Source organism: Genypterus blacodes, unplaced genomic scaffold (assembly GCF_046128005.1).
Source record: "Genypterus blacodes isolate CSIRO-AG114 ecotype Tasmania unplaced genomic scaffold, CSIRO-AGI_Gbla_v1 ptg000017l_1, whole genome shotgun sequence".
Taxonomy (NCBI): Eukaryota; Metazoa; Chordata; class Actinopteri; order Ophidiiformes; family Ophidiidae; genus Genypterus; species Genypterus blacodes.
In genome coordinates this window covers 1,159,184-1,231,272 of record NW_027466831.1, presented here as the reverse complement: position 1 = coordinate 1,231,272, position 72,089 = coordinate 1,159,184, and the positions used below count along the sequence as shown (strand labels likewise).

General features: G+C 43.1%; 3 protein-coding genes across 6 annotated transcripts; 1 reads left to right on the top strand and 2 right to left on the bottom strand.

Moving 5' to 3' along the window:
- Positions 1–42,409: 42,409 nt before the first annotated feature.
- tfap2c (transcription factor AP-2 gamma (activating enhancer binding protein 2 gamma)) lies at positions 42,410–52,774 on the bottom strand. Of its 4 annotated transcripts, none has more exons than XM_076141441.1 (8): positions 52,714–52,774; positions 49,266–49,727; positions 48,640–48,691; positions 47,494–47,565; positions 46,851–47,073; positions 45,625–45,743; positions 44,185–44,326; positions 42,410–44,088 (listed from the first exon to the last, which is right to left on the bottom strand). In XM_076141441.1, the coding sequence occupies exons 1-8, from the start codon at positions 52,741–52,743 to the stop codon at positions 43,794–43,796; spliced, it is 1,395 nt and encodes a 464-aa protein (XP_075997556.1). In that variant the 5' UTR covers positions 52,744–52,774; the 3' UTR covers positions 42,410–43,793. The 4 variants fall into 4 exon arrangements, with proteins under 4 accessions (XP_075997556.1, XP_075997555.1, XP_075997558.1 ...); XM_076141440.1 differs by lacking the exon at positions 52,714–52,774 and adding an exon at positions 50,308–50,754; XM_076141443.1 differs by lacking the exon at positions 47,494–47,565.
- A 2,950-nt stretch (positions 52,775–55,724) lies between these two features.
- rtf2 (replication termination factor 2) lies at positions 55,725–69,799 on the bottom strand. Its single transcript, XM_076140933.1, has 9 exons — positions 69,636–69,799; positions 69,384–69,478; positions 68,876–68,969; positions 68,579–68,718; positions 67,962–68,040; positions 58,703–58,813; positions 58,477–58,531; positions 57,394–57,468; positions 55,725–56,671 (listed from the first exon to the last, which is right to left on the bottom strand). Exons 1-9 carry the CDS (start codon positions 69,702–69,704, stop codon positions 56,484–56,486), a joined length of 906 nt encoding a protein of 301 aa, XP_075997048.1. The 5' UTR covers positions 69,705–69,799; the 3' UTR covers positions 55,725–56,483.
- gcnt7 (glucosaminyl (N-acetyl) transferase family member 7) lies at positions 59,888–64,012 on the top strand. Its single transcript, XM_076140932.1, has 5 exons — positions 59,888–60,358; positions 60,994–61,265; positions 61,407–62,142; positions 62,932–63,024; positions 63,459–64,012. The coding sequence occupies exons 2-5, from the start codon at positions 61,056–61,058 to the stop codon at positions 63,701–63,703; spliced, it is 1,284 nt and encodes a 427-aa protein (XP_075997047.1). The 5' UTR covers positions 59,888–60,358; positions 60,994–61,055; the 3' UTR covers positions 63,704–64,012.
- Positions 69,800–72,089: the final 2,290 nt, after the last annotated feature.

Genomic DNA, 72,089 nt, shown 5'->3' with positions numbered 1-72,089 from the left:
CTCTCTCTCTCTCTCTCTCTCTCTCTCTCTCTCTCGCTGTCTCTCTCGCTGTCTCTCTTGCTGTCTCTCTTGCTGTCTCACACACATATCTAGTGTACACATACTCTTCTTGTGACCGTGTGGTCACAAACAAGCATTGCTGAAGGGAACGCACCAACAAGGTTTACTTATTCAACTGGAATCTTCCTAACTGTGTGTGTGTGTGTGTGTGTGTGTGTACACTAATCTAAGAGCATTACATGTTGTGTAGCGGATCGTACAAGCACATTCCCTCATTCATATTATATATAGCTCACCATCCTCTTTTCACATTTGCCTTCAAGAGACGTTGCTATGTTCTTACTGCAGGGTGAGCGACTGATGAAACTCTATCAAGTCACCGTTTCAGTCTGAGGATACATTTCAGTGATTTAGATATTGGCTTGGATTTGGATTTAGATATTGGCCAAGAAGACCTCTCGGTTGATTTGTTTTTTGTGTTTTTTGTATGAATTGCCTAACGCGTCTTGTCTGTCATCAAACATGGTCGTACAATTGTTAAAAATGTTCTACAAAAGTCTGGACAAAATGCGTCCAACATGTCTTTCTGTTTCTCGCGTTTCACTCAAAATTCTGTCAGTACGTTTCCCAGAAAATGGAACAAATAAAAGGCTGTGACCACAAACAGAGAGAGAGTCTCACCTCTGAGCACAGGTCACCAGTCTGCACAGCAACCTGCAGCGAGGGGAAGACTAAGGATTGAGATGTTTATGGTGGTGAAGCAGGTGATATCTAATTAGCCAACAAGACAATGAGTCCCGTCCAGAAGATGAGCTCTGGTGTCACAGGTCATGTTTTTGGCCTGAGGCATGGGAAGGGCTGAATCTGACCCCGGAGTCCAGTTCCAACATGGACTTTCCCTCTGGACCCTGGAGCAAAAAAGAAAAATTAAGGAAATAAAGAATGAATTCAATGAAAATGGTGAAATACTGTGATTATAGGGGAAGATCATCTAACAGCAATGTGCTCAATTATGTAAATGGAACGTATAAAATGTCTTGCAGAATTTTAAAATAGACCAAATAATACATACATATACAGATTTTACTGCCGTATTGTCTCATCCATCAGACAGTGCGTTTCTTAGGAGGAAATATGAGAAGAAAACACAACCAAGAGGTTATTTGGTTGCAGAGTTTTTACTATTAGTCTGAGCATTATAGCCAAATAAAGCAGAGAAAGATGATCTCCACAGGAAAGTCGGAGAAGCCAGATGAGTCATGAGGGCAGAGACATAACTGAAGGAGGAGAAGAAGAGGAGGAGGCAGGGGCAGGAGGAAGGCTTGCCAGACCCAAAACCCTTCAACAAACATTTTGTTTTTGAAAAGTTTGCATTGCATTTTGAAAAGTATTAAGTGTTTGAATCCATGTTTTCCAATTATACAAGACAAAATATGTTCCTGGTTTCCACACTCCTGCCTTTCTGACACTCGCTGCTCTGTTGAGTTTCACTGCTATGCTTCATGTTCACAAGCGGAGAGATAGAAAGAACGGACAAAATGCAGCAGAAAAGGACTTGTTCTCTTCTAATGTGCAATAAGTCCCTTTACCTCCCAGGAGGCTGAAACAAAGAGCGATGACTCAGAATTCACCAACCCAGCCCCCTTTCAACTGTCACCCCATTTAGTCTCAGCACAGAGCTCTGATGGTTAAATGTTGGACATGACTCCCAGCTTTCTGACAGCTCTGTGGTTGTGGTTTCTCTCTTTCTCCCCGTCTCTCTCTCTCTCTCTCTCTCTCTCTCTCTCTCTCTCTCTCTCTCTCTCCCTGGCTCGCTCACTCGCTCTCTCTCTGTTCCTCTCTGTCTCTCGCTGCGGCCTGTTGCTGTCTCTAAGGTTTCTGCAGATTAAAGTATCGGAAGGAGAGGAACACACACTGAGCAAAGTGTGTGTGTGCGTTTTTAGTGGTTTTTCTCCTCGCTCTGGTGCTATTTTTGCATGTTTGATTATGCCATCATGCAGTCAGAAGCAATGACAGATACAGAGGCGTGAGCGGAGACGACAGGAAATCTTGGCAGCAGCTGAATGTCACAGAACACTGATGTCATCTTATAATAGATCAGTAAATCAGGTTATGAAAGTTCACAGTTTATACATCTATATGCTCTTACATGACTCTCAGTGTCATATATGGGAGGAATTAAGGTTCAGCATACAGTGTCCAGGCTGAATTGTCCCTTTCTCAGCATGATGAGGCAAATGAAGTCATTTCTAAACTTCTTCTAAACTCAGTGGCTTCTGGTCATTTGAATGTGAGACTCCCCGACTACAGCGCGGTGTGATTGTCCTATCAGTTTCCATGAAGCTGCATCTTTTCATGGCAGTTGTGTATAACTTATAGCAGCATCCTCACCGGCCAGAAAACAATCTATGCATTTTGTGGACAGCTAAAGCCATGCAGTCTTGGTGGCATTGCAGAGGAAGCCACGTCGCTGCGCCACTGTGGCGGGATTGTAGATCTGCGTAATTTTCTCAATCTCCTTGATCTGTGCCCATCTGCACATCTAATGCCTGGAGTCTTTGCCATTTCACTCTGTCATTTGTTCCAGCATGTCCCCGTTATGTCTGTTACTCTCTGGGAACGTGGACCACAAAAACCCCCGGGGAGGATTAGGGTTCTTTGCACAGTTTTTTTTTTTGCGCCAGCTAAGAGCCCGAGCATAAAGCCGGGACATTTTAGGTAGTCAGGGTCAAGGGAGACAGGAGGAGCGACACAGGCGGTGAAACAGACACCAAGAGAGACATAGATAAAGACGTAGAATGGATGAGACAAGGGGAAGACACAGTGGAGGTAGTAGAAGCATTTTAGTGGAAACATGTTTTCAGTATGAGGCAGAAATCCTTCAGAACGACCAGTAATTGGAAAAATATGAAGGGGAAACGCTGGATTTAACAATAAGAGTATTTTTCTCCTTCTACAGACCACTTTGGAGAGGAGAAGCGAGGAGAGTCGGTAAACAAATGTTCCAAAACACGAAATCAAATCCCTCAGTGGCACACGATGCATCAGAGAAATACTATACCCAAACTACAGCAAGTATAGAGGAAAACAGAAGGCAAGTGGAGTTCTTGTCTACATTTTCTGCTGACTGTTGCTTTTTATTAGATTACATTAGTCAAAATGTTACAGATTCAAATACATTTTCCTGTATTTTACTTGAATTAAATAGTTGCCTGGTATTAACACAAAGCACCACATTGTTAATTGCTGATAATTGATCAATTACGCCTCAAAATACAGCAGTTAAGTCCAAAAGGTTTGCTTAAAATGAATGAAATCAATTAAAGGGCCAGTATGACAAGCAGACCTGTCACAGCGTCTGCAGATCTACTGGAGTGTGTGTCACCCCGAGCCGCATTTCTCCGGGCCGGCTGCAGCTCCGGCTGTGGCACATTGCAGCACTCCATCTTTCCACAGAAACCTTTCTCTAACAGCCACAACACTGGTTTACACAGTCGGGGTCATTACATGTGCAACCAGAGAGACACTTATGAGGTTGTAAAGCCACTTCATCATAAGTGTTTGCCCTAATGGCTTCCAAATGGCCAGCGCTCATCTGACTATGATTTTCACATCAATTTGTCACATGTAAACAAGGAAGTCAGCCAGGCAGAGGGTGAAACCCCATATCGACATGAATAGCTCTCTTAATATGCCCAGGATGAAAAGGCACAGGTTAGATAACAAGATTGCAAGAATGAGATCAGGGTAAATGTTTAAAGAGCATAGATACAGTATGTGTGTAGGCTGAGGTTGAGAGATGCTAAACACATTCTTTTGTCTTTTTTGGTTATTTTTTACACAGCATACATGCTTGCAGGACACGTGTCATGTTTGCATGGGATTTGCATGCTAGCATTTATGTGAAATCTCGTAAATAATTTTTTTTAAACCTCCTTTTCATGCTGTGTAGAATACACACTCTAACCTACACACATCCGCACTTAACGTGTGTGTGTGTGTGTGTGTGTGTGTGTGTGTGTGTGTGTGTGTGGCTTAGATTTTAATCTTACACATATTGACACGGACACTTTCACTTTTTCATTTCACTTAAACACACAAGACACATGTAAACATAGCTGATCTCCTCAGTGTGTCAACAATGCAGCGGGTCACACCTCAGACTGCAGGTGAGAGGGTTAAAACCTGCAGCTCCTGCCTCGTCTCCTCTCCTTTCCTCTCCTCCCCACCCCACCCTGCTCGCCCGGAGGCCAAAAGGCGGCTAGGGGCCGACTCATGCCGTGCCAGGGATTCACACCAGCAATTTGACCTGTCAGCATACTCATGAATCACCTGGCAAAGGCGTCATTAGTCAGGAAGATTTATTGGAAACACATAGGCTTAATTTTCATACTAAAACAGCAAGTGGAAGAGCCCCGAGGGTTGAGCTGGTGGGTGGAGAGTTTGTGAGAAAAAGGAGAGGTTTTAGAAAATGGGATGTTGCAGAAGGAGGAAGCTGCAGAGGTGGTTACAGGGCACCAGAGCCTCAAGTGCTCATTTTCATCCTGGTCAGGCTACACAAAGGCTTAGATCTTATTTTTGTTAATGGCATGGCTGCTGTAATACTTTCAGGCCTCCTCCTGACTAAAGGAATGAAAATAAATATCGCAGATGTTATCCCGGTAGTTGATCATTATTAGAATAAGTTTAGAATCATTTGTTGACACACTTGCCCTGCACATCATTTCCTGGCTCTGATAATAAAACATGAAGTAAAACACAAAATGGGGGGAAAAAAAAAAAATTGTATTCATGTCACATTACATTGGATTCTGTACAAAATGGTTTCACTTGTTCTCCATTATCAGTTTCCACAAGAAGAATGCTTAAATGTGTGCGTGGGAGTGTCTGTGTGTGTTGCTGCTTTTATTAAGTCATGCATTCATTCCTTTTAAGACTGTAAGTGACATAATCTGTGACACATTATCATTGTTCTTATTCACAGGAGCAGCATGGGGGAGTGGCTGCAGAGGGAGGAAAACAAATTCACCCCGGAACAGCTACAGGTGAGCCTTGCTCCAAAGCAACTCGGCAAAGGTTTTTCATTCTATTTCACCATTGGAAACCACTTCTACTTCTCCAACTTTCGGGCTGCATCGGCCATAAAATAGCAGATAAACCCCGGAGAAGGTGACACAAACAGGAATGCCGCTGATGCAACATGCTGCAGCACAAACGCATCCAATAAAAGCACATCAACTCCACGCACAGTACGTAGGTGTATCAGCCCCCTGACCTCCCAGCCAGCCTGAACGGCGTCCGATCACTCCCTCAGTAGTAAGACGGCGTGTTAATGAGTTGTATTCAGCTCCGTTTCTCAGACGTCCAAGTGCCTGAATAATCCTGCTCCAATTACCTGTCAACATGTGACAGCAGCACCTATCAGCGTTCTGTCACCGTTTCACACCTTTAATTAACTCCCTGCATACTTCCCGACATTAACCTGTTAGATGCTGTTATTGATTGCCTGCAACAATCACGGTCGTCAGAAGAAGCCTCAGATTTCACCACCGCAGTGACACAATGTTGGATGCGCTCCAGTTTGTGAACTGTGCTTTGATGTTTCTGTCATTGTTTGCATCTGTGAGAGAACTGTTCCAATGTGCTCGTCTGTCTCTATGTCATGCACAAGGACTGTAGCAGAGATTGAACCTTTGACTTTGTTGCTTTTGAACATGAAGCAAATATTCAGATTTTGAAATAATTAAGTAGACCTGCTTTAGAAATGGCAAGGAGGAAAAGTACATTTGAAAATCCTGGACATGTTGTAGCAGGTCCAGGTGTGTTACAGCTACCGTCGGTGACATGTACTAGAGTAGAAAGTAAGTCTCAAACAATGCATGTGTACATTTTTAGTACAAGCACCTCAAGTTGTGTGTTGTACTTGGGAAACTACTTAGTTACCTTCCACCTCTTTTTTTTTTGTCAGCATTATCACAACATCTACAGTATATAATGATTTAAACTTTACATATTATAGCTGCAGTCATGATCACGTATATATCACACGGTCTATTAAAGGTGTCACATTTTCAGTTTGTTACTAAGGGCCTCAACATACCATGTCAGTGTGCATCGTGTACACGCTCTGCTCGTCACAGGCGCCATTATTCAAATACTTGTCTGCACATTCCGCATGCACCTATAGGATATAAGAGTAAACTTAGAGCTGAACCGTCACTGTTACTTACAGGTGTTGCATACATCTAAGTACGAAGTAAGTGCAATTATTTTAGATAGACAAAATTCAACTCAATCACGCAGGAAGTATTATAGAACTATTTTAGTCTTGGTTCTCATTGTTTAACAGAAGGCTTTGGGGTTCAATTCATTTGCTGCATTGCATTAGATTTAAGTTACAGATGTGTAGAGGGTTCATAAGGCTAATAAACCTTAAGCCCCACATAATGGAGAGATTTGGGAAGGCTGGTTAAGTAGAGAAACTGATGGATGATACACACAAGATACAAGGTCTCTGCTACTTATAGACTTTGCAGAACAATGAAATTAGTTTGAGATAATGATATTGAGAGCAGTTGAGACGCTGAAGGCTGCAGCACTGAAGTAGCAGTGAGGGTGTCATTTTCTCCTCTGGTCAGTCACCTTCTTCTTCTGTCTTATACAGCCCATAAACTGCTCCTCTTTTAGGCCAGCGGGCAACATGCAGAGTCCTGACAGCCTTTTCCCCTGTGGCATCAGCATGTACGGGTCAAAAGTCAGGGATTCTTACTGTGCAGAACTGCCGTGAAATCAAGTCCTGAGGAGGCCAGGCTGATTGTATGTTATGGAATACATTAGATGGACTGTAGGCGCGTAAATATACTGTTAACATACTGTGATATTATCCTTAAATCTGAATTAGGTCTGAAAAAGTTGCTAGTTATTCATAGGTTTTGGATCATTTGTGTTGTGACAGGCAAGGAAGCGTGTGCACAAGAATATCTACAGTTCCGTTTTCTCTCTTCTTGCAGTTGTAAGATGCAACTAAATACTTTGTCTTAATTCTTTCAAACCAGAGAAAGTGAGAGGGGGAGAGAGCGAGATGATGCACGTCAGGGATTCGACTCGTAGTGACATTTCAAAGCGTGCCTGCGGCGATCTGCCAGTAGATTCATCACTGTCAACACCATGCAGCTCTCATCCAAACCTTTGACAAAAACAGAGACTTGCTAATCATGTCAACACACTGATATGCCACCGTCAATTAGAATAGAAAATACTATTTTGTTTTCCAATCCTGTACTCATTAGTACCTCTGAGTGAGTAGTTAATATAATTAATGTAACATTATTTGGACATTTCTGAATGTCTAACACACTGTATGCTGTGTTTCTAATTCCTTAGTATTATCTGGGACCGTAGACTTCAGTAAGAATATAGAAGAAACATTATAAGCATATTTTACTCTGCATAATTACAGTGCAATCAACAGGCATTATATATAGATACAGATAGAGATACAGATGGATAGATAGATAGATAGATAGATAGACTGTGTGTGGACAGTGTGTGTATAATAATAGGTTACACATTGGTGGGGCTGATTCACTTTGTGGCTTCTTTTGATTAGCAGATAAAGTGATGAGTAAATGACGTAATGACCACATTCTCACCTGCGCCCGTTGGTCGTCAGTGACAGCGGCGCAGCATTTGTTGCTTTTGCTTGTCTGCCTGCAGGGCCGCATCTTGACCTTGTCAAAGAGACAACTGAAGAGTGTGAGACAGGTGCTGGTGGAGGGTGTGGCTCTCCCAGACGAAGAAAAAAAAACTGTCAGGAGGATTTTCTCATTTTATGACTGGCTGCTCTTATCTCTGCTCCATCTGCCGGTTATACAGTGTCTGTGGGTTCTGCAGGGTTCACATGTTTATTAAAGGGATGGTGTTTGATTTGTGCTTTATTTGATCTGAAGGTTGAGTAACACACTTGAGATGCCACAGGTGTATGCATATGGAATCAGTGTAGCTTTATTATTTGTATGACTCAGCTAAATCTGAGCATGTGTGGTGAAATTTGCCGTATCCAAACACCCAAGGCTTTGTTGACATTAATAATTAATTATACAGCTGTTCTTTACCTTTTTTAAAACAGAAAAGAAATGAAATCGATGATAACTCCTCCAGGTAATGGTACACATGAGGAGGAAACAAACAAACAAACAAACAAATCTGTGAACCCAGCCGTAGCAACATTCACACACCCCATCCTGGCCTATTAAAGCAGCACCTGCAAGTCTATGACATGTGATTGTAGTTGTGCCATTATGGTTGAACACAAGACAGGATGTAAACAGGTGGGTCTCCAAATGTGTCACATGCCTCCCATTACATTGAAAATGATGATAATTCCACTCCACAGACTCTCCACACAGCAGGGTTGCTTTGACCCCCCTGTCCCCTCCCCCTTCGCCCTGACAGCAGGGGGTCTGTGTAGTCAGGGTCCCAGTGCTGCTTCAGGAGTCTCTTACTTCATTATTAGGTTACCATCAAAACAAGATCTTGCTTGTTGCCCGTTGTCTTATCTCATTCCCACGCTCTAACAAGTCATGGCCGCGCCTTAGTCATCTCACAGCCTCGCATAATAGGTCTATGCGTAACTGTACTGTGATTAATGCTCTTGTGACCTCCCTTCTTCCTTATATATGCTGGGTTTTCCGTGATTGTATATTTGTTTATTCCCTCAGATTTGGTAGCTTGTTTGTTGAGGTGGTATACTTAGATATTTTGGTTTCTCTCAAAACATTTGAGAACCACTGTTCTACGCGATTTCCTATACAATCCAAGTAAACTACAGTACCGTTTGATGACACTCCCCCGAAAACTCATGGTGCGGTTTGATCCCCTCTTGAAGAAACCCATTTTTTAAATAAACAAAGGATTTGGTGTGAAAGAGCTTTAAAAGAGTCTGGTAATGTGCCTTTCTCATCTGAACAACCACCATTTATCCTGTGACAACACAGCAAAACCTCCTCTTTATTTATAGTTAAATGGGGGGGACAAAAGCCAAAACCATGTGCCAAAGCAAAAGCTGGGCCCCACAATGACTAACATACCTGTTTAGATTCTGCTTTGTGAGGACGATGAGTGATTAGTGAGCTGGCACACTGTTGCAATTTTGTTCCTGCAACGGCTACAATTCATGTTTCACGTGATGTGCATAGTGGAGTTCTGCTTTGTATACTTATGTAATAAATTATCTTTACCCTGTGAGTCCTGGGTGATGAGCGGCGGCTCCACTCTAAAGCCGGCGAGAAACCAGGGATACAGGTTATTGACAGCTCTCCTTCTGTCTGAGCCAGATCTAGTTTTGACACGCTCTCTCTCTCTACCCCTCTCTCTTTCTCTTCCTCTCTCTCTGTCTCCCTCTCTTTCTCTCTTTCTGCGTACAAAAGAATGTGACTCCTTCTTCTGTTGAATCCGGGGCTCCTTAATTGCTCTGAGTGAATAAGTCATAGATGGCAGCAGCAGCAGCAGCAGCAGCAGTAACCCCTTGGGCTGTAGATCGTTTTCATCCTTCCTCAGTCTTAACACCCTGCTCAGGTTTTGGCTCCTCTCCAGTGCAGCTCATTTGCAGTGGAAACTGTTTGGGTTAGCTTACCACTGTGCTCTGTCAACAGTGGTTACACTAACCCGCCGCCTCTGTAATTAAAACGGATGAAGTCAAATCAGAGTGGCACAAACATTGCATGCATGAACACGTGCCTGCGTTCAACATGACAAACCTCTCACTTAGACTTGAGCCAGAACACTGCAACAAGATGAAATTTGCATGTTGACAACTTGTCCTTAATCCTGTTGGCACTTTTCAGGATTTGGTGTCACATATGAATGATTTATATAATTATTATTCCACATAAGAAAACCCACAAAGCACTATTTCTTCATTTACTATGAACATTTACTGAACATTCTTTACCTTAAACAACAGCAGCTATCACTCGCCAGTCTGCATGCTGACGTTTCATAGAAAATGGCCAAGACATGAAAAACAACTCTGCTTGGCGGTAAATTGGACTGAAACGTCTGCAGCTTTGTGTGTATGAGCCATTGATGTCCATGTGTATTCTACGGACCCGCATTTTAATTCAAAAAGAGTTCATTTCTGTCTTTGTCCTCCTCTATGTTGGTCCTTCTTTCATTCTCACCACAAGTCTTTCCTTTTTTTCTTTGTAAACATGTTCTTCATATTTACCTTCCTTTCATGAAAACATTAGATTAACATCACGTTGGCCATACACTGCAAGAAAGTCCCTGTGGGCAAATGTTGTGCAATGCAGTATGTATGAAAATAAAAGCGCACTTGTTGAAATGAACTTAAAAGTGTTGCTGTTTCTGCTGAACAACATATGACACTTTGTTTGTTTGTTTACAGCAATTTTTTACAGAGTTTTTGTGTAATTTGTCTCGATTCTAGTGCAGTGATCACCGTCTTTTATTATTCCAATGCAAATACACGACAATTACTGTTATATTTGTGCAGAAAAACTTCTAAATAAGCATTTTACTTGCTGATTTATATCAACATAGTATTTTTGGAAAGTTTGCTGCGTGCTATTGGATCAAGCATCCACTCACACGTGTCAGACTCATTAACAGTCAGAACACGAGCAGTTATCATGAAGCAATTCTAACAATGTGGTGCAGATGAAACTTGATCAAAGTGATTTTCCTTTGAAGGATCTTCTCAAAGTCTAAAATGAGACTGAATGATCCTAACTAAGTCATGATGGACTTCAGGAGTGTTCTTCCTGGTTCACTTGAGGGACACGCAGCTGTGAGGAGGCTCAGATTGATGAGATTCTCACAGAGATTGAATTCACTCTTAATATCTCCCTTCTACACTAAGAGTCTGCATAATCCACCTGCCAGTCAGTTGCCCGGTAACGCTCAAGCCAGTCACACGACGACGGCCGACAGCCTCAATGAACTCTCACTGAAGACTGAATCACTCCCTCATGTATGTATGTATGTATGTATGTATTTATCTATCCAGTCATGCAATAGCAGCCCTACTCAGCAGACACACATCACAGATTTGTTCTTGATGTTTACAATGCTTATGCTTTCACATTTACTCTTGTTTTATGAATCATTTCGGACTTGCAAATTCACATGCAACCTCCACATACTTATGGCCTTTCCTTGTGGAGTGTGTATCATGTTCAGACACACACACTTTCCTGCTGTGAGGTGATTTTTCCTTGATGTTTGCTTACTTTATTTTCTTTATTTGTTACTGGTATATTGTGGTACTTTGTATCGTCCAAATAAATTTGCTAAATTCAGAGGAAATCATGAAAATAATATATATAAAATCAGATTTACCATAATACCACATTGAGCCCTGCCCATACTGGATTTTGATGCCAATACAAATATTGATAATTTGTTATTGTTCATTTTTTTGGTGTTTTACATAAAAACACAACACATAAACAACCACTTTTGGATTCCTGAGAATCGTTGTTAAAGATGTGGGGAAGCTGCAGCACTGAGGTATAACAGTAAGTCGACTAGAATTAAGAAATATAACGGAAAATGGTAAAATGTACATCAAAATGCAACCTATAAAACCTATACTGTATGCACTGTACATACAGACTGGAAGGATAATCGTGTGCAGATACAGCCATACATAATACGCACTACACTATATGTTCCATGTACTTCAAAGAGCCATGATGATGAATGAGTAAACCCTGCACCCGTGCTGGAGCTGTTAGTCATACAGGTATTCAGCAGGTCATTTAGTCGTAATTTAAGCAATGTTTGGAGTGGTTTGGTCTTTGTTAACCCTACACTCTTCTGCCTCGGGGCTTGTTCCTCTGTGATGCCTATCATGTTGTTTATGGTAAACAAAAGCTGAAAGGGATTGTATCTGGCCACGCTGCATTCGTTTGACAATGCTGATTAGATGTGACATTAAGAAAAAAGATGGAAACAAAAGAGCAGCGCCACGAGAGCATCTCCGAGGAAGAAGAGCCGTGTCATTTTCTCCCTTCTCTTTATTCTTCTTCTATTCCCCGTCTTCTCACTGTCTCTTTTTTGACTCTTTTGTCTCTCCCTCGCTGATTAAAACAAAATGGATGGACCCTCTTATTTCCTTTCCCCCACTTCACTACCAGTTTTGGACAGATAACTGCCGCAAGAGCAAACTTAAAACAGTGACGATCCAAACTGTGTATAGCACACTATTGTTTTCCTCCACAGTACACTCTTTCTTGTGCTTTGCCTTTCTTTTTTTCTTTTTTCTGTAACATTTTTAAATTATGTATTTAAATTTCAAAGCAATCCTTACCAGATGAGTATCCGTGCATATGAGGCCGTGCATGAAGACAAAGAAAGTGGCTGATTCCAATTGTGTTGCGTCTTGTCTTGTTTAGTTCGGTTTGCTCATGGGTGGAAGTGGGGGGCCCGTTGCGTGAATTTCGCTTAACATAAAAGACAGATTTTTTTTTTCTTCTTCCCCCCGTTCAGCGTACACTCCACTCGACAACTTTAAAGTGCTACAAATGCAGAGGGATGCACATGTGCTGTACAGAATGAACTTCATACTGGCCTCCGACTGCAGTATTACAGTATGTACGCACGTTACACCGCCACAGCTGCTGACCATGGGTGTCGTTTTTTTATTGTGATTTTACTGTGCGTAAATCTCCTTCCTATGGCCTAATGACAGAGTGCGCTCCACAGGTGAAGCCCTCGGGGGGAAAAGAGGGACGAGAGAGACGAGGGAAACTCAGCAGTAAATCTAAAGTGCCATAAAATTGGCTTCATCCAACAACGGCCTGTATGTGATGCAACTGAGTCGTGTCAGAATATACTGTACCTGCATACATTACCTTCATTAGCGCGTTTAATTGTGTTTTCTCATACACGCTTGTAGGACAAAATAATTAGCACAGGGCTTCGGGGTAAATCTGTCTGTGTTCTTTCCTCCGAGCACTAAGAGTAAAGATCAGGTAAGACGAGCCATTGCTTTAGTGTTTGCAGTCGCTTTGTGGGAAGAAGCAGGTCCCTGAGGCGCAGGGCCCAGGGCACTTTGGGTTCTCCTCTCTAGCAAACTAGCTAGGTTTTTGTAAATACTTACAAAAACCTAGCTGTAAGTTTGAATGCTGGAAAAAAAAGGGGGTCTCTCCACTGCATATTGTAAGAGAAAGACCTTTATTCCAACCCCCTTACACACACACACACACACACACACACACACACACACACACACACACATACACACACACACGTAAACACACACACGTAAACCAAAATATCAGTGGATGGGCCAGGACCTGGGTAATTAAAGGAGATGGTGATCTTTGTGACCTCACCACACCCGTCACTTAGCCTGGCATGTTGTCTGCATATTGTAGCCCTGCCCTAGCGTCTATACATGACAATGGAGAGAGCGGATAGAGCCAGGACTCTGTGTGTGTGTGTGTGTGTGTGTGTGTGTGTGTGTGTGTGTGTGTAGGAGCAAGAAAGGGAGGTGGAATGAAAGAATGAAAGCACGGTAGTCATGCAGGTAACTTCTAAACCTTTTGACCCTCACCGCTGACCCTGCTTTAACCTGCTCTCAGCCTGGAATTCTAACAATTAGAGCCAAATGTGTTCCAAGCCCACATCATTTTAGTTACAACTGAGCGGATACTCGCTCGTAAGATTAACACATGGCGCGTTTTGTTTGTAAGTATGTTGCGTTTGTTGAAGCACTTTCAGGGTGGCGCTGGTACAGGCTGTTGTTTAGAAGCAAAGGAGTTGAGCACTTTGACATTTACGAACAGCAGAGGGCTCTCTTTCTCCCCGCTTCACTGCTTCATGCCTCCACTGTAGAAATGCAGGTTTGTAGGCTATAGGGTCAAATGTGTTATAGATATCTGACAGACTGTAATATTCTCAGGTTTAAGGTTGTCCTCTCTGTCTAATTATATTATGTATTCTGCGTTAGATATTTAATATTTTCTTCTTCTTCTCTCTGTGAATGGAGGAAGTACTTACCACAGAATATCCAAACATTCAGTCTATACGTTGTGACAGAATAAAGATGTCTGTAGAGGCGTCGTCACCGTGGTGTCATGACACAGACCGTAGCCTTGGCAGTTGCTCAGAACGTTCTCCAATGCCCTGTGGGTAGTGTTAATTGAGGAAACTTTCTAATGAATGGGGCAGATCTTTGCCTTGGGGTTTGCTTTAATAACAATTACCACAGCTACAATTTGAAGCATACTTGGATTAGTGGTGCCGGATATCCCAGCGTGCCTTTTTAAAGCCAATGACATGCAAAGCGAAGCAATACTGCCGCAGCGCGCTCGCAGTAACTTCAAAGTTTCTTCGGAGGATATGGACAACAGCCTTTTCCGTAGTTCCCACTGAACTCGTTATTGGAGAAATGCCTGATTTGCTCCTTTACGGCAGAATGACTTTACCACTAAGATGTCTCTCTCTCTGGTGGCTACACACAAGCAGGTAGTATTGACAGATGGCTGCAATGTGCATCTGTGGTAGAAGAGAGATGAAAGCCTGTGTTTGTTTCATCTGGAGATATGATTTAGGACAGAATTCTATATGTATTTTATCTTTTAGAGAACGTATGTAATGCATGTGTCTGACATCTTCAATGCACTTTGCAAGTTTGGGCATAAGAAGAAAACAGTAAGAGAAAAAGAACTAAATAAGGTAATATTGATATCACGCTTATAATAAAAGAAATATCAGTAATATTTATTTTAATTTAAAACAGAAATTTAACAAAAAATAAACTTGAACAATTAAAGTAAGGTTTCATTTGTTTATATATATATATATGATAGATATAAATTAGAATGTTCCCTGTAAAACCTTTAAGTACTTCTAATTCTGTTTCCATGAACATTGATATTTACATTATATAATCAATAAGCAAATATCAGCTGATCATTGAGGCCAGCCTCTACTTTACATTTTATATGCAGCATTTGCTCTCCTCTACTTTTGGTGAATGAAACTTCTATACTTGTGCTGTGCTTGATCATGATTTATGCAAATATATAACCGGCTATAACAGTTTGAGACACAATATTCAACAAAGCAGCAGTATGAAGTGAACTAATCAGTGGATTTGTGTTCCGTGGCACCGCACAGTGAATAGAGGAAGTGAAGCAGAGTACCCACCCCCCACCTTCCCCCAGGCTCTGTGCCACAGCGTTTGGGCAGGTTACACACTTTGCATGTGTGTAATTCCCAGTGGCAGGGCTGATGCTCACGGCCATAACTGTAACCCCACACACCAGCACACACAGAAAAACCCCACCACCTCCTTAGCTCACAGTTTGACTCTGGCTTTCCTCTTCCTGTCTGCTCTCTTCTCTTTCTTCGGCTCTGTCTGCCTCTCTCTCTCTCTCTCTCTCTCTCTCTCTCTCCCTCTCTCTCTCTCTCTCTCTTTTTCTCTCTTTTTCTCTCTCCCCGCTGCATGTTGACAAACCCACATTTCAACCTTTGTCTGTCCACTGGCCATTATTTGGATTATTTCCCACAACTGCTTTTTGTTTGTCACATGATAGCACAACCTAAGATTGTTGGTAATGTCATGAACCTTCCAATGATACGTGTCACAATGTTTTGTAGTATATAGCAATATTTTATAGAATATGTAAAATTGTTTGCCTTAGTGCAGTCATACTTAGTTATTGCACCTATTTATTATAATTACTGCCTTATGTGATGAAACTAAAAGTGGAATGTGTATCCTCTAGGCAGCTGTCAAGAAGGAGACATGGTTTATACTCTCTCTCTCTCTCTCTCTCTCTCTCTCTCTCTCTCTCCCCCCCCCCCCCCCCCCCCTTACCTGTGTAACATCATTCGACATCCACTGCTTTGCATACAAACACTGCATATCTGCCGCAATGATTAAAGCCAGAGTGAGTCAGAGCCTGACTTACTGGGCCATGAACACTCCTCCTCCTCCTCCTTCCTTCAAGACTCAGCCAAAAGAGGTTACGATATACCAGTATCAAGTGGGCTGCCCACTCAGTTTCGGCGAACCCGCATATGAGAGACTATATTTACTGTTGCCCCAGAATGCGGGAACACCAGAGGCACGCAGAAAAAAATACAGAAATGTCACAAATGAATATGCAAATATCACTGAATGTCATAACACATGCGTGAGTCATTAATGAGCAGCCGCGATGCCAAGCAGGCCAAAGAACGCAAGCTCCGCCATGATCAAGTGACAGAAAAGAGCTCTCAGCCAATAGTGTACAGCTCTGTGACTCTGACAACAGATTACTTCAAAATACTTGAAGTGAGAAAGAGAACTGGGCACCAAGCAGAAGCTCAGTCTCAATTAGGGAATTAATTTTTGTTTACATCTGAACATATATTCAACTCTAATAAAAATGAGTTTGTCATAAAATGAGAGAATTGAGACACGGTAATGTAAAAAAGCTGCATTTATGCTTTGGGATTTTGTATTTGTATTGAGAGCCTTGTAATATTAACATTTTAGCATTTTCCACAATTTCAAATTCCAAGAAAAGTAAAAAATTAAAATTATTTTTTGTGCAGTTGTAGTAGATAAAGGAGATGAAAGCAAGGATTATAAATACTCACACAGACACTAGCTGTTGTCCCCTCAGGCCTGCTTGCCTAAAAAAGACCGAATCCTGCTCTCACACTGCAGTATTAAGGACAGAGACTTTCACTCTGTCAAGATCCCCCCCTGGCCAAACAGATTCATCACCATCACCATCACTGTGTCCCCTCTGGTCCTCGCTGTCCCATTTCCCCTCAGCCTGTGGAAGGTTCAGGGGAAATAAGATCACATGGAGGCTTTCTGTCTCAGCAACAATATTCGAGCTGTAAACTACATTGTTACATTAGATTTGCAACAAAATGCCACATTGCGCAACACTGACATGTCTGAGCACTTTGGTGGTGACACACCTGCAAACTCTGCGTCTGTGGTGGCTGAGAGTACAGAAGGAAAGAATGACTAATAAACTAAGTGATGCCTTTGCTTGTCCAGCTGCTGGTTTTAATATTTCTTTTGAAAATCAGTTGTAGTGAGTCATCAATGATGTTTGTTTTTGGTAGCTTGGTAGCAACAGTGCAATAAAAACATCAGTATTAAAACTCAACTAATGGGTATACATGCTTCAACAGACACAGTTGATTATGATGTCTAATTATACTGTAAATTAAAAAAAGATTTGAGTTTATGATTGCCAGATATTTTAATAATTTAGAATTCTACGTAAAATGCACAAAACACAATATAAAATCTTTTTTATGTTGGTGAATCATTTGTGTTGATTTTGTACATTTGAATGTAAAATGTGGTGATAAAGCGCATAAAAGTTTGCATGAAGTTGTAAGTGAGACTCAGTTTCCCTTCACTGTCCTTGTTTATATTTTGCACAATTGTCGCTGTGAATGATGTCACAAACCGGAGCATCAATCCGTCTGTGGACATGTTCCCTGTGTCCTGAGCTCTGCGGGAGCATCTTGCTGATGAAATGGACTCCGACTCTTCTCTTGTTCCCACACGACCCCGACATGGAAAACTGGAACATTTTTACAACAAGGGGTTACGGTCCATGTGTCATTCTGCAGTGGAGTACATATACACACACACACACACGCACACGCACAAACATATACACACAAACAGATATGCACACATATTCTCACATGAGGATGGAAGTAATTAGAGTAGAACAAAGCTGAAAAATTAAAGTGGGGAGGAAATGTTGAAAACACAAGTTTGGTAAATGACCTCATAAACACCAAGTCCTTTGCCCTCACCGCCTCTCTCTCTCTCTCTCTCTCTCTCTCTCTCTCTCTCTCTCTCTCTCTCTCTCTCTCTCTCTCTCCCCCCCCCCCTCTCTCCCTCTCCCTCTCTCTCTGTGTCAGTCCCGCTTGGCTGCCTTTTCTCTTCATCTGGTACTCATATGTGCTTCATCCCCCCCCTACTGCAATCCAGCCCAAAACTATTTCCTCTTTCAATTTCCAGGGGAAGTTGTTAAATGGTTTCTGAACCAAACAAGGTTTTTTTTCTCTCTCTCTCTCTCTCTCTCTCTTTCCCTCTCTGCTACTTTTTGTACTGTGACTCGTACGCGGCCCACAATCTGCCCTGTGCTGTTTGGTATGCAGTAATGAACTACTGGGCAATAAACCATGGAAATAAATAAATAACTGAATAAATCTGTGTCATAATAACAAATACGATGAACTGGCCATTACAGTTGTATTTATCTAGGTGAATACATTTGAAGTGGATGTTAATGGCCTCCTTTAGTACCAAGAGGAAAGATTAAGTGTTCAGCAGTTTTGAGTGTTTAAGAATAAATAAAACAACAACCCCAACAATGAAAGTTTAATTTAATGGAAGTATCACATTTGAGTTTATGTCTGTGTGTGTTTGTGAATCCTCATATGTGATTTTGAAACTTTTACACAATGACAAAATTGTCAACAATGCATCAAATTAGAACAATGTGTTGTTTACTGAGCAAAGGCAATACAATAGCCAATGAAGTAACTTTTGTAACTAAAGCCAGGTGGAGTGAAGTACAGTGTTGTCCTGTAAAAAGTACATTAGATCACAAAATGGAATAAATATTGTAATCAAAATTGTATGGAGGTACTGTACTTACAGTAAATGTACTCAGCTATTTTCCACTGTTGCTGTTCAGTAGTTGAAGTATCCTATGTTATGATCAAACAAGCCCTCACACACATTTACACACTCACATATACACACATAGCCCCTTTGTCCCAAGTATGCAGTCAGGCGGGAAGGGAAGTCGTAGCCACAGGGTCAGAGAAGCATTCTGATCTGAAGGACAAGCGCTTTTCTCATCCCTCCGTCCTCCTCCCTCCTTCCCGCCCTGCTTTCCGCCTGCGCTGTGCCCTCTAACCTCGCTACCGGGACAGAGAGAGGAGAAATAGGGGATCTATAAATCCACCCCACCTCCTCCGATCCAACCCCCCCCCAAGTCGCAAACGGCGAGGGGAGGCGAGGCTGGAGGTGGCGTGTAGCAGGTCTTCAGAATAAGCTGTGATGACAGGTGTCACTGAGTCTCATGAGCGGACCTGTGACGGATGTCCTGCTCGCTTACAATCCGCACATCGGAGCTTTTCACAAGTCACGAACTGATGAGCGCCATGAGAGGTGGTATGAGGATTCAGCTACCGCATTTGTGTTACTTTGATGCTAGTGTCCACACACACACACACACACACACACACACACACACACACACACGCACCATCCCTTCAGCCTGGCACTCCACACACGCCTGCTGCCAAGCCAGGTTAGTGTAGTCCAGCAGAGCATCTCTGTCTCAGGGCAGGGACACTGGAAACACAGCCCCTAGCTCTGCCACACAGCGGGCAAATTAGATTTGCCAAAGGAGCAGAGAACAAACTCACAGGCACGTCGCTCTGGTTTAACATGATGAATGAAAAGGCTTCGTCGGGTGCAGAGAGGTTATTCACACTCCTTAAAGTCCGATGATAAACGATGACCACACAACTTCAATTAGGGTACTTTGTGTTTGTCAGTGCATACGACCTGTTGTTAGCCTTTCTGAAGACGCACAAACAGGCTCTGTGAACCACATTAATTGTTGAAAACAGTGTTTACTTGCTCTTGCCACTGCTTGAGGTGTAAGACATTGGTTGTTATGTCAAGGTGTGCTGTCAAGTGTAATGCCTGGGCCTTCCTTCTTTTTTTTCCACACTTAGAAGACAAATAAGACAAATGTAGTTCTCATAATTGATGTTCAAGACAGAGGGAAACATTCCAATGTCTCTCCGGTCAATCTGCCCAGACTCAGGTGCATGCATGAACACGATTCATAATCAGGATTCAAATGTGAGTGGTTCCCTCAGCTATTAGTCAGAAAGCTGTAAATCCTCAGTGGAGGGCCAGCCTCTGTGTCACCGCTCTGCCAGAGGCCCCTGTCCCCCTCATGATGCATCATAGTGCCATAAGAGCTGGAATCAGCCAGTGTAACCTGGGAGGAGCTGAACATTCACCAGATCATGGCAATTACTGCATTTCCATCTCACTGGGACCCCAGCAGGGATACACACACTCATGACGCCCCCCTTTTGTACCGAGACCAGGGGCGGCCCTGCCCACTATTATCCTTTGCACCCAGGAGTCTTGTTTGTAGGAGGCTAATGAGCTCAGTCCCAGTACCTCTCTTCTCCAGGCAGGCAGACCCATTCATCCAGCGTTCGTTCTGTGAAATCCCATCTATTTACCCAGGGCCAAGCCCACAGTCTTATACACACACGTACACACGTACACGCCACCCCTCTCTTGCTCTCTCACCCCTGCATGCTCGCTCTCCCCGCTGCGGCACACAAACCGCCAGAGCCCAGTTCCACCTTTTCACACTGTGCCAGACTCAAAGGGAGGCTGGCGGGGCCTAGAAAAGAGCTGTGTTTGTTTAAACGTGTCTTTAAAAGGGGAAAACTTGTTAAACGCACCACAGTAGGGCCCCACTCACACAACAGGACGTGAGAGAGAGGCAGCGCTGAGGCTGAAGGCCTTTTAGGCACCACGGCCACTCAGGCACTTTTTAAAGACTCTTTAACAGAGCTCACTGCCATCTGGCTGGTGAAAAGGTGAAAGTCATTTGCATGGTCAGTTTATTATTATCATTATAATTATTATTGTTATTACAAGGACAGGTATTATTATTATTATCATTATTACATTTACACTACATTTAGTCATTTAGCAGATTCTTTCATCCAAAGCGACGTACATATCAGGTTTAGATACAACGGAATTATTGTTATTAATATTGTAAATCCCTGTAATTAAACTCAATTGTAAGATTTTGTTGTGTGACATGTTTGCTATTTGTTTGTATAAAATTTTTTTTGGACCGATGAATAAAGTGATCAAAGCATTGTATACATTTGCTTTTGACTTAGTTAGCTTACTGACTTAGTTTATACATCAGTGACATTTCCTTCCATTCGCTGCAATTAATTTACATGCAGGTTTTCACACATTGTTTAAGTAATGATGTATTTAACTTAAGCCCAGAAAAGAAAATCTCTAAACCACCTGAATGTGTTTGACATGTTCACTGTGTCACTTAACATATTCCTGTTAACTTCAATTAGATTCCCTTTGTCTTGTCCACATTCTTGTCTGCATGGTGATGGGGTCTATGAGAGTAAACATGTGTTTGCTTATTTTGCATATCCAATGATGGCGGGTTTTCACGGTTGATGTTCTGCAGGATGTAGTCCTGCACCGCTTGTCACGCTGGACTCTGTCACAGTCTTGTCAGTGCTCTGATCTCTGACTGCTTAAGCATAAGAACAACAACTAGAAGTGGGTTAATTAGCACCAATAATGAGTGTATTTTTTTCTTAATGAGGTCGTTGATGAAGAGCTGAAGCCCAAGTGTTCATTGTCTCAAGTAGTTAATGATCAAACCAAGAAGGAGTGACATCATTTTGACAGTATTGGCAAAGCAATAACATTTTTATATTATTTATAATTATATTATATTATATTATATTATATTATATTATATTATATTATATTATATGATATGATATTATATCATATTATATTATATTATATTATATTATATTATATTATATTATATTATATTATATTATATCATATTATATTATATTATATGATATTATCCATTTGTGTTATCTATGGGAATCTTACTATTTCTGTGTGTTTGTACTTTTGCTGTGTTTGTAAAATTAGTCCTGTCCAAATACATTCATGTATTGTGTTTGTACTATATGCCAATTTATTAAATCTACTCTTCTAATTTAAGGTGTTTTTAACAGTAAATTCAAGCAGTTTGTACAGATATGATTTGTTCTCCAGATAATTTCCAGGGCCTGTGTGCAGTGTGCAGGGTAGTGATCTAACTGTGCAATCTTGAATGTTCAGGACGCTGAAGAGGACATTTGCATTTATGCAGATTAAATTAATGTGTTGATCTCCGTGTCTGTCTAATGAAGTGTGTGGATACGAATGTCTGTATGCATGAGGAGGACGGGTTAATTAGGGAAGCTGTGGCCAGGCCTCCCTAAAAGGTCACACTTTGCCAAAGGCTTGAATACATTCCCCGTACTTGACGTTCCACAAAGTGACAAGTGCAATGACAGATTTGTTTTCTTCCTTCTTTTTTTTTTACTTTTCATTGTGGAAAAGATGAGATCTGAATCAGGGAGTCAGGCAAGAAATTAAGATTTTTATATACTAATTGTGTGACACTTCTCCCACTCATTAATACAGCCTTAGTGATGGACAGTTCGTGTTGATTCATTCAGGCCTGTGATGTGCATTGCTGAAGGTTTCAACTCATTCTGACTTCAGTCTGCGTTAGATTTGAATCTCCAGTAAAGGTCGGGGCTTTGTGTGTTGTCTTTGGCACCGTCTGCTATACTTCTCAATGGCAGCTATGTTAATTCGTTGCATATTATAGGATAAAGAATATTGTCATCTGCGTCTATATGCCACACAGATGTTCAGAAAATAGGGCGTCTCATCTAAAAGAAGGAAAAATGCATCACAAGACTCAAACGTCGGTGTGCGAACAATTTCCTTACGCTTTTTATTTTATTTATGTTTTGCTGTCACTCTGCATTCTGGCTGATTGGCTTTTTGGAAATGGAACTTACTGTCTCATTAGAAAACTACCTGACAGGCACAAACAGTTTATACATGTGTGTGACACAGCAGGCGGAGGGAAGCGTTACAGCAATGGAAGCTGAATTTGACACAATAGATAATGAATTTAAAACATACTGTATAGCCAATTTGGTACCACTTTGAAAAGATGTTTGTAAGGTTTGTATTGGAAGTAATTTGTCTTACTGTCCTCCAGTGAACTTGCTCTCCTTCAGCGCAGCATCAAGAGCACTAATGAGCAACATCTCTCTCTCTCGCTCTCTCTCCTCTCCTCTCCCTCTCTCTCCCCCTCTCCAGCCCACAGCCATGTTTTTTGAACCCTCCTGACCATGTTGTCCCTCAAACACGACAACATGAGCCGTGTCCTTTTTCATCCCCTCTTCTAAAGCACTCTTGTTGTTTGGCGCCCCCCCCCCCTCCACACACACATGCACTTAAAACATCTTTCATGGTTTCATGTTTATGGCCGCATGATTGCCTCTAAAGACCTGACAGACCCCGGACTTCCAAAAAATAATGGCCCTTGTCTTTAGCTGTAAGCACTTAACTGGAACCATTTTGGTTTGACCAGCAATACTTGCCTCAGATAACACGGCATTTGTTGTTATTCAGCCCTAATGTCTGACATCATTAAATGCCTGTAATATTATTGAGAACTGCATCGCTGCGTTATTTATTTGCTTCTGGTTATAACAGTGAAAGGATACAGCTTTAATTCTACATGTTCCAGTTTTATTGTACTTCACATAAATAACATTGGGTTTATTTTCATTCAGATTAAATTTTAAGAAAAGTATTGCAGTATTTTTTATTGTGTATTTTTGATAAAACAAAATACCTCATCAGGTTATCATCATTTTGTGTCTTTTATGGTTTGGTTGCAATTTTTCATTTTGTACATATATTTGATAATTTTTACGTTATTAGTTTTTAACCCCTTCTAGACAGTATTTGGACTCCCTCTTTGAAGTACAGTATTGTCCTTGCACTCTTGAGCCGAGGTGACTCCTGCAGTGGTTCATGGTTGACCTCAGATGCATAGCTATCAATCAACTCATGTGTGAGTAAGTTAGGATTTCTAAAACAAACTTGTAACCATCTTTTGTGAACCGCTTTGGCACAATATCAACTCCCACCAATCCTTGTATGTAAAAGCACTAGGGCTCGGATATTAGCGAGTGGGCCGGTATTAACAGATTTCATACCAACTATTGTTTTGTATGAAATGCATCGGGATGAGCCAAATCCCTCTCTGCGCCTACGTAACCAAACCACAGTGTCTCACTTTGTTTGGGTAATAGAAATAGAGAAGTTTGTGCTAACATTGGGAATGATGCAAAGCAAACAAGCACAGTGTAAGTGACACAAAGGATCCAAAAGACAAACACGTATGACTGAATAAATGGATTACATGTCCTCCTCAACAAAGTAGCTTTCTGCACCTCTGGGATTTTGGACTTTGCCAAGTGTTGACTACCACGCCCGGCCGAGTGAATAGACACGGAGGATTGGGGCTGTGCTGACTGATCCTTGAAGGCAGACTCAGGCAGACTTAGTGATTCTTCTTAAATTATTTTTTTTTACGTTACATTGGTCATCAGGGTGGTCAAAAATGAAACAACCTCTAAGACTTTTATTTTCTCACATTTTGGATATAGATTTGTCTCCTTTCTAGCGTTCCTTACAGTGATTCATCTGAGATACACATAGGATGGGGGGGGGGGTTGCAAAGTTAACATATGTAAGAATAAAAGTGTCCCTTGAATTAGGTAGCTGTGGAATTTGCAGAGTGGTTGGGCTCTGAGGCCTGCTGAGGTGACAGAGATGTTTGTTATATGGGAGCCTGTTGTTGGCAGCTTCACTACAGATGATGGGAGCAGGACGTGTAACAACACGCCTCCAGAACACATACATTATTTTAAGAACTGTGGGAATTTGACACAGGATCCAGCTCTCTGCAGTACACACACACATACACACACATACACACACACACACACACACGAAAAGCTTCAGTGTAAATTTTTCTGAATAAATCTATGTACAAGATTCGCTGAAAACCACACACACGCGCACACACACACAAACTGGAGGGAATCCACACATACTGTACAAACACACACACACACACACACACACACACTCTGTCTGCTAGATGTCTTTACACTTTCTTCCTGCGTGTGCATGTGATGTCTGTTACCGCCCCCCCCACAGTCTCTTTGAAGTGTGGACCTGCCAGTAAATTCTTGGGCTCTTTTATGCTCATTCCCATTTCGATTAGTGGGGTTAACAAGCCGCTGCAGCTCAGGCTAATGAGACTGTACCACAGAGAGGGGTCATCAGGGGTGGGGAGGGCTAGATGATTCAGTCCCTTCCTACTGAGGAGTTAAAGAAGATAGGAGGGGAATCCTTAAGATTTGCTGTTAGAACTGATTGACCTCCGAGTTTGAGGAATCCAAAAAAATTGGGTCAGAAGTCAGAGGTAAAAAAAAAAAACAAGTCATCAAAATCTACCGAGGAAAATGTTTAGTTCTGAGTTTGGCGCTGCCCTTTAAAGGAGTATGTGTGTTGTTCTTATGGTGCTCCTAAACACGTCCCCTGCACACAAACATTGCTAACATGGGGGCCCCCGCACAGCCAATCCCGCTGGGGACAGATGGGCAGACAGAGAGGGGGGCCTCATTAGGGCAGGATGTACCAGGATGTAGTAAAACCTCTGCCGTTCTTTCCTCCTCCCTTTCTTCTCCCGGGTGCTCGTTCGCAGCACATCGGGCCCTCGGAGATCACTAACAGATGGAGAGGAGATACAGACGGATCAGTCAGTGACACAAACGAGACGCTCGCTCGCCCGCTCGCTTGCTCGCTTTCTCCAACAATCATACTTTAATGTGAATATTGATTATTATATTATATTGATGTCGACGTTGTTCCCCATGAACTCAATTTTAGTTCCCATACTTTACCAGAAAATAGAGAGTTGTGAAGTGTTGTTGTTACATTTTTAAATTACAAATATTGAATATGATATATGTATAATAATAATATATAACAAATATTAGTAAATCATTCAATCATTCAGCTTTGTGTTATTATACATTTTTTCTGGCTGGCTTAATTTTTGTGAGCGCACCTAACAGAAGCATTTTATCCACATAAAGGAAGCAACACAGTCCCATTCATGATGTCATGTCTTTTACAACCTTCTCTTAAATTCAGGGTAGGAATGATGCTCGGTATCATCATCATCCCATCATCATCACTGATAGGTGAGTGTTTGCAGGCCCAGACGGTATGCGTGAAAACAATACCATCACAGTGTGATGGCGCCCTGGTGACTCACCTCAGGGGCCGTCTTTTGCACATTAACACTTTGTGGGGGTCAAAACACCAGCGTGGCATTCTGAGGCTCTCCCCCCACAGAGGTTAAGTGTGTAAGGCCTTAGAGGTCACAGAATCGTTTAACAAATCTATCTGCATCCAATCCATACGGGTCACATGCTGGCATGGAGATCAGCTGTGATGGCTGGCCAAGTGAGCAGACAAATGAAGAGAGGATGAGAAGCAGGGGGGTCCATCTTGTCTTGTTAGGCACACACACACACACACACCCTCCCCTGCCCCTCCATGCCTGTCACTGTCTGCGATGTCGTCGTCCTAATCAGGCTGGTCAGAGCTGACGCGTCACAGACTGAAGGGGTGCAGCTCAGTGCCTCAGCTCGCCAACTCCTGTCACTCTCTGTGTGTGTGTGTCTGTCTGTCTGAGAAAGCACCTGCACACACAAATGTTGTAAGACTGAGAGCTGTTGTATCACTGTGTGTGTCTGTCTCTGTCTCTGTCTCTGTCTCTGTCTCTGTCTCTGTCTTTGTCTCTGTCTCTGTCTCTGTCTCTGTCTCCTTCTCCTTCAGTTGTTTACTTCATGCACCGGATGGGCCAATGAATATGCCACCAGAGTTCAGTTCTTCAGTTTAGGGGAGCAAGGGGACTGTAAAGACTGCCGACAAACATTCTTTCACATCCATCCTCAGTGGTGCCTAATCTCGGCCAGGGAAAAAGTTCATGGGTCAAACTGAAAGGATCAATCACACTCGCAAGATGCAGTATCCGTTTCTCTCAACTTAAGTGTAAAACCTGTAATACGGAATAAGTACCTCAAACACGTACCTAATGTAGACTACTTGAATAAATAGTCGTAATAACTTCCCACGTCTGGTAATAATGAGGTGAGAGACAGACATTCCCTTCAGACACAAAGCTGAACATGGAGACGCAGGAGAATCTTTCATATGAAGGAATTCCTCCTTAATCAGCCGACATCCAGCAGCACCTCAGGGTGAACAGAGAGGCCAGGGTGAGGGGTGAGGAGGGCAGAGTGAGTGGACGCCAGGGTGAAAGTCATAATTCAATTAAAGGCTTACTCACCTCCTCGGTCACTCAGAGGGGAGAGATAAAAAAGAATAAACGCTTTCGGTGCTGCGTTGCGTTCAAAGACCCTATCACAGCGAGCTCAGCCTTAATTGAGGCCTGTGTCTGTCACTCAGCCAGCGTGATGACAACAAGGGAAGCCTCCAACGCCTCCCGGGGCTCCTCTCTTAATTGTTTAATTAATCCTCACAGAGCCTTGTCTGCAGTGGCTGAAGGCGTCTCGGTGTGTGTGTCTGTGTGTGTGTGTGTGTGTGTGTGTGTGTGTGTGTGTGAGAGAGAGAGGGGGGCTTTGATCTTGAAATTGAAATCTAGAACAACATGACTGTTTCGCTCTTCCCATTTTGCCCCCTCCCTGTAACTCTGTCTCTCTTTACACCACTCTATCAGTTTCTCTCCATCTTCCTCCTCTGCCTCTCTTCCCCTTGCGTAGTGAGGGGTGACTGTGGGCTGCAGGGAAGGGCAGCCATGTGCAGTGTTTGTCTGGATGAGTCTCACCAAAAGAGACAAGTATGTAATTTGCCCTTGGATGCAGCGCAACACATAATCTGCTGGTGTATAATGTGCCGGTTATACGGGGTAAAAGCAGCCTGGCCAAGTATACACTGTCGGCTCAAGGATGTGAGATATAAATCGGTGAAGAATTTGACTAAATGATATATGTATGTACAGGAAAGGGGGGATGTATATGATTTGCTCTTGTGCCAACTTTAAGTGTTATTAATTACTCGTTGTGGATTCTCCTAAAACAACATGGAGCTGTTGTTTGTGTTTGCTGCTCAGAGCGTATAAAATTCCTGTGTATCCATTCACAGGGAATGCAGTCTGTGAACACACACCTGCGCACACAAAGACACCCACACGAGCTGAGGCCGTGCACACGTCCGCAGATTCAGATGCACACACGTGAAGTTGCATTAACGGAGCAGGTTCAATTTAAAATCAAGACATTTTCAAATGGCATGTACGGTAATTGTCTGCGTGCGCTGACTGACTGATATTTGGGGCCTGTACAGAACACAAAATCCTATTCTGAGTCGTTGCCCCAATCGTTCTCTCTGTCCAGGTTGATATTTCTAAACAAAGTGTGAGTCATGGGTGAGGCCGCAGGCTCTGACACGCTCACCGCTGCAGTGCCACAGCCTCAATCAGCAACCACCTGCTGTCAAACCGTTTACAAGTGCAGGCTCACGCACACACTTTTGGGTGTGAAGTTTCAGTCCAATGTAAATGGATATATCATTTCTTTTTGTAAGTTAAATGTAGAAGAATGTCTCATTCTCCCAAACTCCCCGACTATCAGGCTACAGAGATATCAGGTGTTGGATTGCAGTTAAATAAATATTTGGAAGACAAGGACCGAAGAACTTATTTCTGACCATGCAAATAGTTTTGGTTGTTGGGATATTTGCCTCTGAGACCTCTGCAGTGTAATATGTGAATATAATTCCATTTGCGGTTCTTAATGCGTCCAGAAATGACATCAGGAAAAAACACAACGGAAACGTCTCCCTCCTCAAACAATGTCCCCATATTTTGTGATAATCCACAGACCTCGATGTCAAGAGTTTTAACTTGGAAGGTGAAGCAGAGCGAAGTGTCCACGGCGCCTCTGTGGACGCTCTTGCGTAAGGGGGACATTGTCTTTGGAAGGAGACGTTTGTTTGAAGTTTTTTAAATGTCATCTTTGATGCTTTAAGCTCTGCAGAATGACATTCCATTCACCTCCATTGTGCTGCGTCGGAGCAGAAGAAGAGATCAGGAAACAAAACTGAAAGCTATATGTTTGTGCGAGTAGAATGGCTTCACTAACCTCTGTTTGGTTCAATTCCCACATGTAGGTAGTGTATCTGTAGTTGGGCCAACAGAAGGCCCATAGTGATGTACAGGACAACATGTCCCGAGTCAAAACAAGTGTTTGTCTTGGACACGTCCGCCCTGAGGCCAGGATGAAGTCAGCGCAGAGCCCACTGTGTGTGACATGAACCTGAACAGACACACACAAGGACTACCCACGAAACAGAGGATGACACACACACACACACACACACACACACACACGTATGTACGCATGTCTTACTGAAGCAGCGCTGCATGTCGTGCTCCGTGTGTGTGAGTGTGCACTTTGTCACTCCGTCTCCCTCGGGCTCTTGCTCGTTTAGGTCAAGGATGTTAAAGTAAAACACATGCAGAAAAAACAAATCTCCTTAACTGTTATTTTTCTTCTTTGGGCGACATCGGAGCATCAAATTTTCCATTGATTTTTTTTCCATCGCTCGACACTGGAGTCAAAATGAGAAACATCTTGTCAAATGTTCCAGTTTTCTGTGCATGCATGTGTTTCTGCTTGTAAGCATGTATCTGTTCATGAGTGTGTGTGTGTGTGTGTGTGTGTGTGTGTGTGTGTGTGTGTGTGTGTTTGTTGAGGAGGGCAGTGTCGTTGTTCCTGTTTTGGCATTGTGTGTGTGTGTGTATGTGTGTGTGTGTGTGTGTGTGTGTGTGTGTGTGTGTGTGTGTGTGTGTGTGTGTGTGTGTCGCCTTGTCTCCTCAGACATCAGAGAACAAGGCAGGGAGTGTCAGAAGTCGTTTGGCTTAGATGGAGCCACACGACACGCTGCCGTTCACTTCGAATCAGCCGCACACGGAGAGATCCAGCTCAGCCTGGGAGGCATGTCCACTACCACACACACACACACACACACACCACACACACACACACACACACACACACACACACACACACACACAAAATCAACCTCTGTTACCCCACTTCATTCTGCCTTACAGACACACCAAACACAAGGTCCATACCACGCCTCATCACCCAGCCCCTGGCCACCCCTCTTGACCTGACTGGCCACACACACTCGCACACACTCATAGCCATATCTGAAACACTGCAACATCAGGATGTCAAGACACTCACACACTCCCATTCCTCCTTCCTGTCTTCTACCTTCATTTTTGAATCCCTTCCCCACTCCCCCCCCCCCTCTCTCTCTCTCCCCTCTCTCTCTCTGTCTGTCTCTCCCTCCCCTCCCCCTCCCGCTGATTTCAGAGAAAATAGCTGAGGGCCAGATTAGAGGTTGACTGCCTCTTTGCGTTACCAGCAAAGATAAATATTCCCAGGATGACTCCCATTGCCTGGAGGATGTTTATGTGTGTACATGCTGCTCTAACAAAGACCCCCCTTCCCCAATTCACACACACACAGACAGACAGAGAGGCACACACACACACACACACACATACATGCGAACATGTGTGACACGCACAAACTGCCACATTTGCTCTCTGTTCAGGTTGAAGCGGCAGATTGAGCAGCAATCTGTCTGTGTTTCCTTTTACCTCACGGTTACCTGTTGCTCTCCTGCCACATCCTCATCTATGTGTGTGGGTGTGTGTGTGTGTGTGTGTGTGTGCAGAGACAGGTGATAAGTGCTAACAGCTGCTCTGTGCTGTCACTGTCACAGGCTGTGTTTTGGCTTGCACAGAGCAGAGCAGAGCAGAGGGTCGAGCGGAGCGACGGCGTGTGGCGTTTGATGGAAGCCTGTTTTGAATGAATGTGAGTCTGTAACCTACTGTGCCTCTTTTCTCAAAACAGGAAATTCCCATTGAACTCTGTCTACACCTGTAATGGTTTGTGCCAGTATGTCAGTCAGTTACACACTCACATCCATAACACTGAATATGATGTATATGTGTTGTGTATTCTTGAGTGTGTTTGCTTCTTATATGTCAGTCCTCTAAAGTGACACAGTAGTAGTAGTTAATTAAAGTCTGATTTTTGCCATTTAAAGTCAAAATACAGCACTGCACTGCATTATGGTATTAGTAGTTTCACTCATTTAACCACAAATGAAAGTTTAACGATCTGTTTAATCCATTTCCTTTGGCAACTTTTGCCGCACAAACTGTGAGACTATAAACCTGAACTGCACAGCGACATCCCATCACACTGGTTTGGCTGATGTGTCACAAGACCGTGGAGGAGATGAGTTCTGAGCTCCACCGAATCATTTTAGACACCATAGGTATTTACACGGTCGCCACAGCAACGCCACACTGGAGCAGCATAATTGTGTCTCTGCGTTTCTTTGCGTCTTTTCCATTGGAGGGGGGAACGGAGACGGGAGATGAGCCCCTTAAGGACAAACGCAGCAGAGGGAAACCCCAGTAACCAGCCTGTGCTCAACCTCGCCCAGGGTGAACCAACCGCTTTATCATGGCATCTTCCCTGTCAGATAATTACACAGAGGAGGAAGAGGAGGAGGAGGAGGAGGAGCGCTCGGCCAGGACTTAGATAGTCACACAGAGCAGAGAGACAAACTATTTTTGACTCTTTGTTGATGTTTTCTTCAATTTTACTCCTTAAATCTAAAAGGAAGTAAAAACAAACAGGAGCAACCAGACTTTCATGCAAGTTTATTATACTTATTTGGGAAAACAATGGAAGGTAAATGATACGGTTGAACTTTAGCCTTTTGTACTATAATAACTGTACACAGCGATTAATCTGAGCTTTGCTTTAGAGTGCTTTAGATAGTTTGGTTTAAGATAGCTGTGTGATTGATTTTCTGAGCGTGTTCCTTTACACTGATGTCACCGACTCCCCACATCGCAGCAATTAAGTCGATGAGTAACGTCCTATTATACAGTAACAGGATGATGTCAGCTTTGGGAAAGAGATTCTAACATTTTTTAGTAGTTTCTATCTGATCACAGGCCAGTGAGGACAAAGCTGAGAGGAAGAAGACTCTGAGGGCGGAGATAGAGGCTGAAAGAGACCCCAAGAGTCCCCAAACTGAGTCCTTGTTGGCTCCAGGGGTGTAGCCCGTAACTCACCATGACCTCTGACCTCACCTTTCTTAAGGTACACTAAATAAACGGGTATTACCAGTAAATACATTTTAGAATCAAGAGTGAAAAGTACGGTTTTTGGAGAATATTTCCTAGAATTTCTTTAAAAGAACAAAAATTGTTTTAAAAAATAACCAAACATTGTTTAAAAACTTCATATTTTGGAGATTTAAAGTGGAATAAAACATTTAAAACAATCTGACATTCAAAGTTGTTCACTCAAGATCTAATTCTCAGACATTTTAAAATAAGATACATTGTTACCAGGCAACAGCGACATCCTATGAACATGTGTCATAGTGAAATTAGATTAACTATCAACTAAAGCCGTGTTGTATATTCTTTGTCTTTAAAGTAAATTCCTATTCCTTCTGAAATGCCGTAGTAGCACAAACATGGAAATGTACACGTATCCCATAACATACTCGAGTAAATAGTTATTTAGTATTTGTAAGTATTTATTCCCACATTATCATCCAGTTTGACCCGTACAGTTCAAATGAAGCATTGGGATGAACAGATAAAGAGTTTGACTTTGACGGAGATCCAGATTAAGTTCTTTAGGGAAACTGCTTTCAAGGGGACACTTAGGGGAAATTGGAATCAGATGGAGATTAGAGCGTTAAGGAAATGTTCCCCCTCAGACCTACACTGGGAGGGGGCTGTGGGGGGAGGGGGGGGTTGCTGTAACTGTGACCTGTGAACAGAGGAAATGGACTTATGTTCTAAGCTCAGAACTAATTTAGCTATTTCCTATCTGCTCTCGACATTTACCTGCATCTGTAATGAATCAGTGAACGTCTACTTACAGTGCATTTCATCAAACACAGAGAAATGACAAAGGGACAAAAGGAAGAACGCGACATTGAATACACAAAAGAAGAAGAAGTACAAGTACAGTTTAAATAGATAAGAGTGAAACAAAATGATGTCATTGTCAAACAGGGATGCACAGTAGAGTTACAGCCTCATGTGATCTCACACAGCAAACTGATCTTTAACATGTCAAGGTTTTACGCTTTGTTTGCAGAGTAACATTTTATTTTTATGAAAAACGTTCATTATTTGCATACATTTGCAGTTTCTCTATGGTTAAAAATTACCTTTTCATAAAAAATTTCCTTTCAAATGGGGAAACAGGAAGGATAGAGGGAAAATCCATTGGGGAAAGGAAAGGAGAGGAAAACAGGACAGGACACGACGTGGGCAGGACAAAAGAAAGCAGGAATGAAGGAAGGATGGAATAAAGGATGAAGAATGGGAAGTGGGAAGGAGAGAAAGTAAGAAAGTAACTAAGGGAAGACACAAGAGAAGGAAGTATGGAAGGGCAGGAAGAGGAGGTGAAGGAAAAAGGGGAAAGAAGAATGGAAGAAGTAAAGAAAGAAAACTTAAATGGCATGAAGAGGAAGAAGTGAACCAAGAAGAGAATGGAGGAAGTGAAGAAGGAAATCAAATATTTGAGGAGATTTGTTTTTATCAGTTGATCTCATGTCTACACTGGCACTGTACCAGAACCTTATGTTTGTTCTTCATCACAGTACTTAAGTGTATGTATAAAACTGTGATTAGTACATGCTGGTGTTATGAACTCACACACACACAGACACACACACACACAGGCAGGCGTGTGTGTGTGTGTGTGTTTGAGTGTCAGTTTGTGCAGAGCAGAAAACGATGAGACATGTCGGAACAAGACGGATTTGTTCAAGCCGCACATTTTTTCCTCCTGCTGGAGACTTCTGTCTGTCTGTGTGGACAAAACTCTCTCTCTCACACACACACCTACACACACGCCTGCCTACGTGTGTGTGTGAGTTCACTACACCAGCGTACACACAGACCTCCATATTTACAAAACACACATTCTAAAGTGAACACTTCTCTTTGTAATCTATTACATTTAAGTGTTTTTTTCTAATTGCATATTAATCATCTACATTATTGTGTGTTCAGATGTTAGTGTAGATTAATCACACAATGGAATTATGCTGTAATAAATCTGCAGCAAAATAATAAAGTGTTACAACATTATTTGTAGCTGTAAAGCAGTTTTGTCAGCATATTATGAGCCATGTGGTGTCTAATGGACACTGCACACACACACACACACACACACACACGCACACGGCTCTCTCATGCCATGTGTGCACGGTGCAGTGTTTTATGAACAATGGTGCCTGCTGGTATCTCAAATGTCGTTTCCCAACATGTGGACAGGTGTTTAAGCACAGATACACAGCATGAAACACGGCAGGAACGTGACGACATATTTATACCTGCATCTCTGCAAGATACTTACAACACCCGATAAGACAAAGCAGCGGAGCGATGCCACCATGTGGAAAAGGTTTCACAGGAATGAGGCTCCTCATCCTCAACGCCCTGACAGGATGTGTGAATAAAGGAGTAAATACGTGTGTAAATACTGGACACTTTGTTGGTGTTTTGAAGGTGAAAGCGTTTGTTTGAAGGCTTTTAAAAGGAAATCTGATAAGTGAGACACCAAAGAATCAGATAGGACACAGCAGCAGCCCTCTGAGTGTAAACACGCTGAGATATGAGCTTATTGCCCTCATATCACCAACATCTGGTCTCTCTCTCTCTCTCTCTCTCTCTCTCTCTCTCTCTCTCTCTCTCTCTCTCTCTCTCTCTCTCTCAGTCGTTGCATCAGCAAAACCGTCTTCTGTGGCCGTCACGCAAATTTTGCTCCTTTTTTTTTGTTAAACTAACCCGGACGGGCAGGTGCAAGATGGTGTACATACAAATAGACACGCAAGCACACACTTGCACACGCTCGCTCGCTCGCTCGCTCCCTCCCTCCCTCCCTCCCTCCCACACAAAGTACCGTGCAGAAACACAGCGGGCAGAGCGGCGACACTGTTAGCTGTTAACCTGAGTGCTTTTTGAATAACCGTGTTTGGAGTGAATGGATTTGTTCATTTATAACTGTTCAAACATCTAAAGCAAGCTCATTCAAACATTTGAGATTTTATTCAAATGTGTGTTTGTCTGGTTCAATTGCACGCACACACGCACACACACACACACACACACACACACACACACACACACACACACACACACACACACACACAAGCACATGCACACACACACACACACACACACAGTATAGCCTAGAGACATTCATGGAAATTCAACATCCCGGCGCCAGCATACGCTCCTCTTCCTCCTTCCAGGATCCATGGCTTGTAACAGTTTTTGCCACAGTACATCAGTCTGTTTATCTCTTTCGGCTTTGAAGTTCAGCTCCTTCTCTCAGAGGAATGAATCCATTCTCCACATCAAATGAGAAATATGACCGTCAGTGCTGATATACAGATAAGTGTAGATACTCTTATTTTCCCCTTGTGAGGCCTGAAAGTTCTCTCCAGTGAGCCCACGACAAAGACAGCACTCTCTCTCTCTCTGTGTCTCTCTCTCGCTCTTCCTCCCTCCCTTGTTTGAAGAGGAGGTGTGTGCCAATCTGACAGCTGACACTGACACATTTCATCGCCGCCTCCCCGCTTTATGCAGCAGCGTAGCCGGATGCCGCAGCCGCCGTAGCCGCAGCATGCACTGTAAACATGGCTCCCTTTATCTGCTCCTCTGGAAACACAATCACATTCAGAGTAATCGAGGCGTTGCAGCGTGCAGTGACTGACACGTAGCAAACACAGTCACACAGATTCACCGTCACATTCATTTGCATTGAGGAAGAGGAACAAAGCAATAGTTGTAAAATGTCACTGCAGAACTGTTGGTAAATGTTTAGAAATTGGGTCGTAATTGGACTTTTTGAATGGTGCTGCTGGGGCTAGACCCACCTTTTACTCCACCCGGAGGGGGGTATGTATCCAGTAGCAGTGAGGCTGTCAAAGCACTGTTCCTATAAGTGTTGGTACAAGCTGTTTAAAGCGCTCCCTTCTCTCCTGGTCTGAGACGAGCGCATCTCCCTCCCCGGGCACCATCCTGCACGCTGCAAACAAGTCTGGACAGCTTTGTATCTCATCCCCCTTTGGATAAACACAGGCAGGAAATGAATGTGGTTTTACAATGATTCACTCCATACTGGAAGCATTTGTTGTCAAAGACATCCATTCAGGGCAGCTTTGGCTTCACATGTTTACTATTTTCTCTTGCTTTGGCAGATATGTATCTTTTCATTTGGTTGTTTCCTACATCTCAAGTGCACCTTTACCACAGGAACGTTTTGATTTGTGTCTTCTAACATGGATGGTTGAGTCGGGCTTTTACCGAACTTCGTCAAGTCGGATTTTCCAGTAAACGTTCCATTAAACCTCTCTTGTCTTTCACTTTGTCTGGTAGGATTTTTGCTCTGACACTTTTCTCTTGTCTCTCCCTCTCTCCCTCCCCCCCCCCCCCCCCCCCCCCCCCCCCCATCCCCACATTTCCCCCATGCGTCTCTCTTTTCTGCAGCTATCTTTATTAGTGGAAAGTCATAGTGCCTGAGGCCGGAGCTTAAACCATGCAGTACAGCTGCTTAGGGACTGTCGGACGGAGTAATGAGCTTTACCTTTAGCTGAACCATAAACGCTGGTGCCTGCCTATGGGCATTCCTGCTCTGAAGTGAGGACAACACACACACACACACACACACACACACACACACATTTCTAGGCCCATCTCTAGCTGTGAGGATTGTTTTACCATCATGCACATCCAAAAAGATTTAATGTTTGATTTTAAATATCAATATAAAGCAAAGTTATTGAGTGTAATATGTCCAAAGTTGACTGTGAAGATGTGATACTTAAGAGAATAATATCAGCCACTACAAATGTCTTAAATTACTGAACAATAAATAGTGTTTCCATGATTATTGTTGTGTGTGTGTGTGTGTGTGTGTGTGTGTGTGTGTGTGTGTGTGCGCGTGCGTGCATGATGCTGACTGTCTTGTGCTCTGTACAATGTGTTCCGCAGATACTATGACATGTGATGGCAAACTGGTTAATTCTGTCTCATTATCATGCACTGATATCTGTGATACCCAAAACAACCACATACACATGAGACAGTGCACAGTTAGGAGGAAGGTCAACTCAAATACACATTTTCTGGCCATAGGAAACTAGAACGTGATAGTGTAGCATGTGATCCAGAACACAGCTGAACCATGCGGCTCACTTAAGGCCGAAACTCATTTTCACAGCTGGCACCTTATGACCAGCAGCACATCCATCAGTCACAGAGGTTAATGAGTAAGTATGTACGGTGCGTTCACGCCACACTCAGCGGCTAATATGACATGATGCGGCGCCGTGTGCACTGTGTAGGATGAGATGTTATGCTAAGTACAGTAAACATGGTCACCAGTTCACTAATGAGAGCATGACTCAGCACGCATGTTCATACTGACGCCCTAACTGTCCAGTCTTGTGATCGTTATTGTGATCTCAAAAAAACTCTTTTTCTTATCAAAGGAACTCTCTGTCTAGGAATGAAATAAGATTATCATTAACTTTGTCTCATTTTATTTCCAGTAACTTGTTCTAGATTTGGTGGTTGTTCTAAAATTTAATCTTGTTCAATATTAAATTCTTGTTCTAATTCCCATATTCCTGTTCTTAAATTGGATGATGTCATCTGTTGTCCACTACATTATCGCACTGTAATATTCCTTACGTAAAGTCATAAATGGCTGAATTAACTCTGCACATATCTGGGATTATCACACATATATTCTGATTACCATATTATTATTCTTTTGTGATTGAAACATATAGATGTTTACATCACCTCCATTCAGGACTATTGTCACCAAACTGTTGTGAAACCAGTGACACCAGCATCATCCAGGCCTGTCAATCACACTGAGCTCACTGAACAATTAATGTATGAATCGCCTTCATCACAATATAATCAGTTTTAATGTGCATGTCAGCGCAATTCATGGCCACAGCTGCTTTCTGACAAACTCTATAACTCATTAGGTTTGTTATTGCAGCCTGAACCTCCAGTCAGCAGGCTCTGAAATCAGCCATGTGTTGCCCGTGATGAGATGAACTGATGAACTGAGTGAGGCATAGACAGATCAATAATCCCCTCTAATCCATAATCTCCTTAACAACAACAACATACAACAAAAGGTTATTTTGAAGATGTAGACCTCATATCTATTGATCCGTGATAAACGTTATTAACTTCCTTTGTCGTAAACAAACCCCAGTGAGCAGTGACACCACGTGTGTAATGTCTTGGGGTTTTTTTTACCACCATGCTTGTATTTTATAACTACGGTAAACCAGTTAAGTGTACTGTGTGTGATGCACAGTACATCTTGTGTTTACAGGCCTGTTTGTTGACCAAACAGCTTGTTCCAATTATTGTGTTTAGGCCAAGGTGAACAAGACTTTCTTGTATGTTGGTAAGCAGGGGAAGACAACAGATGCTTTTCATTAGATAGATGCAAAGCGTCGCCTATCCTGTGTAATTTATCTGTTTTCTTGTGTTGGTCTTAATAAGAAAGGAGCCAGGGCTCTAGAGTGTGCATGTGTGTATGAGTTTGTACATGTGTGTGTATTGTGCGGGTGTATTGAGGCCTCCTTAACAGCTAATCCCTCTCCAGTTAGCTCAGAGATTTGCAATGTGGCAGGAATGGCGAGAATGGGGAAGGATCTGTGTTTCTGCAGCCGTGGCTGGAAAAAGGCAAAGCGAAGGCACGGCGAGCTGCTTTCCCTGAGAAACCTGGACATCTGTTGTCTGCGAGCAGAGAGAGAGGACGGAGGAGTCCCCACAGTCCGGTCCGCACTGGCACAAGCTGCGCCGCTGACTAATTGGTGGGAGGCCTGTGGGTGAGTAAGGGAGGGGTGTCTGGGTGGAGAGGCAGAGGAAGGACGACAGGCCACCTCATTCCCACAGGATGAGGAGAAATGAACCAGAGTGAGGGAGGGAGGGGAGAGGGGAGAGGGGGGGCAACAACAACTAAACTACAGAAAAGGACAGGAGTCATGGCTGACCCCCTCCCCCTCCCCCTCCACCCTGCTATCCCTCCTTCCCTTCCCTCTGTAGACCATCCAGACCCAGACTCCAGACTAGCCTCATCCTTGTAATTTAGATTAATTTCTTCCACATTTTCCTCAGGGATTAGGCTAAAACCCCCCAGCCCCTCTGCACACACACACACACACACACACACACACACACACACACACACACACACACACACACACACACACACACACACACACACAGCCCCCCCCCCCCCCCTACCATTGTTGCTTAATACTCATAATTGAACTATGCTCCCCCCACTCACACACACACACACACACAACTCATATTGCTATATTGCTTAATGATTCCAAAATAAGATATGTAAATAAAAATGTTTAAAGGACTTTTCTGTGTTCATTCCACAGATAGAGACTTGGCTGCTGGAGCGTACAGACGATCTCACTGATACAGACTTCATAGGGCTTGTTGTCTCCAGTCTTATAAAGCAGCCATTTCACTTGCAAATGCATTGGCAGGGTTCTTTGCAGGACTGTTGCACTCTGTTACCTTTGAAAAGGCAAAATTTATGGAAAACGCCTGCAGTGGTGGCAGCGGCGCACATCAATCAAAAGAATATTCAATTTAAGTTGGTTTTAATTGAAGTGGTTTCTCTCATAGCACAAGATTTACAAAAAAAAGGGGGTCTCTCTTCTGGGAAGACCGGGGTGGCCATCATAAAATGGGAGATGGATTTTGGTTGGCAGGGCTCGTTCATGTTGGAACAGTTATGGTCAGGAGCCCACAACATCCCTTTCATAGTGACCATATGTCAGGCCGGCAGCACACACAAACAAAATCACATTGACTGTTTGCTGAACGCGGCGCTGTGGGCAAATGCCAGTGTGCCCACTTTGAATTAAGGTGTTTAATCCACAGCAGATGAAACTGTCACGCTGGAAGCAGACTTTACTTTTGTTCAAGGGAGAAGGGAAGTAAACACCAACAATCACGTGACTTTAATGCTGCTATGTGTGAGGATACCAGTGGGTTCAGATAGTCCAAAACACACAGCAAAGTTTATACATGAATACACCTTCCTGATAAGAATAGTAACTCTGAAATGTTCTAAATTGTCCAAACTTGCCTGTCATTCCATTATTAATGCCTCCAAACTGCAAAATCTCTAAACGGCAAATTTCCACGAGCAGAAAATGAGTTTCTACTTTGAATTAACTCTACTTCCTGCGTTCGCCGAGCTCGGGGTTGAATGGATTTTCAACCCCGATGAGAAACGACTGCAGTCAGTGTGACTTGTGACTTTGTGAAATGGGATGTTAAGATTATAGTGGAACTCATAAAGTGGTTTCAGCGGTCTGCGAATTGCAAGCAGCGATTAGTCTGACTGCAAATGAATGTTAATGTACAACAGATTTCAAAGGCAGTCGGCGGAGGAGGAGGTGGGGGAGGTGGGGGGGTTGGACTAAGTGGAAGGGGGTGAAAGTAAGTGCTGCATATCTGGGAACACGTCGGGCATAATGCTGTGAAGTTGTATAATTTGGGAACACACATAAATCAATGCAGATTTCGACGTGTGAATCCTGGCGAGATGCTGAAATTCTAAACGCTTTTTGGCATGTTTCCTCCTCGCAGCTTTGCCATGTGACTCGCCGTGGCCTACATTAAAAGGTCACTCAGTCATAGCTGGCATGAAATATGACTACAGCTCAGTGAATCGGGGAGTTGACGGGTAGCCGTGGGCTTTTTAATGAGCTCAAAAGATTATATTAGTACGTCAGATGGGATCTCTGACAATAAAAGAAATATATGAGATTGTTCTCATAAAAGAGGAGGCAGCACATGTGCAGGTAAGCTCAACAAGTCAACGCTCGTCTCCTTCCTTTCCCGGCTTTATTAGGTGTGTCAGAGGTGAGTTACTCACGCTGTCTCACACTTATGAGTGGAAAATGTGTGACCGGTTATCACGTTACCCTTCGTCAAAACCGACACTATGTACAGTTCGACTAGTAGAAAACACGATGGCAGGCAGTGACGAGAGCAGGATCTTCATCAGGAGCACTCGTACATTGCCTCACTGGGCGTTATGTGAATCTGTGTCCGATTGGTGTGACTTAGATTCTCTCTCTCTCTCGGTCTCTAACGTGGCAGACAGGGTGAAGCAAATGTGTGCACAGTGGCAGCTTCATAACAAAGCCCTGTGATGTGACACACTGACAGAGAGAGTGAGAGAGGAAGACAGCGAGTCTGCCTATCAGATCCTCTGACATGGTGAAGTCTGTCGTCTCCACAGAGCACAACCGGTCATCAAAGGCGCACAAAGATCCTCCACAGTCATCCACCTTTACTGATACCTCCTCCTCCTCTTCTTTTTGTTCCTCCACCTCATCTCATCACTTCTTCTCCCAGGGCAAGCGAGCGAGCGGGCGAACATACGTAACTGAAGGCAGTTAAAGTCAACCGCTGCCAGCGCAGTAAGCCGCCGAGTTGACAGGTCTGGTTAAACAGGTTCTGAGGGGAGAGGCTGATACTTGTCTAACTGCGAGGTATGAGGCTCTGCACTTGATGCCTGGCGTTCACAGAAATCCTCATAGTGTGTCTGTGAAGTACAGCTTCACCCACTGACCTTTCAAAGCGTGTGCATGATTAAACACACGCAACTTAGAGCGATGAGGAATGTCTATGCAACGTCTTGTGCATGTGGATGACACACATGTGGGACACAGTGTTAACAGTCTCCAGTCCATCTGTGTGTCCGGTATCGGTGCACAACAATGTGACAAACGCTTGGAGACGCTTTGCAATAATGGTTTGGAAACGTATAAACAAAGACGGGCCACATGAATCAGCGCAGACTGGCTCAACAAGTGATGATTAAGCAACCCCGCAGCACACACATACACACACACACACACACACACACACAAATCCCATCGGCAGCTTCCTTTTCTCACAGGCATCAAAGGATTGCATCTCCAGAATGTACCTCCGCGGCTTAAAAGGCTGTGGACAGAAGGAAGCACGCCTCGTCTAGAACCGAGAAGAAAAAAGGGCCAAAGTTCAACAGCCGAGAGAGTCTAAGATGCAAAACTACATGGAGCACAAAGAGGTCAGTGGTTATAACACTGCAAACATAAGCAGCGTGTCTCTGTGTCTCTGTTCTGCAGTGCATCTTTGTCCGTCACATGATGTTGCTTTTTGAGGTCTGCATTCACTGAGCCACACAGGCTGCTTGTGAGGCCGAGCGCGAGCAGATAAAGATCGCCACTGTTCAACTCACTTTGGGGATTTTTCTTCGCTGAGTATTTATAGAGAAATCTTCCAGCACATGACTCCACCATCTTCAGCAAGACGCGACCAGAGGAAGAAGGAGAAGAAGAAGAAGAAGAAGAAGGAGGTCACAGACAGTCGTTCAGGCCTCGGCAACATTAGCGACGTCACTGCGTGTACTTCAGGGTTGAGTCTTTAATTTTATTTTTGTCCTTTACACATTGTCAAAAAAGGTATATCATGCCCACTTCCTAACCGCTACTTGATAAAAAACTAACCCATTTATAAAAAGTTTAACACATGGTAAAAAGTGAAACCATACACCAGAGTGATACCATTATTTACACAAGCCCATTAAATTACAACATAAATTAGAAAATATTTACATCCAGGACAAGACACTGGATAAAATTCTATGTTTGGAATTTAATGTCTAGAAACATTTGAAAGAAGGAATATGTACATTTATGCATATTCTCACAACACGCACACGCGCACACACACACACTCTGGCAGGACGGCGCTGGTCAGCTGATCGATGTGGACGCGGGGCTCTTAAATACTCAGGATGGTGAATTCCTAACAACACGATCGCAGCAGTAATGTGTTACAGTCTGCCAGGTTTCGGAAGCAGCAACAATGGAAGCATTGCTGCGCCTGTATTCCACATGAACACTGAAAAGGCTTCTATTATTAAAAAAAAAAAAAAAAAAAAAAAGTCTTTAAAGTCTCTGGTTTCTTGACTGAACACAGACTTGACAAACCAATAATCGTCTTCTCCTCATTCGAGCCTACATAAGATTCGAATCAACTCTCGCGAACAAAGCACAATAACACTGGAGCCATTTTGAAGTGGTCGTACAACGCCAGCACACAAAAAAGTCAAGAAAATGAACCGATCTCTCTCTCTCTCTCTCTTTCTCTCTCATATTTAAAAATGGTCCTTTTCAAGTCCACTGGGATCTGAGCACTGCGGAAGAGACACAGGAAATCAGTGGATTTGCCTCCAGACAGAGCGGGTTGGGGGGGCGATGAGAGGGATTCACAGCCACAGCAGCCGATGATCTTGAAATGATGTCCTCTCTGAACTAACACCAAACACTACACACTTTGTTCTGTTCCTCCTTGTCCGTCGGTGGCGTGCAGGTCCCGTGGTCGTAGCGTTGGCACGTTGGCAAACTGTGTGGTGTTTGTAGGGGAGAGCTTAGGATGCTGTGGGTGGGGGGGTTGGAGGGGTAGGGGGGGGGTCTGGAGTCGGGTTGGGGGTGTGGCTGCACTCCCATTTAAGCCCGGTCAAGCGGTTTGCTCACCACAGTTGCCAACACGGACTGATATCCAGCCAGTGTGGACGAAGAAATCCTCAACTTCTCCCACAAAAAAATGTCAATTCACAAGCATGCACGCACACACACACACACACACACACGAACACACACACAAATTCAGTTTTCATACATCGGAATGACAATACTAAATATCAATTTTTTTTTAAGTCCCAAAAAGGGGCGGTTGAGGAGATGAGGGATCACGGGGGGGTTCACAAGTTCACGAGGATTGGTCTCTGATCTTCTTTTATTTCCTGTGTTTGTCCATTTTGTCGACGGATTTGCTCCCACTGTCTGAGGAGCCCTGGCTGTCGCTGCCAGAGCTCAGGTACATCTTGTCCACTTGTTTGAGCGCCTCGTTCAGGTAGTTCTGCAGCGAGGTCATGGCGGCGCAGATGGCCGGCGAGCCGAAGCCGTGGGTGATGAGGCTGAAGTGAGTCAGGCAGCCCTGGATGCCCGGCTCCAGGATGGGCGCCGGCCGAGAGTTCCCGAGCGGGGAGCGGTCCTGGGTGAGCAGGTCCGTAAACTCCTTACAGATTTGCCTTCGAGGTGGAAAGACAGAGTGGAACCATTTAGAATTTTTAAGCTAAACTATAATGAGTCCTGCTCTTCTCTTTGCATCTGGAGGAGACACTTACTTGGCAGCGAGCAGCATGTTCTTGCGAGAGTTCACCTCGTTGCGTTCCACGTGCGGCCTGCCCAGGTACTCGGCAACCGCCTTAGCAGGGAACTCTGTCTCACACACGTAACCAAAGTCTCTCGCTAAATGAACGGCTTCACCTAACAGAAGAAGAATAAGGCAGACACATGTAAGAGACACGATACACACGATACACACAAACACACGTTACAGTTTTAGCTCAAAACCCTGCTGCTCTGTTTGGCCTCAGACTAACTGGTACATCAACGGTTAAATGTAGATAAATAATGTCTACACAGACATTTTCCGACCATGACCTTTGACCCTCTAGGCACAATAAATCACACTCAGATTTATCCGTGCAGACGATTTTTTGAATTTGTTTTCGGCTGCGATAGGTCCAAACGGAAAAGCCGCATTAAGTGGCGCAGTTAAGCAGCAGAGGATGAAGCAAGTGAGATGAAGACGTTTTCTGTCCCCGGGGGGGTCTCGACTCACACGGTCATAACGGTCTTATGCGGAGACTCGAGCAGAGGACGCCGACGGCACCGCGTATTGATAGACACGTACAGCTTTGCAGCAGCACAAGTTTTAAGGTTAGCCGGCCCTCCCGGCAAGTCACATGCGGCACAACAAGGCTTAATTCAGCTTTGAAGGTCTCTGAATAACACGGAGCCTCGGGTTATTCTTCCGCTCAGAATTAGCAGCCCGTTGAGGTGCAAAAAAACGAGGCCTGTAGGCAGCGAGAAAGGGAAGAGTGTGTTCGCCCGCGGCAGGTAGGTGTGATTAAAGACGTTATCTTGATGTCTCATTGTCTGGCCGGGGCATGACTGATGACGGAAGAACGCGACGCTCATGCGGCTCCTCCACATTGTCACCGCGTAACTAAAACCGATCTGCTGAAACTGAAACTCTCCGAGCCGATGCCGAGGTGAAAAGCGTGAAGTTCCAGTGGACGCCGTTTCTCCGGATGCAGACGGGAATATACACAGCGTTGTACTTCAGGCGTGTTTGTTTGAACAGTACAGCATAACACAGCAGTTCTGACTTTAGTGGTAGAGCTGCTTCAGGCCTGATTCTGGGAGAGACTGATGTGGTTTTGTACGTACGGATACAAAACGTATGTATGTTTGTTGCATGTTTCCAATTTAATTAATAGTATTCATTTATAGCTCAGAGAACTTCCGTCAGAATCAGTCGACGAAGTCATGCTCGTCATCTGCACATAGAATAAGAAACCTTAACGATATCTGTCTCGTCTTCGTGTCTTTGGAATGAACTGTCTTACGGTCCAGCTTTGGAGCTTCAAATGCATGCATGCTATGACGAGGAGGATGACGTTCCCACATTCTCTAACTACACAGCAGCATTCCAACCTGTGCAAACAGCAATTAACATTGCGGAGGCGCGAAACAACTACTGAGTGACACGTCCTTACCTTCCACCAGTGAGGTAAGCAGAGTGACGTTCGCCGCCTTCCTCCTTCCTGCAGGCAGGTTGAGCCCGATTTTATCCAACTTTTCTCTCAGAGAGCGGCCTCCGTTTTTTGACTTGGCTCTGCAGATTCAAAAACAAAAAGCAAATGTTAAGAGGAATTTCACAGCTTCAGCTTTTGTCCAACAGACTTTGTGGCTTTGTGTTTGTTTGTTTACATCACCCAGTGGGTTCACTTGCACACTGTAGTCAGAGTTTGTGGAGTTAGACTTGTTGTTAAATGAGCTTAGGGGGCAAAGCAGCAGGTGTGGAGATGAATTTGCAGGTTGTTACACTGATTACAAGAAAATGGATGTTGTGGATGCCTGAATCTTGGCCTGTTACTCCTGGCCCGTACATCAACATCAGTTAGACAGCAGCTTAGATTTGCTCCTGGTGTTTACATGATCAAGATTTATTTGTCAAGTTCTCCTCAACTCTATTCAACACAGTATAGCAAAGCTTCCCCTTAAATCTGATGGACAAAGGAAGACAGATCTGTTGATTGGAGAAGGGCTCCTGGTTGACTTTTGATAGCACATAACTGGCAGAGTACCAGGCTGTGATAGCTCCCTGACCTATGAAGACTAAACTGAGGCGCCCACACAAACACAGCAGAGTGATCGCTCACACGCGCCTTTGCACAAACACTTGACGCAGCCAATGCCGTTTTCCGCTTAAATGGCGGGCGAACGCTCCCTCTGCATGACGGTCGGGAGAGGCACCATCTTAAGGAAGGCGTGTGTGTGTGTGTGTGTGTGTGTGTCCACTGCCTCCTTCCTTTGCTCCCCATCCCTCTACTAACCGTCCCCCCTCCTACTGCTACATGACCTACTTAAAAATGTCTAATTGTGTGTGCATGTGTGTGTGTGCGCGTGCGTGTGCGTGTGTGTGTGTGTGTGTGTGTGTATGTGAGGCAGCATTAACATAGGCACATGGGAAGTTTCAAACGTGCAACCCAAGCACAAAACGCTCTGGTTAGGGGTTGTTTAGTACGTAACCTCACCGTCAACAGACACAAAAATATACCCAATGCCTCTTGGCCTTAGAGTGGTACTACCGACATGATAACATTGCAGACTACACAAAGAATGTCACAAACTTTGCACGGACACTGATGGAACATGGCAAACTGAGCCAGACTGAGGTGTTAGAAAACCTGCTGAGTCTGCAAAGCGTTGGATGTCTAACCTGCGTAACACTCCTCCCAGCAGCGACGCGTTCAGGCACTCTGGGGGCGACAGACGTCTCTGGACTTCAGCCACTGTGACCTTATACTTGGAGGTGGAGCTCAGCAGGGAGAGGCGGCCCGGCACGGAGCAGAACACCTCCGAGGGGTTGGACACCATGCCCAGCAGGGACTCCTTCTGGAAGGGAAGACCCAGCATGTTGCCTTTGGGCAAAGTGACGGGACCTGGAGACAAAGCGTTTGCAGGTGAGGACAAACTGGAGACAGATTTGAGAGACATTTGTTTACATCGTGTCTGCACCTAAAGCCCTAATCGTCCTATTTGCTCTGCACCATGTGGAATCTGTGTTTTCTTGTGCTTAATCACATAGTAGTGTGTGTATGCAGCTCTGCTAGAAATGTCCTCAACCCAAACCCCATCCACACACAGAAACACACACACACACGCACATACACACACACCACCCTCCATCTAAGCAAAACATACTGCTCAGGACGTTTGTACGTGTAGCTGGCCCTAATGTTGGACAAACGTCAGCTTATGAAGTCAAAACAATGTAACCCCTCCCCACAGAAGCACTGACAGGCATCAAACACAAAAAATAGTACAACCACACGGCAAAACACAGCTATCTTTATCCTCACCCGCCAGAATGCCCCCCTGATAATAAGTCCTCTGTAAGCGATCAAGGTTCCTGCCACCTCGTAGTCCTAATACTGAGACAGAAATGACAGTCACGTGAAAGCGTACGGTGTTCTTGTTCCTGCGGGGGGGGGTGTGTGTTGAGGGGAGGGGGGGGGGACACACGGCTGCTGGGAATGACATGCCATAGTTTTACAAGTGGAACCCTAGATTACCCATAGCGTGCCCTTGAGCATGGGAACGACATAATGAGACGCCGCCGATTCCCGTAACCAATGGGAGCTGGTGGATTTGCTGCGGTGTTCAGATCGCTTTGTGCCTGGAACTATGATGATGCTGTCAGACTCTAAAGCTGCTGCGCTGCTGTGTTGCATTAGCAAAATATGCCACTACAGTCAGTGGAATATATTGTTGCAACTGCAAATCTATCTATCTATCTATCTATCTATCTATCTATCTGTCTACTTTATGGGGCCTTGATTACAAAACAGGGCATAAGTTCTCACTCTAAACACGTCATGTCCCAACAAATTGCTGTCCTTCACATGCCAAAGCCTCCTGCCACACCCCACCAAAAGCTGGTTCTGCAGCGCTGCACGGCTTAGAGATCCACTCATAATGTCCTGTTATCGTGAACTATAAAAGAGCCAACAACTGCAAGCTCAACCAGGCTGGAGATTATCCAAAGCTTTCTCTTCTCTCAGTCAACACACAGGTTGGGAGATTGCTCAATTCCCCCCCCCCCATCTTGTCAACTCGCCTGCTTTTTTTTCCGCAAGGGATCTGTTTATTCCTACTGGGCGTCCATTCAAACACCCTCAGCAACAGAATAGACAAGGATCATATCAAGCTTAGGTAAGTGCATCTCATGGCTATGAGGATTATCCTTGTGTGCAGTGCAAGTACAAATACATGAGTTCTTCTTTGCTGTGCTCAAATCACTGAGTGCCCTGACATGCCACTGTAGAAATAATTGTTATGACATTTCCAAGTATGCACAGTGAAAAAAAAATGCCCCTTACAGTAAATTTCCACCCCTTGGCAGTAATTACAAACTCTTTGGTTGCAGAGAGAGACGCACATGCCCCATGCAGCGTGCACCAAAACATTGATTTCATTTTCAAACATGTCTTATATGTGTCACTCACCTTTTTTGATGACTGTCTGATCTGCCATAATAATACTGTGGTCATCTACATGCTGGTGGAAAAAAGAACAAAAGCCACAGTAAGAAAATGTGCATTTTGTTTCAAAAATAAAAAATAAATACAAACAATAGATTCTAAATTGTACAGATTGAAACTTTATAAAATCCAAAATATTTAAGATCGCATTGCAAAATCAGTTGCCTTATTCATTTTCGCTGTAATTGGCTCAAGTGCACAGGTGTGCACATACACAGGGTTCAGGTTAACAATAACGTGAATATTGTGGTAGTGCTTTGGTCATATTTTGTGATCCAATCATAAACTGTAATTAAAGATTTGGCTAAAGATCTACTACGATATTTATAGCATCCTTGAGGTTTTTGCTATGTACACACACACACAGACAGACATTCATACACACATGCCATGCAAAATCAAAACATTGCTGTAATAATCAAATTCTATTTCAAATCTTAATTCTTAATCTTTCTCTAATAATGTCGAGCATTGAGGTAAGGAAGGCCTTGACTCAGCTTTCACTCTGGCTGTCATATCCCTAAATGGAATCCTAAAATATATGACACTGCCTGGGTGGAAGTGTGTTCCTCTCAGTCACAACCACTCACTTGAACGTCCTCCAGTCCGTGTCCCATGTCGTGCATCCCCATGTTATCGCCAATGACCGACGACTCGATGCTGTGTGCGTGCGGAGGCAACAGCTCCGGCCGGCGGAATCCCTCCCTCCTCACCCCGGACGAGCCTCCATCCAGGCCGAGGATCTGGCTCGCCAGCCCGCTCCTCCCGTGGGCCCCGAGCCCCTCCTGGCCCTGGCGCCCGGGCCACGGCTGCTGCTGGTTCGCGGACGGCGACTGGTGTATGGAGTTGATGTTGAACGGGTCGCCGAGGTGGGAGTAAGGGTCGCCGGACTGCGGGTAGGAGATGGGCTGGTAGGGGGGCGGGAAGTACGGGGGCTGGAAGTCTGAGCTGGCCGAGTGCGAGAGGGAGGGAGACGGGCTGTAGAGGTGCTGACTGACCGCCGGCAGGTGAGGCAGCCGCGGGTTCCCATTGCTGCTGCCGTCGTGCCTCTCCTGGGGAACGGAAGACAGAGACATGGTGAAAGGGGAGACATTAACGGTGACATTAGTCCCTGAAGGGAAACAGGAGTCTGTTATGAGCTGTCATCGTGTCCACCATGACGAGACTACAGAGCACCGTTTACATTTGAAGAATTTGTGGCGCTAAAAATGATTTAAACAAAGTTCAAATGTTTTTTTTCGTACGCTTGCATGTCTCAAATCAAATAAAAATATTAATCAAGTAACGTATTTTTTTACTCAAGCAAAAAAAACACCTTTTAGAACTAAATCCAAATCATAAATTATTATCAAGGTTATTATATATGACGGCGACCAATTCTTATTATTTTAGCACATAATACATTTTCTAATCGTAGGAAGGTAGGGGGCAGTTTTGAGGTATTTTTATTTAAATTCACCGCCGTGTTTTCACCCAGTCTGCAGTATGATGCTACATGTTTAAATGTTAATCTTTCAGCACATCTAGTCGTTGTCACATGGAATCAAAATCCGTGGAGTTGTCTACAAAATCAATTGTTCGCTGCGCCTCACGGACAAACTTCTCCCTGCGTGTCCAAACTCCCAAACTTACCTCGCAGTCATCCTCATATTTCACGTTGTCGGCTAATTTCCACAACATTGTGACAACAGAAAAGTTCGCTCCGACGGGAGGCGGAAGGAAGGAAGGAAGAAAATAATAACAAAAAATAAAGAGCAGGAGAGAGAAAGAGAGAGCAGTGAGTTAATCCAGGTATGAGGCAGAGAGTCTGAGCTTCCTGGTGACCATGAACGCGGCGATGTGACCCAGCGACTCTCCGAGCTCAGATGTTGACTGAGCAGAATGTGCACAGTGTCTATGAGGGAAAATAATCGTTGTCAGTGCCCCCCTCCCTCTTCCTCCTCCTCTTCTGTTATGAAGAAGAAGAAGAACGCGGCGTTTTTAACAAACTTGACTCCCTCTGATGGACGAAACAGCGACGTTCAGTCCCGCCGGTGCAAACATCTGCACTAATATCTGCACACACATACACACACACTCCCGAGTGGGCGTTAACCACCTGGTGACGTCGTCGAAGAAGGAAAATGAAAATATAGCTGATTGGTAATTGGCCGGTCCAATCAGAAGCCTGTCCGTCTGTGCAGCGCGAGGCTCGGGCTTCACTGCGGCTCTGCTCTCATATCAGGTCGTTCTGTTTAAAGGAATGAACGGATGTGGATCTGATGCTGGATTATGAGTGTGTGTGTGTGTGTGTGTGTGTGTGTGTGTGTGTGTGTGTGTGTGTGTGTGTGTGTGTGTGTGTGTGTGTGTGTGTGTGCACGTGCGTCACGCTGCTCAGCCGAAAATGCAACAATATGTATTTTTGTTTTAAACTGTCAATAAGAGAAGAGACAGGTGATGAGTTATTATAAACGATAAATGTGATTTTAAAATGTTTCCAGTTAAATGTTTTATCACAGAGAGGCTGGTGATGTCATTGTTCTGCTGATACAACATACACTTACGTTTACTGTCATTTATATAACACATAGATATACTTTCATACACAGCATCATTTGTAGCTATATAGTGACAGTGGCTCCGTCAATATTATTAGTCACAATAACACAGACTTGATTATGAGAGACTATATTTACATCAACCATTATTATTATTATCAGTTTTATATTCTTATTGATAACAAAGTGAGAAAGACGATATTGTCCTTATATGTAAACACTGACATTAGGCTGCACTAAAACACAACCTGTGTTAAATCGCTTGTTTGCATGGGATTGATTTATGATTATTAATTATTATTATTATCATCATCCCCATTCTTATTATTAATAAAGCCTATGCATTCTGTGTGTCATAAATGCAAGCCTGTCTGTTTTAATCTTCTTAACAAAAGGTGGCGATGACGCAGGTGTGTGATCAGTCAGTAAACATGATCATTCTTTAATAATTCCCCGGATTAATCGTGGCCCTTGAACCTTCCCAGCGGCGCTTCAGTTGTGTCTGACCGCAGAGAGCCTGAGGGCCAAAGCTGCGGTGAGAGGAGATCAACCTCTCACTCTCTTCACTTCATTTACATCTCTGGTGGAGCCAAAACAAAACGAGCAACTTTGATATGCATTTAACTTCAACATCTCATTATTATTTACTATTTTATTGTATTACGCATCACCTAGATACATTATTTATTTTAGCCCGTTAAATCTTTCACAATAAAGGGTACACTTTTTCACATTCAAAACGATTTTCTCCATTAATTGTTTTGTGTGTTTGTGTGTGTGTTATTTAGTCAGATTATAATCATTGGGTCTAATCATGGGCAGGGTCAGAGCCCTCACACAGGAGAAGCAGGATTATGGGGCTGCAGCTTGTTGTGATGCGGAGCAGAAGTGAAAAGATTCAACGTCACAATTCACGGAGCAGAACGATTTTTAAGAAATGTTGAAGAAAGTGAAATGTGTCAAAAATGCAACTAATGTGGAACCTCACACTCAGTAATAAGTAGGAAATCCAGACTGCAATTTTTTGTTAAAAGTTACTATGATGTTTTTTATATATTTACCATAATGACCGATATTTTGTTATTTGTAACCAATTTTGATGGATTAGCAGTAGAAGGCTTGAATTATATGAAATAAAATATAAATTTAACACAACCTGTTCGGATATGGCCATAAAAACAAGCAAACAAACGCTCTTGTTCTCTTCCTTCTCCTCCTTCTTTTTCACGTCTGTGTCAAACCTGCAGAGCTCCGACCAAAACTTTACTCTACAACCTTCTCCGGGTTTACATCCAAAACAAAGAGTAAGTGCAGCCCGAGTCTGCTTTCTTTGGCATTAAAATCACCGAGGTTTATCCGCTGAGGAACAGTGGGCCGCGCTACGAGCAGCAGGTGACTACGGTCGAAAGTCGTTAAAAAAAAAAAGGAAAGAAAGACAACAGACGCGGTACCACGAACGATAAACGTGCCGAAGGTGTGCGGTTAAAGGAAGAGAACTCACCCTCCAGTCTATCCGCTCCAGCAGAGACATCTGGTAAAGCTCCAGCGCCGCCGGAGAGTCTCTGCGAGTGACTAAGAGAAACCCGGGGGACGATCACGTTGTCTTCACCTGCTGGATACTCACTGCGCATGCGCCGGCCTCCAGTCTCGTACACCTGAGCGAGATCAAAATCAAAACAACGCAGCAAGCGAACAGACAGACGAGACCCCGCGTGCGTGCGTGCGTATCAGCGTGAGGGAGGTACGACGTTTTGCACGTGCACAAAAACGACACATATATGCAGAAATATGACTGAAAATATGTCAATACGATATTCTGTTTTAAACGAGCTGTTATTAGTGTTGTATTAATTCGAAAACAGCTGTCACAGAGCAAGATGGAGTATTTTTTAAAGTATTTTCAGATGAGGTAATTCCACCCTCTGAGCCTCATGGCCTCAGGCTGACCAGAAGAATCTGGTTTCAAAAGCCACTGAAGCTTTTTAGGCCCTAAACTGGCCGCTGTTGTTATCTGATCTCCTGCATACTTCATCTTAATGAACACATCAAAGTGGTGAAAGAATGCAGGCTGCGCATCTTGTTGTGGGGAAATTACCGCGTAGCTTCATTTATCCGTCACCTGCATGGCGGAGAATAATAGAAGTCTGACAAAAAAGTTTAATTTCAATATTCGGGGAATCAACAGCACGCATGTCCTGATTTTGACTCATATTATACATTTGAAAGAAAAAACACTGCCTTTTCGAAAATCAATTTTAGAGAACTAATTTTACCTCTACTGAACAATGTCGAAACAGCAATAAAAATTGAATGCTGTTATTGCAAATGATGTCGTGGTGTTGTCATTCAGAAAACGCACATATTTAAAAGTGTCATATAGCATTAAATTAAGTAAACTGGCTTCCAAATGCAGAATATGTAACTATAGTGTCATAACTGTATCTCAGAGCTCCGAAAATGATTCATCTATAACGCTAAGGCTCTGAAACAAACCAGAAGTTACAAGGTTAAATAAACCAAAGAATGTTTTCCTTTTCTTTTGTCGGGAAGTGTAAAAGAAAAATAAACTTTCGGTTTGTGGTGTAAATTGTTCCTAACAACGCGAGCTTTGATGGCTTTTATAATTGATGCAGTTTCGCAGTGAATAATCCCAAAGTGCTCAGAATGACGTTCAGAGATCAACAACAAACTGAGAATCAAGCCCCGGACTCAGGACCCGGATGAGCGCGAGAGGTTTGTTTGGATTTCAACCTTGATTGGATGATTTTTGGTGTAACTTACATTTAACGAGAAGCAGGCGCGCGCTACATGTGAGGAGTCCATGTGAATAACTGCCCTCTGATGCCACCTTGTGGCTAGATTATGTCAGTACACCCATCTCCTGTAGACCCCTATTGTTTAATATTATTATAAATATATATATATATATAAAAAAAATATATATATATAAAATATATATATATATATATATATATATATATAATATATATATATATTACTACTATGAATTACAGATTGATTTACTATTCCAGATTGGTATTTCATGAGAGTGAAGAATTAGTTTCGGATTGACAGATTGCTGAAAGTGTTAGAGATTATTCCCAGATTAGGGAAAGATTAGAGTACCGCAGTTCAGGCATAATTTGTTGACATGTTACTCCAGGAGTAAAAGATTACTCCAAAAGCCATGGACTTAACTAGGGGGATATTAATTTAACTAGCCCTTTAATGTTTGGATTTCTTTGTGTCTACTTAAGCATTCTTATACTGGAATATATTTTTACTGGAAAGGATGTATAAAAACAAAAAAAAAAGAAGTTTGGTAACTTTTCCATACTATCCCATGCAGGAAAACTAGTAATCTATTACTCTGAAAGAAAAATGTTGTTCAAAAAGAGATAATTTCCTGTCAATATCACGTCAAAAAACAATAAGTAACCCCAGGGCCCATACCTTGCGTTATAAAACATTATATTCAAAAACGTTTTTGTTAAAATGTAGCATTCCAAAATGTATTCAAAATTATACTTTGATCAATTATTTGGTTCAGCTATCGAGTCCAATTTACTAATTCAAGAGGAAAAAAAATCAGGTAAAATCTACTAATTCTTGCAAGAAAAACTGTGATATCTTTAAAAGCAGATTTCAGGATAATTAGTCATTTTTTAGGGGAAATGTTTTCGAAAACAATCCTTTTTGGTAAATTTCTCAACTTTTTTGGGGTACAATGTACTAATTGCCGTGAGTGGAATTTTCTAAATTGAAGTACATTTGACTTATGTTTGAGTAAAATGTACACATTTTGGGACTAAAATTAGCTACGTACATCTCAAGAGTAAAAAACTATAGTTTCAAGGAAATTCACAAATTAAGGTAAATGTCCTCAATATTCTGAGACAAATTGTAAAAAATACATGTTTTAAAAGTACAATTAATACACATTTGATGTAGTTTTTAAGTGAAATTAATTTGTGAAAGATAAACAAATTACTTTCCTAGATAAAATGTACCTAATGTAATAGTTTACTACTTTATATTTTGAGGAACTAACATGAAGAACTACAGTTTTTGAGAGCATCTGAGCAAAACCTTCATACATACTGTTCAGGCAAAAATGCATTTCTGGTTCATATCTAATAAAGTTCCATGTAAAACTGACTCATTTTTTAGCTAAATGTACAAACTAAATGTTTTAATTCAGTTAATCAACAAAATGTTTGCACAAAATGCACCCAAGTGAAATCTATTTTTCGTAAAATTCTTTTAATTAAGTACTACATTTTGAGCACATTTCTCTGATTTATTAAGATTGAGTTAATTAGTTTTGGCTATAATTTGCTTAATTAGAATGAACTGAGAATTACAATAGAATCAAATTGATTGCAATTTTAAGCACACTTTTATATTGTTATTTTTTTTTTTAAATCAAAGATTACATTTGACTGGGCAAATTATTGTTTTGTCAAGAAAGTTGTGCAGGCAGTGTTTAAATCACAAACCTATACCACAAGCTTGAATACAAATGTCTTTATTTCAACATTTGTTAAATTCCGATGCAGGTAATTTAAGATGCAGGTAATAAAAAAAAAAATCAAACACAAACGGGAAAAAGTGATGATTTTCTAAACTCCGTTCTTATCTAATTTATCAGAAGAACATATAGAAAATGTAATATGTAGGCAGGTTCGTCCAATCTACCCTCTGACCCTGAACGGTGCACTGATCAAACACTTCTTTTAATGTAAAATGGAGAAAGGAAAAAATATATATTTTTGGTCGATGATAAAGAATTCTTTACAAGTTACCCAATAAGAACATGCCAGGTTTAAAGATGCAGAACAGAAAATATTTCTCATCACTCTTAATCAGGCAACGTGGTCTACCATCACTATGACAACATGGAGTTTAGCAATGTGCCCGCTAGAGGGCAGCAGAGCGACTAAGCAGAGACGTCTGTTCTGTATTTGGGTCAAAAAATAAACCCTCACTAGCATCAATTCTCAGAGTGCCTCTGGCTGTGAACATGGAGATGCAGAAGAATCCACGGGGGAGGAATCAGGTAACAAAACAAAGGCTGCATAGCTTGGGGACCTATTAACAGCATGAAAACACTGCGCTCCTGGGGACCTAAACGATGACATTATTGGTGATATTATTATTGTGACTCATGGGAGGACTGTGTTTGAATGCGAGCTGGGAGAGCAAAAACCTGATCAGCACAGGATCGCAACTTTTAGATGAACCTAGAAGTGGTGGCTGAGCACAGGGTGACTAGAAGTGATAGGGGGTGTGTGTGACCCAGTTGGACAGCTGATCTTTGCTGCGCTTGGCTGAGTTGTGGGTGGTAAAGAGGGACTTGAAGACCTCTGACTTCTCCTCCATGTCCTGGATGGACCTCTTGCTGGCAGCAGCTGATGAAGACTTTGCATCTATAGAGGATCCTGAGGGTCCAGCTGCATCTGGGCATCAAAACAGGAAACGACAGGGATCCAAAACAAACCAGGATGATGAAGATGTTGATGACGAAAAGAAGCCAAACAGAGAAGAAAGAGGGAAAAGGAGACAGGATTAGGACGGAGCATTACAAACAGCCTGTTTACATACCAACAATGTTCATTTCCTACTAAATCTAATTGTTCCTGGATAATGATGATTGGCGATGTTCTGTGACAAAGCAGGAAGTACTTTGTAGGAACTAGGTTGAGACAAATTCACTTTCACTTTCACTCCTTTGCCTTCTTCATTAAGTATGATGGATGATTGTAAGACTTAAACAGAGAAGAACGTAGGTCCTTCACTTTGTTATGTCTAACATACTTAAGTCAAATTAATCTAATGAATTTTTCAGGTCATCCTCATCCTTCATCCTTCACTTCAAGCCCTGGTTTGAGGACTTTGACACCAGATATGATGTTTGGCTTCCAAACTAACATATAGACTCATCAACTGTGACCACAATCCTCACATAACCTTGACCTCTTGACCGTAATCGGGCTTTAGTTGCAATGCATTGATATTTTGGGAAAGTCAAATTGAAAAGCGTTAACAGGAAACATTTTGTAGATGCAAAAGCTCCACCTGAATGCTGCCAGCATGTCAGTATGTAAATATAGAAGGCGTTATGTGAGGTGTGACTTGTCCTCTGTGTCTGCATGAACACAACCCGACTCCACTCCACTACCTGACTGGCTGCTCTCACTGCCATTTTGTAGTGAGCTGCTCCCGTCTACGTCCACTGGGGGGCAGCACAAGTCCTCTGTGGAGGGAAACGGCACAGATGTCATTAGTACAGAGGACAAATGCTGCGAGATTTGGTTCAAAACAGCAATCGAGGATTATTAAACTTATATTTAAACAAATAAATGTACATTTTAAGTTGGATATAGATTTTATTCGTATGATGTTTGTGTTCAATCTCTACTGAAGCAGAAGGGGGAAAACTACACAAAGGTTGCAATGGTTTTATTGTTCATTTAGGGACTATTAAAGAAAAACATTTTCCCTGCCAAAGCTTTATTCTCATGTGAGTGGAGATCATTGTGCTGTAAATAGCACTGGATGACTAAACAGGAAACCACACCAAGGACACACAAAGCTGCACTTCTTGGCCCTGTGATTTACACTCACAGGACTCTACTGTGATATTCCAATTATGATTCATGCAGCATTCCCAATTTCATCACTCCAAGGAATCTTTTATCATCAGAAAAGTGTTGTGGGTCAATAATAGATAGATATACTTTGTTGATCCCAAACTGGGAAATGATAAGTGAGGGATGAGTGGAAACCTGCTTTACCAACACACTTCTCTCCAGGACAACAGAGATAAAGGCTGGCAGGCCAACCAAAATCATTTGGGTATGATTTGAATAATGAAATGATATCCTTGTTAACTTAATCTATGGGATTCAACAAACATGGGCAATTTAGAAAGCCTGTTACTGCTGACTTACAATTGTTTGATGGGAGGAAAGTAGTCCCTGCTGATCACAGGGCTTAACACATCGCCCCTGTGACACTTTGTTTGTTTAAAGAAGAGCCGATGAAGTCACATATGTTGCAATACATCACCCTAAATGTTGAAGCCCAGTTTATGATGTGAGTATCGTGAATGTGCTGTAGTTCAGTACCTGCTTCACGCAAGGTTTCGACTAAGAACAGATGAAGTCACCTGTGGCGCCTTGTTCTTGTTTATGGAAATGCCAACCAAATGTGTACGACCATGTGGCGTGTTCTGTGGAGCCTGCAGGGACTTTGCACGAACCTTTTGAGTCGGATGGTGTGGGAGCGCTCGCAGCAGCTTTGCTCTTCTTTGATTTCTAACAAGATGGAAAAACAGGTTCTCAAATACAAAATAAACAAACCAAATGACTCAATGGAAACCAGGATCCCTATGAATGAATGCACTGAAATATTTGACACTGTATTCATCTCTCAAAAATCAAGACTTCATTCCGGAGATGAGATTTGAAAAACTGATAAGATCCCACCTTGGCTTTGGCCTTTGCTCGCTTCACTTCCATCTTCTCTCTCAGCTTCTCCACTTCCTCCTTGGTGCCATTCAGCACAATGGCGTCATCGCCTCGAAAAGAGTCCCCGCACTGAAACACAAACAACAACAACAACAACAACAAGTGAGAAGGCTAACAGGAAAGTTAGTCCGACCTCAGGCTCAACAGGATGGGTCGGGAAAAAGCAAGACGACACTTTCCACTACACATCCGTAACTTTTAAAATATTTCCATGAGGTGCATATTGATCCAAAATGTTTAAGTTTAATAATGTATACCTGCGATATGCAACAAAGGTTCAAACCTTTTCGCTATTTAACTGAAAACTCATTCCACATCATATGGGACCACCAGCAGGCACACATTAGTGACATAAGAAGACTTTGGTTGAACCGTCTGTGTCGTTGGTTGTAGTGTTAGCACAACAACCAATGTTGACAACAACACTCATGCAAAATCACATTTCCATGTGTTTGCATCTCATCAAGGCAACAATGGAGACAGGCAAATGTACAGAGTTGATACAAATGTGCACATATTGATGGATGATTGGGCGAGAGAGTCAACGTCTTTCAGAAGACAATGTGTCGTCTGAATAGTAATTCGTCTCAGAAACTGATGGAACTGACATTTCTTGGTAAAACCTTAAACGGCTTTGTATTCTGTTCAGTTAACATATGATTGTTTAGTTGTCACCACCTTTATTTGACCTGAGATAGAAGGTGAGTCAGTACAGAGAGCCACTTCACTTCTGCAATTACATGGATTAGAAAAGAATCCAACTACACTTGCTCTTCTCTATTGCTCAATCTAAGGATCAAGTACGTTCCTGTAAACTGCAGGCCTGAAGGAAAACACACCCACATTCATACGAATATCAAACCCCTCAGCCTCCAGCAGGGGGTGGGGTGGGGTGGGGGGGATCCATTGTGTGAAAAAGTGCAGGTTCAGTGGGTGTGACCCCTGACCATGTGCTCTGCTCAACACAAGAGGGATAAGCTCAGAAGCTGACCACGCAGCAAACACTCTTCCTCTCTGCTGAGGTCAGAGAGACATAACAAGAAATACTCACCCAACAGTATTTCACTTCCACCAAGCAACGCCTCAGATACCAAAGTGAAACTGACTGAGACATGAGATCGTGACTCAAGAGGAAGCGGATGTGTCTGGGCAGATATGAAATCGGGGCGAAAAAAACTGAGAAAAAAGAAAAAGATGCGACGACGAGCCGGAAACTAACGAGAGAGCCGAGGAAAGCATGTGTGTCAGGTGTGTGTGGGTGTAACTGCTGGCAACGCGGCAGGGACAGACTCTGTCTCATGGGTATGTGGGGGGAGCCACTTCACCAGCGATGAATGAGACAAGGAAGGAAACACACACACACGCACACGCACAAAACATTCACTCTCCAGCTCAGCCAGCGCACACAGCCGCACTGAGACACTACTCAAACCTTCAAGTGTATGGGATACACCTTCTACATATCCTACGGAGATGCCGACGGGACCGACTCCTGCTCTTTGTCTGCATCTGGATGGATTGTTGAGACACGTCCAGTATTTCAGTTCAGAAAGCTGCTGCCGATGATCCATACCTGCTTTTCAAGTCAAAACGACAGGCTCAACCACCTCTAAGGTAAACTGCTCAGGCCGATCTTTACGATTGTAGAGACGTACACATACTGGGTGTTGTCTTTGTCTATGTCACACATCATAAGCTTTTAGAACCAATGTCAGACCTTTACCCTTTTGACACAATAGAGGAAACGCTCCACACACACCCTGCATTTGGTTCCACAATACAAAAGTCTCTTGCATTCACATCTGCTGTCGCGTTTGTATTTTCTGTTCCTGTGACTTCCTGCGTTAAGGTTGGGCGAGGGCTATGTGGAACTGCTCAACCTGACCTGAGATTTCAGTAGAAACCTACACATTTCCATGGCAACTCCCCTGTGGAGGTCTGTATCGCTAGGACAGTGCAGGGAATAGCAGCGCCAGAGCAACAAGGGGAGCCTGGTGGAGATGCTCTACTTGTGTGTCACTAATAATAGATGTCCATGGCTCCTCTGATCTAAAGGGGACAGGAGGGTTTAGAAACACATTTCTACACCCTGCCCTTGCCGATTTGGAAAAGTTTAAGTCCCCTCTGGGCATTGCGACTTCCTGTGACATCCCTAATATTTTACCCCCTTTCCCCCCCTGAGCCTCCTTCACCAATCCGTCCTGATGTCGTCCATATCTAATCCCATTTTGTATTCCTTGTGGGTGCAGGAGCCTTCAGGACAATTGTTGAGGAATCTGGATGCAGGAGTTCACGGAGGAGGAAGAGTACTATGCCCCTATTATGCCAGACAAAGCACAGGTGCCTGTTGTTGTGCCTGGGGTTGAGTGTTCTGGTCTATTTGGCTATTTACGTGAAGACGCCGCCTCCGGAGTCTCAGCCCCAAGAGGAGACACCGAGCTGCAGGCCCTTGTCCCCTCAATGTGGCGCTTTTCTGCCCGGTCGTGAAGACGGCGTGCAGTGGCACCGCCGTGACTGCCAGGTAGGCTTTGCTTTTGTGATCATGACTTTATTACCTCATTTATTGTCCCTTGAAATGCAACACTGCTTTATTAGTTAACATAGTTCTATCATTCCGTTCAGTTACTACTGCACTTAAAATCTCTTTCTCTGTCAACTTTAGGAGGAAAGGTTAATTTTGAACAGTCATCTGAACTGTTCCAGTTTGCCCAGTGACCTCCACTTCATCACGCAGCCTCTGAGCCGCGAGGAGGAAGACTATCCTTTAGCGTTCATTGTGACAGTTCACAAGGAGCTGGAGCTTCTTGTGCGCCTGTTGCGGGCTATTTACATGCCGCAAAATGTCTACTGTATTCATGTGGATGCTAAGGCTCCGATGGAGTACCAGAGGGCTGTAGACAAGCTGGTCAGCTGCTTCCCAAATGTCCTCCGTTCCAGCCGCAGCGAGAGGGTGACCTACGCTGGGTTCTCCCGCCTCCAAGCAGATTTGAACTGTATGAAGGATCTAGTGTTTTCCAAAATACGTTGGAAGAAAGTAGTGAATATGTGCGGACAGGACTTCCCCGTCAACAGCAACCTGGAACTGGTGCGTTACATGAAAAGCAAACTGTGGCGGAATCGAAACATGACACCCGGGACCAAGCAGCCTCCGACGATGAGGCACAGGACAGAGCTACAGCACAGAGAGTTCAAGGGGTCACATGTAGCCAAGACGGGACGGAAGAAGGGTCCTCCTCCGCACCATCTGCAGATGTATTTCGGAACAGCCTACTACGCTCTAACGAGGGACTTTGTGGATTTTGTTCTGAAAAGCCAAATAGCCTCCGACCTGCTGGAATGGTCCAAGGACACGTTCAGTCCAGACGAGCACTACTGGGTCACACTGAACCACATCCAAGGTAAACCACTGCTGATTTAAGGTTCCTATCCGCTGCAGCGCAAAACCTGCTATCCATATTAATTATTAGCTACTGTGATTGTGATGTTTAAACAAAACGGGGAACGTGGAAGTTATACGTTACTTAAGCTGGAACAAAAGGAACAAACGAAGGCAGCGATAATGATTTCAGCCCCCCCCCCCCCCCCCCCTCCCCGCAAAGTTTATCCAAGCGTATTACCACGTCTATCTTTGGTTTCATTCTTGTTCAAACAGGAAGTTACACAAGCTTGGATATACGGAGACTACAAGGCAAATGTCACGGAAGGGGAAACCAGAAAACCCATCGAATGTTTTTTGCTTTTTAACAAGGCACAAAGACAAATATGTGCATGCAACCAAATTTGCTGCTGAAGCCCCCCAAAAAAAGTTGTTGTGCCCCCCCCATACATAACAACGGGGAGGAAGAAAAGCTGGGAAAAGCGCTGTATTAAATGAGGCGTAGATCTGGGAAGAGAGGTAACACTGCTGCGAGATCATTCAAGATGGTTTCCTTCCCTTTTATAATCAAGTAGCAAATCCATTGTTCTGTTCAAATTCCCTCCAATTCTTCAGAATCTCAACATACTTTAAAACACATCGCACCAGTAGCGGAAACTGTAAATCACCGCTGGGGATTTGTGACCTATTTACATGATTTTCCATGATACAGAATTAGATTGTGTGCTTTTGAATCACTGGTGACAAGTACATTCGCTCAACGATTACATTTTCAATCGTGCAATAATGATTCATTCTGTGTCGGATAAAGAAGCTCCAGGGAGCTACGTGAACGGAAGCTGGGAGGGATCCATCCGGGCGCTCAAGTGGAGGGATCAAGAGAACCAACACAAAGGCTGCAAAGGTACAGTTCAATACAAGATGAGATGAGTGGAACTATGAAGACTCTTTGTGGTTTAAGGTATAATCATGCATCATAGTTGCATAAAGTAAGAGTTTTTAAAAGCCTTATTCAAACATGACCTCATGGCTCCTTTCTGCCCTGCGGTAAAAGCCTGGCTGCTTCTTACTCTTTGTCTTGGTTGTGTGCGGCTCTTTGGCTCCAGACGGGCTTACAGGACAAATTACTGACTAGGAAACTCAGGAGGATTAACGTTTATCTGATCTGGGATTCTCTCTAATACATTTAAATGACCTGCTGTAGCTTACAATAAGCCACGCAATGATTCAAAGATAAATAATGCCTTTTACGCAACGATCAAAGACATATCTGATTAGCCTAGAGCAGCCACAGACACACACCTAAGTAGAGTTAAAAGTCTCTTTGTCTATTTCCAGGACATTATGTGAGAGATATCTGCGTGTACGGCATGGACGACCTGCCGTGGATCATCAACAGCAACAGCATGTTTGCCAATAAGTTTGAGAGTGCAACCTTCCCCGAGGCTCTGGACTGTTTGGAGCAGTGGCACAGGCTGAAGGCGCTCAGGCAGGCCGCCGTGCCCGTCCGCAGGTCGTGGCTGCTCGGCGTGCCTACCAATGCAACCACCCTCTACGTCAATATCAGCAGCTCGGGGGGATGAAGTCCACTTCTGGTTTCCTCAGTAACAGATGGATTTAGGTGCAGTTCAGATAGCCAGCGCTCGTTCAGAGGCTGTGAATGTAGTCAAGTGATAAAGGAGAAACTGAACTGGATAGGAAAAATGCACTGAGCGTTCCCAATCTGTTCAGCACTGATGAGTTTGACTATTACACTGTAAAAAAAGAAAAAAAAAAAAAGTACAGAAGCTTTGGGACGCGTTGGGTCAAATATACTGAGATGTACACTTCATGCCAGTAAGTGCGTTGAAGCTACTCCTCTGTGGGAGGCCACGCACAGCACACATTTTTAGGTGTGTGTGTGAAAAGGAGCAGGATGGACAGTCCTAAAACTATGCTGCAGCTTATTGTGCGGTATTTGCTGCTGCGGTGTCTGACTGCAAGCCGCAAAGCTCGACATAATGTAGAACACTGTACGTATGCACTGCCTATAACCACCTGATGCTAATGCAGCTATAGAATGTGTAGCAAATGTAGTAAAAAAGATGATAATGACAAAAAATGCACTTGAGTAAGTTATTAATGAGTAGATTGATTGTCGGTGAAGGAAGCATATCTATGGTTTAGATAGACTGAACTGAGGAGAAACTCCACAACTCAACATGACTTCTTTATTATGAGAAAGTAATATCACCAAAAGTCAGAATGATGTATGTTAAATTATTTACACTTAACATATTTTTTATACAGTTATATTCTTGTTTGTTATTATTTATTTTTTATCTTTTGTGAATTGTTGCTCAATAAATGTTGCCAGATTTACAACTATTGCTGTTTGGAGAATAAACCTTTGTGTTACAACTGACAAATCTTTATAAACCAAATTTGAGGCATCGGCTGTTTAGGAGGTTTCTTTTGAAAGAGCCCAACATGTTGAGCTACGTCATCACATCATCACACAAAAGTGAGGTAAATCTCAGTGGTATGAAGTGTGTCATGTTTTCCATTGTGTGTGTGTGTGTGTCAGCCCTCACTCCATCCTTCCTTCCTTCCTTCCTTTCTACATCTTCCCTTGGTGGTAATGCAGTTGTGGGGGTGTTGACACACGTGACAGGCTGCACCATTCACATTCAATCTTTAAGGATGGAAAATTACTCAGCAGCATTGAGCACTCCTTATCTAGACTTGGACACACCCAGTCACAGGATACATCACTGGATTCTCCCAAACTGGCCCTACTGGCCCTGCTCAAGTTAACAGAGAGAGAAAGAGTCAATAAACATTTTAAACAAGATGACCAAGTTCACAGGAACTGTTGTTATAAATACACACGCTATCAGCAGCAGAATAATAGGCTGCTCCTGATTACCAGGAAATATTTAGATCCTTCATGACAAACTAAAAGCTTTCCTTTCTTTGGAAATCTTAAGGTCTAAACCTTCAAATAGATTGTATCACTACCATGACGGACTTCTTCTTCTTTTCCTTTCGGCTGCTCCCTTCAGGGGTCGCCACAGCAAGTCATCCGTCTCCATCCACCCCTATCCTCTGCATCCTCTTCTCTTACACCATCTAACCTCATATCCTCCTTCACTACATCCATATATCTCCTCTTTGGTCTTCCTCTAGGCCTCCTGCCTGGCAGCTCCCACCATGTACTCATTCCTGCTCCTATCCATCCTTGTCACTCCCAAAGAGAACCTCAACATTTTCATTTCTGCTACCTCTAACTCTGCCTTCTGTCCCTTCCTCAGTGCCACTGTGTCCAAACCATGCAACATTGCTGGTCTCACCACTGTCTTGTACATCTTTCCTTTCAATCTCGCTAATACTCTTTTGTCACACATCTCTTCCTTCTCCGCCCGTTCCAACCTGCTTGCGAACGTTTCTTCTTCCGCACTCTCCGTTGCTCTGGACTGTTGACCCTAAGTACTTAAAATCCTCCACCTTCTTTATCTTTTCTCCCTGCAACCACTGTTGCACTTGTGTCCCTCTCATTCACACACATGAAGGACACAAGGGTGAAATCAAGGGTGAAATCACAAAGGTTAAATCAAGGGTGAGATCTGACATACACAGCAATAAAGACAAACAGACCATGAACGCATGCCCACTGATTACTCGCAGCACGACGGCCTCTGGAGACTTCTTTTCCAGCTGCGCTTTCTTTTCCAGCGGTCATGACGTCTGCAACTCACCGGGGATTCTGGCACTGGAGACCTTATATGTCGTTTCTATCTGACGCAACTAGAGATAGCTGGTTTGCTTGTGCTCGGTGGCTCAGCAGATAACACCACAATACTGCATTCATTTCAAACCGTCTCCATTGATCATTCGTGTTGCTTGGTAACGACAAATCTGAGCGGACAAAAGCGACACGTGGGATTTCCCACCGATCGATCTTCTGACACATTCTGTTCACTCTATTCTACAACCACACACACAGCGGTCTTTTGCCATACCTTTGTGACCAAAGTTCAAACGGAAAAGCAAAAGAAATTCAGGGCAAAAGCCAAACATTGATTTAGTTACCTAGTTTAATTTACCTCGAGTTCCTTTTGCTCCAAAATGACTTGAGTTATTGTTTCAAAAGGAATTGGCTTTCAAATATTATCCCTTCTTTATAAAGCACATATGTATATACTGTATCTATCTGTATCTCATATTTATGGCTTATGAGACCTGGGGGCATCTCAGGTCATCTGGGACTGCTTTGCTGATTGTTCCCAGGGTTAAACCAGGCCCAGTGAACACGTCAATAACAGACTTTGGCACATCAAGTGGCACCAACTCAAAGATCCTTTAAAGAAATAAAAAATAAAGATTAAATAGGTTTATTTCCCTATTCTTACGATTAAATGTGTGTCCTATTTTTACACTGTAACTGCACTTCCTTATTGCTGTTTATTTTACTTTTTTGAAAATCCTTTGCATCTTTTTTATTGTTTTTGTGCTGTAATAATAGAGCCCTTCTGTAAGCGCTGATAGGATCTGAAGCATAGAATTTGTGAGAACGAACACCTTCAGGGTTAACACACTAAGCCCGTCAGTTGTCCTACTTCAACACTTCCTGTGTGTAAAGAGGACTTCCTGCACTTGAGCATTTCCAGATGACCACAAATGTGACATACGTGACAATGTCGCCTCGTGCAGTGTTGAGACATCTCCTGAATGAGTAAATCAAGTTCCCAGACTTCGATGACCTGAGCCAACCTGACCTTCCACAATATTCAAACCTCAGACTGCCCTGTGGATTAATTTCATGCAAATCATTTGAAATGGTTACTTTAAGTTACTCGGATAGATCCAGAACGGACAACAGAGAACCCTTAGACGGAAAGCACTTTAACCTTAGTAGTAACAACATAGACAATGATCAGATCAGATTCTAATTCAATCATTAGCAGAGTTTACTCTTTGCGATCATCTGCGTCACGTGTCCATCTAAGCTTGAGTCTCTTCACAGAGAACATTTTCCCACAAGCAGCATAATAAGGGTTCTAAAGACAATTTCTATTTCTGGCAAAGTCAAAGAAGTGATCGGTCCCAGAACGCATCCTGTACCACAAGAACCCTGACATTCTCATCTCAAAATAGCCTGTGCCTGAGAAATTAAGACCGGAGCATCATTTTCTTGAAACTAGCGCACCAAGACCCAAACTAGGTCACGAGCCTGCTTCTGTGGTTTCCTCATTTGACTCGCTGTTGCAAATGGGTGGAGAAATGTGCTGGTGGTGACTTGCAAGGAAAGGTTTGATTCCCACCGCACTAGCACGGATGATGTGGAGGAGTGGCCTAAGTGACGATTATGTTTTTAGTCTTTGGTGTAGACACAACAACAACATTAAGAAGATACAACAACACAAAGACAACAAACACATTAGGAAAATGCCCATCTGTTGTTTTGATGTGTATTTTCGCGTGTATTTTTGCATTTTTCTGATGTTTTTGTGTTTTTAACCTTCTCGCATTCTCTTGTGTTCTCTTAATGTGTTGTGTTTCAATTCAAAGCAGTCATCCTCCAGGTTGCTTGGATCCGATTCAGTGCATTGAAAGTCCTGACTTTTAACTGCCGTTCTTATCTAATCGACAACGGACTGTGAATCTGGAACCATGCCAATACTACACTGCTAAAGTGTAGTCTTATTTGCTAATGCATTACCAGCAAGAGATATCAGCAAGTGAAGAATACTGGTATCACTCAGGGGGCACAGAAGGAGAACACTTAACCTAAATAAAGACCAAGATGGAGTAAAAGCAGAAAAAACAGATACATGGTTGGTAAACGGAACGGATCCTTACCTTGTGGCAGATGTCTGTCTTGACCTCCTTCATGGCTCGGTCGGAGAAGACACAGCCACAAGTCTGCAGGTAACAGAACCTGGAAAAGGAGAGACAAGAGAGGGCAATAAAGAAGCGTGAAAGGCTTCCTCGCAGGCTGCTTGTACACACGGCTATGCATCCAATATAACTGTAAATCAATCAGTATTTACTTATGCTGCAATTAGGGCAACATAGAACAAAACCTGTCATGCCACCTATTAATGTAAGCTTATAGACTTAAAGTTAGAGTTAAAGGGTTAAAGATCAGGGGCCTGTACTACAAAAGGAAGCTCAACTGACCTTCGCCTTGTCTGTGTAAACTGGTTTGACACAATCCAAACACTGCAACCAGGCTTAACCTAACCATTAACTGCTAATCAATGTGATTTGTTAAAGCCAGCCTTCTTAACGCAGCCCTGTGCATGCTCTCATCAGAGATGGCATGCATGAAAATGTAGAGAGTGTTTCTCTTCAACTTACAGCCCTTTTGATTTATAAAAACGGGAACCTTGCTTTGATTATATTTGACTAATTCCTTCAAAGAAAAACAAACATTGACACAACTATGAGGCTGATGACAGTTTACTTATTGTTACCTGTGCTTGCCATTCATCTCCAATCCCACAACAGGACAGATGAACATGCCACAGTGAATATCCTCATAGCGGTCTCCTTTGGAATTCCTCCTCTCTCCCTCCCACTCAGGGTTGTCTGTCAAGTTCAGCTCCTTTATATCCTGAAAGAGGGAAAGTGACATATAAAAGATAGAAATGACCAAACTTCTCTCTCGGATCGTCAACGTTACAACCTCCAAAACTGTGATAAGAGTGAAAAAAAAGTATTAGTGTTGAGAACGTTTGCATTTGAGTTAATGCACTTCTGGGGTGACTTACCTTTATTCCACGGATGTGTGTGACGGCCTCAGTGTTGGGTCTCTCAGCAGTCTTATCCAGCAGGTACTCAATGACTGCATCTTTGTTATACAGCCTGAAAGACAATATATGACACATGTATCATTGATTGAAGTTAACAAAGCCTAACTGTTTGTGTCAAGAATACTGGACTAATTCTTGCCTTTCTTCATTAACTACTGAAACTGAATTAATTTGTTACTAACAATCAAAGCCAATCATGTCCCAGCTATCTCCATTTCTAAAATATTAAAACCGTATCAACTTTTAAAACGCTTCTCTGAGCTGCAACTACGAAAAGGCATTAATTAATCCAATTTCTTTAGTAATCTAAACATTCTACAAACTTATTTCTGCTATAAATGGGCTAGAACAAACATCTATACAGCATTTGGTCAGTCGTCTTGACGAATAAAGTGTGTCAGACTAAGAAGTTTAATATATTATCTTGTATTTTTGTCTAAGAGTGAACGGAACAGACGCCTCTCACCTCCCCAGTTCACAGGTCACGATAGGCCGCTTAAGTTTTTCCTGGCTCAGGGCGCAGTACTTCCATTTGGCGGCCAGCTCCGCATTTTTATCAACCTAAAAAGCAAAGAAAAAACAATCTGTAACTCCTCCACTGCTGTCAAGGTAAACTAATTTAGCCTGCTAGGTGGCTAACGCTGAGTTAATTCCTGCCAGCTTCCGTCAACATCGACACAACGGTAATAAATTAGTAAAGAAACTCCGCGTAACGTACCTTTTCGACCTTTTTGGGTCCTTTAACCAACTCGTGTCTTTTAGGAATAGTTCCTCCGTCGCATCCCATCTTTAAAAAAAGGAGTATTAGCTCTACTTAGCTATCGGCTATCAAACAGCTTCCAAACAGGATGTGCAGGCGATGTAAACAAACGACGAGATAAAAGCGAAGCTCGCGGGATGTGGGGGATAATTTTTGTTTCGCCCCCTAGTGGTTGAAGGATCGAAACGTTTCAGTTGTATTGTGCGGATTCAGCCACAGGGCGGAAGCATCGCTACACTTATGACTTCACTCATCTAGGACCAGTAAAGCAGCTCCTATGAGTGTCGTAAATCTACCATAAAATAAAATAAATAAGACTCAAAAGAATTTCAGAAAATACAGAAAAATATTCAGTAGTTCGTTTGAACAAAATCACACATGCATCTTACTAAAAATATGTCCATCAGTCCCAAAGCATTGTTTTTATATGTAATACAAATATCACAATTTAAACATAGGCCCTGTTTGTAGAGACATGACTGTGGTATTGACACATTTGCTGCTTTAAAACAATTTCAGTTTACTTGAAGTGTGTGAAGAATAAAACACAACCACCGGGATCACTGTAGCCATATCTGGAGATTTTAAAAAATAAACAGTCCCACACAGATTACTTCACGGTTTTATTGCCCATCCATCTATTAGACCTTCTTCTGGCAGCCATTAAAACACAGTACTAGTAAGTGACATTAGTCTGGCTTTCAGGCCTGTTGTCAGAGTGGTCTAAAGATGAAAGTTTCCTTGGAAGATAGTTCAATGAGTGCTAATGAGATCTGTTTCCTGTGCCTTGCAGGCTGCAGATTAGTTTACCATCGACGGCACTGTCCAAGAGCGACCATTAGTTTGGGGTATGGTACCTCAGTGGAGACATCTCTGGCTGCATGACGGATAATCTGTGTAAAAGAAGGCTGAAAAAGAAAACTGCCTCAGACTTCATTTAGGCGGAGAAAATAGATTCGAGCTATTCATGTTCTCCCTTCGAAAACCAGATGTTGTCATGGTTGCGAATCGTAGAGAAATTAACAAACGTAAACACAGAAATATTTCTCCATTTCGCCTGTTGGTTCGATTGGTTCTTCCTGTAATTTATAAATTGTGTTATGTGTCTTATTGAATTTCCCCCTTTCTCACACAGAGCTAAATGTTTAGTATGGATTTTCATTAGAGACAATGGAGTGATAGCTCTGTTAGCAAACTATCTTTGAAAGAGTGGAGAGCCCCAGGCCGATAGTGCAAACCAACACCCCAGGAACACACAATGCACAATGGCCATCGGACAAAAGGAGAGAAGAACAATGGGCTATTATCTCTGTCCTGCATGTTTTTCGGTTTTTAAACTATAAGGATGGATAAGTGTAACAATTGGTTTCCATGCTAAATTATTTTTATTTTTGAATACTATGTGTATTCATGGCATTCTTGTATTTGATACACACACACACACACACACACACACACACACACACACACACACACACACACACACACACACACATACATACTGGAGCTTTCTCTTTAAGGGGAACAGTAAAGTTGGTTTCAGTTTGAAGTAAGTTCAACTTTATTGTTACGATGCAGATATTAAATGACTCATCTACGAACACAGGCGATGTGCTTACAGTTTTGAGTGATTTCAGGCGTGTTAGGTTAACATGTAAGCACAGTTTGTACAACCCCGTTGTTGTAGAATCGTCAAAAGGCCAAAGGCAACGCAAAGATGCCTGTGCGCATCAACAGCTCTGGATTAAAGCTGTAGCAGGAACAGAGACATTTGTTTACCGCTTGTCATTTACTCCACTACAGTCCATGCAGCCTTATTGTAACAGACTGTCACAGTTGAATTATCGCAGAATTACGCAAAGAATGACGTTTGTGATAGAATATTCCATAAGTCAGGTTATCTGGGTACATTTAGAAGTTGTTACTGCTTGTGAAAACAGTTCAAGTCAAATGAGTCTACACAATGGAAATATTTCATTGTATTGTCAACATTATCACCATGTTCCACATTTTTGACAGTTGAATGTGAGGAAGGTGCACAGCTGAAAGTGCAGCGTCCTCTCCCCAAAGCTCCCTCTCTGGTCTCTGATTGACCTCCCCACCGCAGATATCTTCCTGGCCCACTGTGGTCCTACCCAGCACGGCTGACCCAAAGCAAACCCCAACCACCGAGCACACATCCAACCTCATGTTTATACTTCCATGATGAATCCAACCTGCCCAATCAGACTTCCACTGACTGGCCTTGAACTGAAACTGAATACATCTTAACCATCCCAGCCATCCGAGGCAGCCAGAGGAGACCAAAGCTGCATTAATTGCACAGACCGGCCCTGGTAGTGCACCGAGTCCAATGCATTTAGCGTTTCTAATTGGGAAGGAATTGCTGTGTTTACATTGGCACTGGTTGAT

Bases quoted from the DNA above. Each gene is read 5' to 3' on its own strand.
- gcnt7 (XM_076140932.1), top strand. From the start codon at position 61,056: ATGCCCCTATTATGCCAGACAAAGCACAGGTGCCTGTTGTTGTGCCTG. The intron at 62,143-62,931 runs GTAAACCACTGC...TGTCGGATAAAG, and splicing joins CACACTGAACCACATCCAAG to AAGCTCCAGGGAGCTACGTG. The intron at 63,025-63,458 runs GTACAGTTCAAT...GTCTATTTCCAG, and splicing joins CCAACACAAAGGCTGCAAAG to GACATTATGTGAGAGATATC.
- rtf2 (XM_076140933.1), bottom strand. From the start codon at position 69,704: ATGGGATGCGACGGAGGAACTATTCCTAAAAGACACGAGTTGGTTAAA. The intron at 58,532-58,702 runs GTGGGATCTTAT...CCATCTTGTTAG, and splicing joins GAGCAAAGGCCAAAGCCAAG to AAATCAAAGAAGAGCAAAGC. The intron at 57,469-58,476 runs GTTCGTGCAAAG...TTCCCTCCACAG, and splicing joins CACACCATCCGACTCAAAAG to AGGACTTGTGCTGCCCCCCA.
- tfap2c (XM_076141440.1), bottom strand. From the start codon at position 50,355: ATGTTGTGGAAATTAGCCGACAACGTGAAATATGAGGATGACTGCGAG. The intron at 47,074-47,493 runs GTGAGGATAAAG...CTTTGTCTCCAG, and splicing joins TCAGGGGGGCATTCTGGCGG to GTCCCGTCACTTTGCCCAAA. The intron at 45,744-46,850 runs GTTAGACATCCA...TTGAATCTGCAG, and splicing joins CTGGGAGGAGTGTTACGCAG to AGCCAAGTCAAAAAACGGAG.